General features: G+C 37.5%; 2 protein-coding genes across 2 annotated transcripts; both read right to left on the bottom strand.

The window, feature by feature from the left end:
• Window positions 1-12,138: 12,138 nt before the first annotated feature.
• On the bottom strand, window positions 12,139-32,843 carry wnt11 (wingless-type MMTV integration site family, member 11). The gene is made up of 6 exons (XM_059352343.1): window positions 32,525-32,843; window positions 29,799-30,001; window positions 25,137-25,381; window positions 21,783-22,060; window positions 20,333-20,625; window positions 12,139-13,166 (listed from the first exon to the last, which is right to left on the bottom strand). The coding sequence occupies exons 2-6, from the start codon at window positions 29,879-29,881 to the stop codon at window positions 12,992-12,994; spliced, it is 1,074 nt and encodes a 357-aa protein (XP_059208326.1). The 5' UTR covers window positions 29,882-30,001; window positions 32,525-32,843; the 3' UTR covers window positions 12,139-12,991.
• Window positions 32,844-55,461: 22,618 nt separating this feature from the next.
• On the bottom strand, window positions 55,462-71,874 carry si:dkey-250d21.1 (uncharacterized). The gene is made up of 11 exons (XM_059352355.1): window positions 71,537-71,874; window positions 68,462-68,582; window positions 67,043-67,141; window positions 66,915-66,951; window positions 64,944-66,748; window positions 64,787-64,817; window positions 61,507-63,272; window positions 61,336-61,384; window positions 58,967-60,765; window positions 58,815-58,851; window positions 55,462-57,567 (listed from the first exon to the last, which is right to left on the bottom strand). The coding sequence occupies exons 1-11, from the start codon at window positions 71,629-71,631 to the stop codon at window positions 56,048-56,050; spliced, it is 7,359 nt and encodes a 2,452-aa protein (XP_059208338.1). The 5' UTR covers window positions 71,632-71,874; the 3' UTR covers window positions 55,462-56,047.
• Window positions 71,875-72,089: the final 215 nt, after the last annotated feature.

Raw genomic sequence — 72,089 nt, 5'->3', positions numbered from 1 at the left:
GTCAAACACTAGGGCAGCTGGAGCCAAAAGCTGCTTCTCCTCCTCTTTAGTAAGTTTTAACTAAGAGCATGATGGGAAAAAAAGAATCTAGTTGTATTCTGGTAAATAGTTTCCCTGCAAGATTCATAGTCTGTCTAAAATCTCAGCGTGAGACTGAAAACTCTAAACACTTGTCTTTAGATGTGAGCAGGTGTGAGCTGATAGTTTTCCAGGAGACTTTTCCAAATCTTTTCAGTCTTTAAGTCTTCTGATATATACAGTACAGGCCAAAAGTTTGGACACACCTTCTCATTCAATGCGTTTCCTTTATTTTCATGACTATTGACATTGTAGATTCATCAAAACTATTAATGAACACATGTAGAATTATGTACATAACAAAAAAGTGTGAAATAACTGAAAACATGTCTTATATTCTAGTAAGCAAAGGGTGGTTACTTTGAGGAATCTAAAATACAAGACATGTTTTCAGTTATTTCACACTTTTTTGTTAAGTACATAATTCCATATGTGTTCATTCATAGTTTTATAGATAGATAGATAGATAGATAGATAGATAGATAGATAGATAGATAGATAGATAGATAGATAGACTTTATTTATCCCAAGCTGGGAAATTACAGTTTTTGATGCCTTCAGTGAGAATTTACAATGTAAATAGTCATGAAAATAAAGAAAATGCATTGAGAAGGTGTGTGTCCAAACTTTTGGCCTGTACTGTAGGTAGCATGACACATCACTACTTCACATGAAGGACACACACACACACACACACACACACACTAGTTTAAAAACCCTCCAAAACTGTGTCTGAAGTCATTTTTTGCATTATGACCCTGTTTTCTCTCCTTGAATTCCACCCCGAGGTTGACATTGTTTGACTCACCAGACGCTGGGTAAACATGGCGGCGTTTCACTGATCTTTATGTGAATAAAGCCGAGCCGCTGCCCTCTTTAACCCCTCTCAGTAATGGTAGTTAGTTAGCTGTTTTTTCTCTTTTTCTTTGTTGACTCCTCGACTGAGGCTGCAGCCTGTTCAGTCGGCCCCCCGGACAGATTTACTGCGATTACACGGACGGTGTTTACTTTTCCCAGCGTACTTAGCTGGCTGTTTCTTTTATTCATATTAATTCAGTCTCGCTCTTTCTCTCGTCACGGCTCTTTTCATCTTTCCCTCCCCTTGATAGTTTATACTGAGAGTCTGCCATCCAGATAGGAGCTGATTCACTGTATGTTGAGATTATGGAGGTATAAATATATCTCTTGCACCGGATTAAAGTCCAGTTTAGTCTGAGGATGAACAAATTAGTTTTTATCCAGAACAATGTGGCACTTCTATAAACTGAAGTGATTTTACTTATTATGGAGGATGTACGATTCAAAAACTGACAATAAGTTTGATTTAGTTTCAGAGAGTTTTCAAACACTGAGGAAAGAATATGCTAGAGATGTTTATTAACCCTTTGATGCACAACATATAAACACCTTCTAATGCACAACATGGGTCCAAAATGACCCACATTCATTTCCCAAGTTATTTCATGCTGGCTGTGTGTTTGGATATCTTTTTTTTAAATTATTACAACAGATCATCATATCCATTTTTCCTTTCATATTTTAAGAAGAAAAATAGTTTTTGTAATATTAAATGGGTCAGAAATGACCTTGTGCGTGAGAAGTGTAGCGATACAAAAAGGGTTTTTATTCAAAAAGTAAGAAATGAAAACAAAAAATTTGGGATGTATGATGATCAAAAACAAGTTATTTGAGGAAAACCTGCAATACTGAATGATGAAATTAATGTATTGCAAAGATATACACTGCAAAAAAAGAAAAGTTGGGTGAACTCAAAATTTCAAGGCAACAAACTTCCATAAAATTTTAAGTTGGACAATTAAACTAAATATTTTAAGTTTTGTTTTTGAGTTTGCTCAACTCTCAACTGTAAGTTGTACTAACTTATAATTTAACATTGTAATAACTTTTAATCCTACTTCTGCTAACTTCTGCAATGTGCTGAATTGGCACGATTGTAACGCTGCTATGAAATGTCAGCTAATGTTGCGACCACAATTTTGAGTTAGCATTGATACGCTAATGGCTACTCTTGTAGCTGTAACAAGCAGCGCCGCTAGCATCAGTTAGCCGCTAGCATCAGTTAGCCGCTAGCATCAGTTAGCCGCTAGCTTTCGCTAATGACCGAATTTCACCGCTTTCCAGCATTTCACAACAAAGAAATAAGAGTTAGCAGAACTATTGTCCCTTGTTGTGAACCCCAACTTAAAGATATAAGTAACAACAACTGACAAACTTGTTTTTGAGCAGACAACTGGCTTCCTTTGTTGTGCTAACTTACATTATTGCCCTAAATGTCAATAATTTATATTTCCAAGTTTTACCAACTTAAATCACAGTTTTAGGCCAAAAAATACAAGTTGGCTGTTTTGCAGTGTAGAACATAAAAACTGAGTCACTTTAGACCCGTGTTGTGCATCAAAGGGTTAAAGGAATCATCTAAAATAATTCCGTTTTTTCTTTTGGAGTTTAAAACTTGAGTCAGATTTGTTTGATATAAGGCCAAGTTTTTCAGCTGTTCACTGTGCCGACCTGAGTCACACACACACAATGTGTTTATATTGAATTCTCATTGCATTTAGATTGAACGACTCACTGTGACTCAACAAAAAACTGAAAATCTGCACCGTAGCTCCTGTTTGAAATGTGTAACCGTAGTGATTCCATTTTAAGGAAAAAACAAACAGCAACAAAAAAATCCAACTAAAACTGTAATATTTCAGTCACATGGCACAATTTTTTGTTGTTAGTACGACATCTGTTCCAGGATTTGTTTACAGTATAATGTAATCTGAAAAGATTAGTAGAATGATTTAAAAATGAAGGTTTGGTTTTATCTGACATTAACAACTAATGCATAACACGTGTCCACACATAACAAAACAACAAAATAAAGAACAGATGGAAAATAAAATATGTAGAATGTAAAATTTAGCAGGCTGTACACTGTAAAAAATGTTTGTGGAAATTACAGTAAAACACTGTCAAGTTGCATCCGAATTAGGGCGTAAAATTTATAGTAAAAATGTGTTCTAATAAGTGACTCTTTATATAATAATCACCTTTATTTTGTTGCAAAGTATATCAATGAAACTATGATCTTTTTTTTATACAAATTTGATCTTGCTTCCAAACTTTTGGCCTGTAGTGTACATAAAACTGAAGGATGACACAGAATACAGGAATAAAAAGTATAACAAGCATGCATTACCACTGGGAAATGTTAAATCTTTATTTCTTTATTTATTGTTTTCTTCTGGCTAAATACGTTTCCGGTGAAACACCATAAACTCTGTGGTGTCACTGTCTGCTTCTCAGCCATCAGCTGCTGCGTCTTTATCTAGAAAGGTGCATGCCTTGCATGATCTGCTATCTCCCAGCAACATGCCTGAGGACACACACACACACACACACACACACACACACACACACACACACACACACACACACACACATTCTTGTACTTCTGTCTTTGTGAGGGCCCTCATTGGAATAATGAATTTTTATTAGTTTTAGTTTTAATTTCGTTGTGAACTTTTGTTTTCAAATTCAGTTAGTTTTAATTCATTTTAAGAGTGAGTTTGCTAGTTTTAGTTTAGTTTTTATTAGTTTATTATTTTTTTGTAATGGGGTATTTGTTGGGTGGGAGATTAAAAGAGGTCACAGTAAATTTTGCCCTATTTCCTTTTGTCTGATCCATCTTCATTATGTATGAAAAAATTTGACAAAGATGAAAACGAAGGACATTTTCATTATAATTTTAGTTAGTTTTGTAACCACATTTTTGTAAAATATAGTTTCAGTTAGTTATCGTTTTTTTTAAAACTCTAATCTTTATTTCAGTTAACAGAAATGTTTTTTCAATTCTAGTTTTCGTTATTTTGTTTCCTTTTCATTAACTATAATAACCTTGTTCCCTAGCCCCTTACATTAACCCTAACATGAACCTAACTGTAACCTTTAACCCTAAAATAAAGTCTGAAATCTCAAAAAAAAGCCTTTAAAGAAGTGAGGACCAGCCAGGATGTCCTCACTTTGCAAAAATGTCCTCACTCTGTTGGTGAAAAAAGTGTTCCGGTCCTCACTATGTAGGAAGTACAAGAACACACACACACACACACACACACACACACACTGCTGGGTTCCTGTTTCGGGGCAGGAGGGTGGGGGTGAGGTCCACAAAAGTCAATTTACAGTTCGGGTCAGTACATCTGAAAGCCTTTACCACTTCAGCCAAATTCTTTGTCTCCCTCATTCACAGCTAGTTATCTCGACCGCAGGCTTCACAAAGGCAATTGGCATTATATTGTCCCGGCTGACATTAACCCCTGATATTTTCACTGCTCTCCATTAAACTCCTCTTTTCCTTCTCAATTACCAGGCAATTCCCACCGAGCGAGGAGGTCACACCAACCGTGGAGAGATACTTAGATACTTTCTGACAAAGACGCAGAGAAAGAAAAGAAACATAAACTGCAGCCGCGATTAGTTCCGTTTTTTTTGTCGCCTTTACTTTTGTTTTGTCTTCGTTTGGGACACAAAGGTCCTTAACGGTGCAAAAAGAGAGCCGTTCTTAAGCTGTTTTTTACCTGATCCCCCAACAAAATGCCAGCCCATTCATGCCCTATTTTCCACACGACGACCCTCCTGCACCACCACAGAAAATGGGAGAATGTGGACAAAATCAATGTTAACCCTCTGGAGTCTCCAAAAGCTCCAAATCCAGACTTCTTCATGACATCCAGACTAGAAAACAAAGCATCGTGGAGCCCTACTGTAAATTTACCTCTAAAGTTCTGGCTGTAAACTCCATGAGGCCAGTTTCAGTTTGATGATGATATACCAAGTAAAACTGGAGACAAGCTCAAATATATTTAGTATAAAATGATAGAACTGGATGGAACCCTCTTATATGTTAGATTTGACACCTTTGTTCACATTTGAAACATTTCAAATTCTTCATTGAGCATGATAGTGTTTTGAAAGTAAAAAAAAGATTCAAAATCACATTTTATGTTGGACTAAAGGACTAAAAAAGACACAAAATGACTAAAAAAAGACACAAAATGACTAAACAAAGACACAAAAAGACACAAAATTACTAAAAAAGACACAAAAAGATGCAAAATGACTAAAAAAGACACAAAATGACCAAAAAAGACGCAAAATGACCAAAAAGACACAAAATGACTAAAAAAAGAAATAAAATGACTAAAAAAGACACAAAATGACTAAAAAAGACACAAAATGACAAAAAAAAAGACACAAAATGACCAAAAAAGACACAAAATGACCAAAAAAAGACACAAAATGACTTAAAAAAGGACACAAAAATACTAAAAAAAAGACACAAAATGACAAAAGAAATGACAAAATGAGAAGACAGAATGACCAAAAAAACCCCACAGAAGACACAAAATGACCAAAAAAGACACAAATGACCAATAAAGACACAAAATGACTTACAAAGATACGAAAAGACATGAAAATGATACAAAAATGGACACAATAGCCCTATAAGACTCCATAGAGCTAACAACAGGTTCATATTGTTAGCACATGCAGACGTTACATTAGACATTTTATTATGTGGACTCTATCCAAGTGACATATTTCAGGAGGGTTAGCCTGAGGTCAGCTGAATAGTTGCACGGCTTAATGATAACAATAGTTGCTCTGAGGGTCAGTTGGCGAGCTTCAGACTTCAGACTCTATCTAATCTTTAGAGGCGTGATGAAACTTCTTTAATGTCTGGCTTGGTTTTCAGTTGAAGTACAATTTCACATAGTATTGGCGTGTGATAAAGTGTTTCTCCACCAGATTTCAACATTTACATAGTTCACAATTCACTTCATTTATAGACCTGACAAATTGACGATTAAAAAAAGGAATTTTGTGAGATATATCACTCACGTTACTTTAAAGGGTCAAGAGTTCAGTACATTCCCTTTATAGTTTATAGCACTGTTTCTAAACTACTTTCCAGTTCTGGGGTAATTTTTTTGTTTATTTTAATGTCTGGTACAACTAAAGGTATATTTAATTGGACACATATGATGATAACAACAAATAAAGCTGATAAGAGTTTAATTCCAGAGCTGATATCTAGACATTTTCCATGGTTTTCTTGATAATAACCAAAATCATCATCAAGAAAACCATGTTAAATGTCTAGATATCAGCTCTTAAATTAAACAGTTATGAGATATTTATGTTGTTATCATTACATTTGTCCAAACAAATGTACCTTTAGTTGTACCAGGCATTAAAATGAACAAGAAATTGAAGAAAACAAGGGTGGTTTAGTACTTTTTTCCATGACTGTATTTTTGGTCATTTTGTAACTTTTTTGATCATTTTTACATCTATTTTTTGGTCATTTTGTGCCTTTTTTGGTCCTTTCAACAAGGGTGGTCTAATATTTTTTTTTCCATAACTGTACCTTTTACCATATGTATTAAGAGAACCATCCATGCATCTTGCTTACAAACTCTCTTACATGCTATCATGGGGTTCTCATTAGCACTTTTTCATCCGCTGGTAGTCCTGAATGTGAGCCACCTGTAATGAATGACTGTGTGTAAGTCCTCAATCAGCAGGTGAGGCTTCACGTTTCTGCAGCAGTGAACCCAGTGACACACACACACACACACACACACACACACACACACACACACACACCCTATTTTCTCCAACTGCCAGGCTGAGGAATGCCAGTGACTGAGGAGTCCTTGAGGCTGTCGATGGACAGACGGAGCAGACCCCCGCTCACCTGCAGCCAGCAGACCCTCCCTGCCCCCAAACCACAAGACCCCACAACACTGTCACTATTTCTCCTGTTAGACCAGGGGTCTCAAACTCAAATTACCTGGGGGCCGCTGGAGGCAGTATCAAAATTACCGCAAAAAAAAGACACAAAATTACTGAAAAAAAGACACAAAAAAAGATACAAAATTACTGAAAAAAAGACACAAAGATACTTAATAAACACAAAAAAACACACAAAATGACCAAAAAAAGACACAAAATGACAGAAAACAACTAAATTACTTTGAAAGGACACAAAATGACCAAAAAAAGACACAAAAAGACTGAAAAACAGTAAATGACTAAAAAAACACAAAATTATTAGAAAAAGACACAAAATTACAAAAAAAAGACACAAAATTACTAAAAAAAAAGACACAAAATTTTAAAAAAAAGATACAAAATGACAGAAAAAAGACACAAAATGACAGAAATAAGACACAAAATGACCAAAAAAGATACAAAAATACTTTTAAAAAACACAAAATGACAGAAAAAAGACACAAAATGACTGAAAAAAACTCAAAATTACTTTTAAAAGACACAAAATTACCCAAAAAGACACAAAATTATTAAAAAAAGACACAAAATTACAAAAAAAGACACAAAATGACTGGAAAAACACTAAGTTACTTTAAAAAGACACAAAATGACCCAAAAAGACACAAAATTATCAAAAAAAAGGCACAAAATTAAATTGCATAACCTTTGTTAACGTCGTCATAGAAACAAGTGAAACAAAGCTCCAGCTTGCGCAGTAAAGGGACCTTCCACACACAACACGGTAAAGTGCCATTCATATAAAACTCACATTAAACTTTCATATCAAGGTGGGGGCCACAAAATATCGTCACGAGGGCCACAATTGGCCCGCGGGCCGCGCGTTTGAGACCCATGTTTTAGACTGGCTGACTGAGTTCATTGTTTCTCTTCTTTTTTTCCTTCTGCTTACAGCTTTTTAAGAGAAAAATCGAAGCAGCATATAAAATGTCCAGACTCTCAAAGCCTTTTATCATCACATCTAAATTCTTTCTATGAATGCAATTGTGTAAAAAATAAAAGCAGATGGTTGCCTTCTGGATGCAAAACAAAAAAGAAAAAAGTCAGCCAAGTCTGTCAATCTTATTCAGTTTCTGTGTGTTCCACGTTTGGCGTGAGACATCAGGAGACGACAAACAAATACAGTCATGGAAAAAGTTATTAGACCACCCTTTTTCTTCAATTTATTGTTCATTTTAATTCCTGGTACAACTAAAGGCACATTTGTTTGGACAAATATAATGATAACAACACAAATAACTCATAAAAGTTTAATTTAAGAGCTGATATCTAGACATTTTTCATGGTTTTCTTGATAATGATTTTGGTTATTATCAAGAAAACCATGAAAAATGTCTAGATTTCAGCTCTTAACCCTCTGGAGTCCATGAAAGTGCCCAAGCACGACTTCTTCATGGCGTCACGATGTAAAAACGAAGCAGCATCAAAACTTGCTCTCAGCTTTTCTCTAAAGTTTTGGCTTTTCCAGAAGTTTCCATGTCCAATTTAATGCATCAACCCTTTTTCAGCAAAGGTAAGAAAACACCTCGAGGCTATTCCATGGATATTTGTTCCTATTGGTTTGTTCCAAGTCACATGACTTTCAAGGTCCCGGCGGTCAGAACAAAAAACATGGCGGACAGTTCTCTCATTTTTAAAAAAAAAATCAATATTTTGACTTAGTTTCTGCATAAAAATGGATTTTGATCACATTTCTAGCGAGAAATATATGTTTTATTTTCTAAATATTCACTCAGTGAATGTACATAATCACTTTGTATGTTAGAATAGCCACGGGATATGACTGTCATTAACTCGCATTGTAGCGAAATCCGTGTCAGTTTCACGGAAATTTGAGTGATTCCGTGGCTATTCCACGGATTTTGAGTTAAGTGAATCCGTGGCTATTTCACGGATTCCTGTGAGACCATGTTGAGTTTTTGTATCCAGACTCTTGGCTTTGGATTCATATTTCTCCTCATTGCCATAAATAGATGTGGCTAATCAACTCTTTTTAACCTACGTTTGTATCCAAAAAATGAAATGAAATGCTACAGACAGAATTGAGGCTGTTCCAGCATCATAAAACGGCCACTAAAAATCTAAATGACTGGTGATAATATTCCCCTCAGCCCTGTTTTTCAAGTGTTTTGGCAGTTAGTGTGTGCGTCCACAGGCCGGGGTCGAGGAGCCTCACAGCTCCAGTGAGCGTGCAGCTTGTGCAGGCTGGTGCTGCTATGTATCATGTGAGCTCACAGCATGGGCCCTACATCTTCCACAGCTATTTCTGTCACTGTAAAATCATGAGAACCACTTTAACGAACACGGCTGGCCAGAGGGTAATATCACGGCTCCATTCAGCGCCAAGTCTGCTCCCCAACCCCCCGACAGGCCAGCCGTCTAGCTATACGTTCAAAATAAATTAGATTTCTGTCTTGTTTTTCCCGTCATCATACAGTCATGGAAAAAATGATTAGAATACCCTTGTTATCCTCAATTTCTTGGTCATTTTTAATGTCTGGTACAACTAAAGGTACATTTAATTGGATGAATATAATGATAACAACAACAAAAGCTGATAAGAGTTTAATTTAAGAGCTGATATCTAGACATTTAACTCTATGGAGTCTTATAGGGCTATTCTGTCAATTTTTTAATCCTTTTCATGTCTTTTCGTGTCTTTGTTGGTCATTTGTGTCTTTTTTGTATCTTTTTTTGGTAATTTTGTGTCTGTTGTGTCTTTTTTAGTTATTTTGTGTCTTTTTGTGCCTTTTTGTGTCTTTTTTAGGTTATTTTGTGTCTTCTGTGGGTTTTTTGGTTATTCTGTTTCATGTCTTTTTTGGTCTTTTTGTGTCTGTTGTCGTGTCTTTTTTAGTTTTTTAGTGTCTTTTTTTGGTTATTTTCTGTCATTTTGTGTCTTTTTTAGTTATTTTGTGTCTTTTTTAGTCATTTTGTATCTGTTGTCGTGTCTTTTTTAGTTTTTCAGTGTCTTTTTTTGGTAATTTCTGTCTTTTTTTGGTCATTTTGTGTCTTTTTTGGTCATTTTGTGTCTTTTTTAGTCATTTTGTGTCTTTTTTTGGTCTGCTTTGTTTTTATGTCTGAATGTGATGAAGAAGCCATGCTTTGCCACTTTTGGAGACACCAGAGGGTTAACATGGTGTTCTTGATAATAACCAAAATCATCATCAAGAAAACCATGGAAAATGTCTCTATCAGCTGTTAAATTAAACTCTTTTGAGCTATTTTTTGTTGTTGTCATTATATTTGTCCAAACAAATGTAGCTTTAGTTGTATCAGGCATTAAAATGAACAAGAAATTGAAGAAAACAATGGTGGTTTAGTATTTTTTTCTCCATGATTTTACCTTTTACCACATGTACTAAGAGAACCATCCATGCATCTTGCTTACAAACTCTCTTACATGTTTTTTAATTGGATGTTTGTCCATTGGAGGTCTGGCTCTCAGACTCATGAGTGTTTGAGTGTTAAAGCCGTGATAGGAGTGACAAAAATCCCTTTGCAATGGCTTTTGTGAGGAGGTGGAATGTCCAAACAAACACTTTCCCAGGGTTTGGGTAATTCAGAGAGCGATCCCAATAGGCTGTCAGGTTTGAACCCTGCAGCTCATTACTGACTGCTGAGCTGATTTACAATCACAGTGGGCTATACGTCGCAGTAAACTCTCATTTTATAACACTTAAAATTGCAGTGAATTACAGTAATTGTTGTTTTAAAGTAATTAGCCATGGAGATTATGCTTTTTCTGTAGAAGGAGCATCATTAAAGGTACACGTCACCAGAAAAGAGTCAAACATGCAGCGTTCATGTAATGCTACCTAAACATCAGAAGACTTTGAGATTTGGAAAAGACTCCTGGAAAACTATCAGCTCACATCTAAAGACAAGTGTTTAGAGTTTTTAGTCCCAGTCTGGTTTCACACTGAGATTTTAGACAGACTGTCAATCTTGCAGGGAAACTATTTACTACAACTAGATTCTTTTAGCATTTTTTCCCACCATGCAACTTTTTTTCCCATCATGCTCTTAGTAAAAACTTACAACATGGAGGAGAAGCAGCTTTTGGCTCCAGCTGCTCTAGTGTGTGCAGTGGTTTGTGTTTAAAAAAACAACAACAACAACAAAAAGAAGAAGAAGAGAAGACGCCACAAAATGCCCCTCACAAAGCTGAAAAAGTTGACTATTTTACAGTAAAAATAGATAAACGGAAGAATAAAGGAAAGGAACATTTAGAAATGAATTCATGATATACATTTATGTCCTATTTAATTATAATGCGCTTAATTGAAAAATATATATATATATTTATCAGCTCTATCAACTTTAATCATACATTCATCATTGATTACTTATTTATGTATACATTTGTTTATAAATTTTAACCTTTTATCAGGCAAAGAACTATATTTGGTAACTTTTGGTAATATTTCGAGAAAAAAATTTACTGCAAATTTACTAGATTAAAGTGGCAAATCTACAAGAAAAAAGTTGCAGATTTAAGAGATTTAAAGTGGCAAATCTGCATTAAAAAAGTTGCAGATTACGCGAAAAAAAGCAACTTTTTTTCTCCCAGATTCACCACTTTAAATCTCATAAATCTGCACATTTTTTTCTCGTAGATTTGCCACTTTAATCTCGTAAACTTTTTTCTCAAAATATTTTTTTTGTATGTTTTTTTTTACACATTCTGGCCATATGTAATATCCTCCAATATCCTCTAGGGTTGAAATTTGGAATTTGCAAGTATTTCAATGAGTGCCCTATTAAGGGTTAACTGGGTCTCCTTTCTGTTCTCTTTATTAAGAAACGCCCCCAAAAATCTAAATATATGACATCACTATATTTTTATTGAGGCATTATTGTGATGTTCCTTTTTCCTGTGTTAGTGGTTTTACTGGCCGGTCTGAACCGGGGACCTTTCCCCCGCTCATCTATTGGTTGGTGATTGTGTTACGTCACTGAGACTTGAGATAATATCAAACACGTTTGATATGATCCAAACCAAGACTAGGAAAAGACTGATATGAAACAGAGCAGATTACTACCTTAAACTTAACCATGGAGATGATGGAGCGCCGTGACTCCAGTAAAACTCCTAGATTTACTAAAGACTTTCAGTTTTTAGTCTGGGACTGGGGAAATCTGTTGGTGTAAGTAAGCCCTGCATAAGGATGATGGTAAAGACCAATTTAATTATTTTATAAATACTTCTTTCTTTATTTCAGTATACAAAATAACAGTATGTACATCCACACAAAAGTGGTTTACAAAATCCATGAGTTCAGCTCATATGCTCTGAAAAATAGAATATATTTCGAACCGCATGTCAGACATAAAAAGGAGATAATGCACCGTTTCACAAAGTCCTTAATGCTCTTCTCTCAATCCACAGGGATGCAGGCGTGTCGAGATCCACACAGGACACATGGTGAGAGTCCAAAAAAAACGTCAACCACAAAAATGTTCCATGATTGAAAAGTACTTGAAGTTCCCTTTGTGTTCCTTTTTCCCCCCTGTTGTCCGCTGCTGCAGAGGAAAAAAAGTCTGAATAGTACCTAAAGGAGTACCATGAATCCATCAGAAGCCCGAGCCAAACATCAGTCTCAGTCTAGTGAGGGGAAAAGAGACAATCCCTCTCCTCTCCAGCATAAAATCCAATATTATTTCTTTTTTATGAGAGATATAATAAAAATAGACTTTCAACATCCCTGTTAGAGGGATATATAATCATTAACAAAAAAAAAAAAAAAGGAAACACCCAGGAGGACGGCGGTCTTCACGTAAACTTGGCAGTGTCGCCACACACTCCACGTCCAGGTTTGTGAAGCGGAAAAAGCTCAGAAGCCCAATTGGCAGTTGGGTTGTAGATTGGATACAAGAATGATACTGACACAAGGATAGACCACTTCTCTTTGAGATACACATGCTAGAGCTTAAGACAAAAGTAAGCCTTCTTGGTATTGTAGTGCTTTGGTTAATCTGGAGCCTCAGGTGGCTGCTGGGTACAAGAAGAAGAAGAGGACTGCTGCTGCTGCTGCCGGTGGCTCAGATTTCATTTGCAGACGTATTTCTCCACGATCCGCTCGCACTTCTTGCAGGTGACGTAGCAGCACCAGTGGTACTTGCAGTGGCAGCGCTCCACCACCTTCTCCGTGTACGGGTTGTAGCCACGGCCGCAGCACATCAGGTCACAGCTGTCGCTGCCGCTCGAGGTTTTGTTGCACTGCCTGGAAATAGCATAGACAGACAAACAAAAGGGAGAATTAGATTTACATTTTATTTTGTGTTAGGATCACACATTTGTACCGAGGTTATTATAGTTATCGAAAACTAATGGAATAACGAAAACTACACTGTGTCTAAAAACAATTAAAAATACTAAATCTGAGGGAAATTTATGGGAAAAAACATTTTCGTAAACTGAAATAAAAATAAAAGTGAGAGTTTTTAATACACAATAACTAAATGGAGTGCATTATATAGCGCTTTTATCCAAAGCGCTTTATTCTACACACTGCGCTCATTCACCCGTTCACACACACATTCATACTGGTGGCAGAGGCTACCCTACAACGGTGCCACCTGCCACCATTGGGAATTCATGCACACACAGATGAACGCAACTTTCCGATCAGTTTGTAACCGCTTTACCAACTGAGCCACAGCCATAACTAACTGAAACTGTATTGTGTGGTTACAAAACTAGCAAAAACTAACTAAAACTATAGTGAAAATGTCCTTCGTTTTCCTCTTTGTCAACTTTTTTCATACATAATCCAGTGTTTCTATGTATCCACCGCTGAGTGTGTGTATTCCTGCTTTGTGGGCTTTCTGGAGAAGTGTGAGTAAAATTACCATAATGACACCATGTTGGCTGTAAAGAGCAACTTCTCAGCTTTCAGAAAACATTGGAATTTTCCAGATAGCGTAAACCGTTTAGTTATTATGGTAAAGGTGTCGCCGGCACAATACTGTAAACTTTGGATGTTGTGCTTTCACTGTGTGCAAGTGAAAGTCTTCAATTCAACCATGAGATTAGAAATCACTTTTTTTGTGGCGGAGCTGAAAATCCAGCAGAATACATGTAGGGGAAACACTGCATAATCCTTTTTGGTTGATATGAAATGTATTTATTTAGCTCCAAATAAATAGCTGCTGGTTAGTGAACATGCAGGAACACATGGTAAATGTTTACTGAGACTGGGATGTCTACACTCCAACCAAAATTCAACTGTAAGAGTTAATAACCTTATTGGAGCTAAGATAGATAAACCAAAGGAAATAAATGCAAAATTTATTATGACCTCTTTGAATCTCACACCCAACACATAGCCCATTAAATTAAAATACAATAAAACTAATAAAAACTAAACTAAAACTAGCAAACTCACTCTAAAAAATGAATTAAAACTAACTGAATTTGAAAACAAAAAAAAATTTAAACTAAAACTAATGAAAAATCCAAAACTATTACAACTTTGATTTATACTTCAAGAAGACAGAGAAAAGGGAGGTTAATTTTTGACTAACTGACATATTTTCATCTTGGTTTCCTGCCTGAGACAACTCGCTTCATTCTAAAATATTTTTGTCCAATGTCACAATGTGTGAACAGCACACAATAGTCCTTTTAAAAGTGCTTGTGTGCCGTAACCTTTTGAACAGTGGATGCTTGGGAGCCTCTCATTTCAGGAGCCCAGAGCAGCTTGAATGAGCAGAGAATAGCCCCGCCGTAAATCACACTGAATACACAGGGCTGCCCTCCCTTTCTTTAGCTTGTCTTCTCCACATAATTGCATTGTTTTATGATGGCAGAGTGTTAATGACCAGTATGGGGAGGGAGACACTGAGGCTGCTGCGGGAGCGGAGGAGAAGAAGAAGGAGTGTAAGACAGGTTTATTACATCGGTGGGAGCCAGGAGGCAGACAGAAAGCCCACACAGTTATGTTTTCAGGAGCGAAACCTTGTTATATCACTGCTCAGCTGTAAGTGGAGGAAGAAGACAGCGCTGTATATTCTGTAGCTCACATCTGCTGGTCAAAGCTGAGCCACAGTAATGTAATTTAAGACTAAAGCACAGGCAGTTCAATAGCATGTCTCTTCCCAGTGCCATGACACTTTGTTGCACCAGTGATCACATTTTATCCATCAGGAACTTCTAAAATTAACTTTGGCTGTCCCAGATTCTCTCCTTGTATCTATAGCTCTCAGGTCTTGTGAATGGTTGAGGGCTAACAATGCAAACAGGTCAGTTCAAGTGCAGAAACTGAGAGAACGTTTCCTCGAGAGGCCAGGGGTTTGATGAAACTGTGACCATGTAAATCTGGGAGGAGTTGAGATTGTACATCGCCCCGAAACGCCCTTCTTTTGTTTAGTTTTGTGTAACTCTCTTTTTAAAATAAAAATGTAATCTGTTTTTTACTACTTACTGTAGATGGAAACACCCCCAAGTTCTGTTTGTTTGTTTATAACTAGATACAAATCTGAAAATATAGATCACAGTGTCTATTATCAAAACAGTGATGACTGTTGTAATGTGATATTGAAATGTGATTCTAAATGAAGACAAAATGTAAAAAAAAAAAAGACAAAGAAAAAAGAAGAAAAAAAAAGAAACTGTAACAATGTGGTTGATCTCAGAGTTTTTTTTACGGCTTTTAAGAGTAAAGCCATTTTAAAGTAGCCTTGCACGCTCGATTTCGTTTCGAACTGCAAGGCGGCATGGTGTCCATGGCTGATTCTTAGCCCTGCTTTTGGTATTTTGGTTTTGTAGTTTTCTTACGGATCCAACATGGCTGCAGCAGACGCAAAGCTCTCTTTGGATCTAGCTGTAGACAGTGTTCTAGATAGTTTAGAGCCAAAGTTTGTTTTAAAAGAAGAACAACGTCTGGCTTTACATTCCTTTATCACCACCAAAAAGGATGTTTTAGCCTTGCTGAGAAACAGGATTTTTTGCAAAAGCCTAATCTACCAACTAGCCCCGTTAGTGGCTAAGCTAATGGGGTTTAGCTAATGGTCGTCTCGCCATTGATCGCCTTGATGGCAAAAAAAATATACGTCTAAAGACTTTGCATATGTGGAGTGTCCTTCTTCCTTCATATATATTTTGCACAAACGGCAATAATCGTTCGGTGCCGTCATGTAAACATCAGTCGTCTTCTTCGTCGATGCTTTCTCGTAGAATTACTTCTTTTTTTTTTTACTTTAACTTCACAATTTTTCCTACATTTCCGTTTTGAAACATCAATTTTCAAAAACTAATTCGAGGAAACATTGCTTGCATTTTTTAAAACACAGTACCAGCTTAGAACTTCGTCACAGGATTTCTGCTCCACATACGTCATCTGGTATAACTGATACGATTGGCTAAGAGCTACGTACAGACGCTTTTGATAGATATTCATAGCGCTCAATAAACGGCTCTGGACGATCGTAAACCACGCCTCCTCTACGGAAAAATGAATAGGTGGTCTCCAGACTAGATCTCATTTGTGATATAGTCTGGTGTTTGCCATTAAAATTTCAAATTACATAAAGCAAAAACTTCCAGCGTTTCAAAGCCTTTATCGTCAAATCTAAATGTTTACTATAAAAGTTTACAAAATGCTTTTATGCCCGGAGCAGTCAACTTAATCAATATACTGACACTGGCCATATTATCTTTGATTTTATGTTCTGATCATAATTATTTAAAGCAAATAATTTCAAGAGTTGGGGATCAACTGAGGACTAATTTGGCTATAAATGACAAGTAAACACAAATCAATTAAAAACGGTTCACATGTTTGCGTTGTGAGTATCTATATCTGTTCCGACAACATTAATGGTCAAAGGAATAAGGTGTATATTCAAATTCAAGTACACTGTAAAAAAAAACTGTTGATTTTACGGTTAAAAAAAGGGCAGCTGTGGTTGCCAGAAGTTTACCGTAACAAATACGGTGCAGCTTTTTCTAATATTACGGTAAAATTATATTAGCACTGTTGATTTCACGTTTAAGATTGCCATTTTATTCCATATTTTACCGTAAAAAATATAAAGTTTTTCCATCAAAAGGAACGCTGTTCTGCCATATAATTGACAAGAAAATACTTTATAAATGCTGTATAAATTAAAGATTTTACCATTAAATATTACACTATATTTCTGTTAGAGATGTGGTGTTTAGTACATTTAACAGTGAGAAAAAGTATTTTACGAAAAATAAATGCAAACATTAGTGATGGCTTGTATATATATTACAGTATATTTTTGCTACAAACACAGTGCCAGTGTATTTTACAGTGGAATAATGTATTTTTTAAAAAGAAAATGTAAGAAATACTGTTTTGGCTGATATCTACATTTACAGTGTTTCATTGTTACTGAAACTGAATTAACCAATTTATCATTTTACGTCTTTTACTGTCATGGTTTAGCAGTTTTTCACCGTAAAATCTACAGACATTTTTTACAGTGTACATCCCAAACATAAAAGGGTAAAAATGAAGCATTTTCCAAACTCACTGAGTGTTATGAAGTGGGCAGGAATGTGGATCCCTCCCAAACAAAGAGTCTAGACAGACACTCATACACAAACATCAGTGTCACGTTCATGTAATAACGCAGCAGAGCGGCTGCCTCATGATTTGGCAGCAGCACTAATGTTGCAGATGGTGTGTGGCTGCTGCGTTATCAGGCTGCAGACAAGAGACACACCGGGCACAGTGAGTGTCCTTGACACGAAGCATGTCTTCTCCTTATCTGTGGAGTGGCCTATGGCTGAGACGGGACACATGATATGACAGTCATATGATGTATGACATTTATCATATGCAGCATCACGTGCCATGTATAGTGGAGCTTTTAATCCTCGGTGGTTTCTAGGCCATGGTTGAAGCATGCTGAAGTACATGTGCATGCACAAAACATTATATTTATTCTAATAAAGTGTCGTGTATCTGGTTAAACTAACTGCAAGAGATGGCATATATATCGATATAGTTAATTTTTTCTTTCTGTCTTTATATATACATGCTGCCCTTACGAGGGTTTGTCATATTTAGTTATTTTGTAATGTTTGTTATTCTTTTCTCATATAAATATATTCATTTCAGAAAAAGATTGGCCTATTTTATTTCATAGGCTTTTATTTAATATATTTTTTTATTTAAATGTGCACTTTATGGAGCTTTGATTTTAAAAGCAAAGCTACTCCTGTTGTTATACAGTATTTATGTTCACTTAAATAAACAGTTTCATAAATAAATAAAAAACGACTTGTGACATGTCATATTTGGCTTTGACTGAACATTTGCTCTCACTTTGGGATAAAAATATAGATATTCAGCCTAAATATATCGGGATATGACTTTTGGTCCATATTGCCCATTGGCTATTGAAACAACAAAAAAATGAACACAACTTAAGCCACACTCCAGAGTTACATACATCTCATTTACTCCATTAGCCGTTATATATTTATAGCAGCCTGTGCATATTAGTTCTGCAAGGTTACTGCCTGTTTTTAACTTGTGTGTATGTTTATTAATTGTGACAGCTACTGTGCTGCATTCCTACAGTTTATGCAATAAAAATCACAGTCCATATGGGAACTGTTCCACAACTGCTCATTTCATATCACAATAATATATACCATGATACAGCATGTTTTCTGGTAATTTAACAAATGCATGCATAGTTCATGCAGCCGTGGGCGACTAAAATTCAAGCACTTTTCTAGTACTTTCAAGTAACCAAAACGCCTTTACCATCACTATATATATATATATAATATAAAAGGTAAAAGTTTACAGCCCACAGCAGGCAACTTTGTGTGTATATTTTGATCATAATATGACATGAATATTTACAAATGATTGTGTCGACATTTTCCAAACGTACATAATAAAGGATATTTTTGTATACTCTGGTCAGTGTTAGTAAAACACTGCCTCTGTGGTTCTAATTACAATGTAAAGCATCATCCAAATGATGGAAATATTGCCATGACAAGGTTCGGTCGCTGGTTTGCAATAGAAACAATATTGACAAATATATACATTAGAAATGTTTTGGAAATGTTTTTGATACAATCAAGCTTTTACAATAACTGAGAAATATTGGCAACCACACTAGTCATCCTCAAAATCTGTGCCGTGCAATCCAAAACTTAATAGTATGTCCTATCCTTCTCTGCAAGACAGTTACGGAAAACTGAGCCATATTTCTCAGATATTGGTTATCCAGGCCTCAGCCTGAGTCAGACCCTCAGACAAACGGGCTCCTCGCTGCCCACTAACTTCTCACACAGCACAAAGCAGCAGCGTCCCAACTAAAACACTGCAGCCGAATGGTGTAAATAAACCTTTATCTTTAGGAGGATAAAGACTATTTCCCCATTTGTGTGGCCCTCTCCAATCGATATCAGCTGGAGTGCACTCAGTCCTAAGAATAACTGCATTAGTCATTAGATAGCAGGACAACGACTCCAGTCACGGAGGCCTTTTCAGTGACACATGCTCAGACGAGCCACAGACAGACAGACACTCTCAGGCCCGCTGGTTATCAGCGCTGGTGCCACCAGGCAGGACGGCACTTCACTAAAGTCAACATCCTGGATGACCACACATCCAGGATTGGTCATTTCCTAATTGTCAGCAGTGTGGGTCTGTCGCTGATATGAGCAGTGGCGGTTCTACACCCTGGTGTGGCCCCTGTGTCAAATTAATATTTAAATGATCCATTTATAACGATGAACGACGGAACAATTCTGACCTATTTTTTGTTCAAACAATATCTCATTGTGCCAAAAAGGAAGCCAGAATGTGTACATTGTGTAATAGTTTAATTGTGCAATAAAAGCTTGTGTATATATATAAAAAAATTCTCACTATACTGCACTTTCAAAATAAAAAAAAGGGTAACACTTTACAATAACCAGCTAAGTAATGTAAAAACGTGTAAAAAATGTTCTAAATTGCCTATATACGGTTTATAAATGATGATTAAACATTAATAAACTATCTGTTTACCATTTATAAATGATGGTTATTGTAAAGTGTTACCAAAAAAGTAATTGTGCACAAAAATGAGAAATGTCATTGTCGTTTTTATTGTAAATAATTATTGTTGGTAAGTCTCATTGTTTCAATCAGTGTATTTGTATCTTCCATATATATTTAAATGAGATTTTTAAATGAGCTAAAAAAAAGGATTTGGATGCTTAAATATAGTCTTTGTCGTTTTTTAATGGGCCCCTCTGATTAAACACTGGCCCCTGCTTGGCCCCCACAGTAAAACTGGTCTAGAACCGCCACCGGATATGAGTCATGCAAATAAATCCAAACAACAGATAACTATCACTACGGCCTCTTTTCTCAGAATCAAACACAATGAAGTGACGCCGTCTCACCTGTCCTGAGTGCCAACGGAGCCCGACTTGTCAATCTTCGTGCAGAAGTCCGGGGAGCTCTGCAGGTAGACCAGCTCGTTCTCCCTCACCGGCCGGATGTCAATGTCTTTGGGAACCAGCTGCTTACGAGTCCCGCTGGGCCGGGGCACCACTTTAGTGGCAGACAAGTACTTGGTCTTCAGGTCCATGGCGATCTCCCTCAGGTCCTGCAGGCCCCTCCAGCAGGTCCTTATGGAGCAGGAGCCAGACACACCGTGACATTTACACTTCATCACCAGCGCCTCTCTCAATACCTGGACACGAGGACAGAGGACAGAGGTTAGACAGCGCTCAATGACATTCAAGACAAAGTAACTTAAGCATATGAAACTATATACATAAAAAACAAATGCATTTACAATTAAAATTGTTGTATAAAAAACATTTAAAATGCATTTAGAAACTAGAAAATGTCTAAAGAAATTTTGAGTGTGCTTTATTCTGGCCCGTGACTCCCAGCCATACATTATTAGATTACAATTTGAACTGTTTTCAAAATGGCAAAGAGGGGGAAGTCCTGTAAAATAATAAACCAGGTGTTGGTGTGTGTGTGTGTCCACATGTGTCTGTCTGCCTGTCTGTCTGTCTGTCTGTCTGTCTGTCTGTCTGTGTGAAAGTAGTGTGAAACTCTGTAGTTTGTGTCTAAAACTCTTCAGTTAGTGTGTAAAACTGATCAGTTAGTGTAAACTGAACTGAAAGTTTTCAGTTAGCGTGTATGTTTGGGGGGGGGGGGGGGGGGGGGGGGGGGGGGGGGCGGCTTTGGTAGCCTAGCAACCAGGGCCAGGTGGCGGGCACCAATCAGAGCAGAGCAATCAACTGAAATCAACTGCTCCTGTGAAGCCACTGACTGAGAGCAAAAAACAGCAAAAAGTTCCCCTCGAACAGGAAGCATTTTTGGGAAAACCGTAGCTCCAATCAGTGAACCGACTTCACTTTGAGCATCCTGAGTTCTTCCTGAACGTCTACATATGTCTTTGAGGCTGTGTGTGCGTGTTGGTGGATCATTTGTGCGTCGCTCAAAACTATAACTCTGACAGCTTTAGCAGATGAATGTGAGTGAGAAGACAAATTTTCCTACTTTTATTATGTATAAATTATTTCTGTAGAGGGGCATCTGCAGCCTCGAGCGTAGTTTACAAATTTATTTTTTGACAAATTTTTCTCTCCCTCTGCACTCTAGCGATGATGTCATCCACTCTAGCCTCTCCATAGGGTAACATTAGGGGGATTTTTCGGAGTGTTTTTGCTGAATAATTTGAAAACCGTTTGCCGAAACCTTTAGAAAAGACATAGCACACTATGGGAGGAGAAGTCGACCAAAAAAACACTTAATAAATGGAAGAATAAAATCTAGGAATAAGCCCGGTGGAGAGTATATAATCAACAATAACAACAAGACCATATTGCTTACTTGTCTTCCAACTTCACTGTTGTGTAGGTGCATCAGTTTGTTTGAATGGGAGCCCGCACGCTTCATCTTCATGGGTGCATCAGAGAACTTGGAGCCCATGATCAATCCGTAGTGCAGGTTGTCAGCGCAGCCGCCCCAGCGATAGCCGGGCTCTGGGATCTCTGCAGGAATAGGACCACACGAGCACAGCCGCAGATCTCCAGAAGTGCACGCCCGTGCTATGGTGTGGCTGATGGTCGCTGCGGACAGGGCGTAGACAAATGCAGCCTCTCTTGTTCCTGTAGAAACAGAAAAGAAACTTTGGTAAAAAGAAATCCCCTTGCCTGCAAACTGACAATACAAGCATCAAAGCTATTTGGTGGACTTTTTCCCGCAAATGAGTGGGGAGCTCCGGCTGCTGGCAACATGACGGTTCATCTTCAGATACTGGCCACACCGCGGTGACACAAAGCCGGTTGGAATTCTGCAAAGCTTCCCTTGAAGCACTAATTATAGTCAGCAGTACTGCTGTTTTTCCCAAACGTAATATAAATTATATAGATGTCCCGATCCGATCACGTGATCGGAAATCGGGGCCGATCTTGTGGTTTCAGACTCGATCGGAATCGGACATTATGTCCCGATCAGGGGTCGGATATATGTATATTCAGCATGATATCATTTTACTGCAGGCTGCATGTCAATAAGCGAAACAGAAGTTTACACACTCCAACCTAGGTGGCACTAATGCACCTTGAAGTTGGTGCCGCCGCCATTACAAGAAGAAGAAGAAGAAGAGAAGAAGAAGAAGAAGAAGAAGAAGAAGAAGAAGAAAAAAAAAAACCAACAACACGGCAGCAGTTTAAACCGACGCACGAGTATTTCTGCAGTCTGGAAGTATTTTAAAGTGAACGAAAATAACACTGTGATTGCAAACTGTGAGGTATGTAAACTGGGAATTTCAAGAGGTGGCGAGGAAAAGGCTGCATTCAATACAACAAACATGATACGTCATCTCAAAAACAAACACCCAACACAATACGCTGAGTTTACCCAGGCAACCCAGCTGAAGACGAGTCAGCCCACGCTGCAAGACACTTTAAAGAGGAAAGAAATATTCTGTTGCACTAAAGTACAAGGTGAAAATTTGTATTTGTAATTATTACTTGATTGTTCAAGCTACCTCAAAGAAGTGCTCAAAGAATGTGTGTTAAATGATAAAATAAAAAAGGCACATCCTGGATCTGTTTCTTCGCTCTTCTTCATTTTTTTAATGTATTATAGAAGTATCGGATCGGGACTCAGTATGACTCAAATGACTCGGACTCGGACTCGGGCAAAAAAACCTGATCGGGACATCCCTAATAAATTATATAGATAAATATATACGATAGACATTTTGAGTATATATATGGTCACATCACCCAGCCGTATTTCCAATAATGATGAAAACTTATCTGAGCAAATAAAACAAGACAAATGAAAACATCCATGAAATGTTCTCAGACCACTTCTGTTGTATGAGCCACTGCTCTGTTATCCATCTGTCCTTTTCCCCTCTCACTGCTTGACTGTCTCAGTTTTTTACAAAAACAACCTAAATTGAGTGCAGAAAATGAAACCATCAAACATCAGTCCGTCACTCCCGCTGTAACGCAGCGCTGATGTAATTGGTGGTGATGTGTGTACACTGAGAGCACACATGTTAAAGGCTGAGGAGCAATTGGAAATAAGAGGAGAAATCATGTATGACCGTGGGCTGGTTAGATCAAAGCCATCCCTGGACAGAGATGAGCCATTTCCTGTTCGCTGCACACTGTTCATTTGGCAAATGGCAGCCGTGTCCTTCCTGGGGAACGCTCAGCTCCCCCACCCACAACCCAGCAACCGTCTCAGTCTGACTCAAGGTCCTTTTTGGCAGAAGAAACAGCTACGCAAACAGCCGTACAGTCAGATAATGCTGTGGATTTTTGGACATAAGCTGATTTGTTGGTAACGTTTTATAATAAGGTCCTTAATAACCATTAATTAACAAGTAATAAGGCATTGTTCTCGCTTTAGATCCGGTAGTGGCAAAAAGCATAGTTAACTTATAGTTAACTTATAATAGATGAGCAATAAAGTATATTTTAATATCAATAAGCAAACAAAATAAGATTAATAAAGGCATGGCAAAGACATAATGGGTGGGTCATGGGTGTTTGTAATGCCATTATTAACACTTATATAAGCTTATAAACACACAATAATGTTAATAAGCAACCGTCTCAGTCTGACTCAAGGTCCTTTTTGGCAAAAGAAACGGCTACGCAAACAGCCGTGCAGTCAGATAATGCTGTGGATTTTTGGACATAAGCTGATTTTTTGGTAACGCTTTATAATAAGGTCCTTAATAACCATTGACGCCTAAAACTCCTGTTAAACCTCTGGGCGATTTTAAAATAAGCCCCTAAAACCTGAAGTTTTTCTGGAAATTCAACAGAAGTGTCAACACTTCTACTAAATAATAGATTTTTCAGCCTCTGTAGCAGGTAGAAATGAAATTCCAAAAGTATTTGAGCGCTTATACAAATACTTCAAAACGATGTATCCACTTTCCAGGCTTCAATGGGTTAATAACCATTAATTAACAAGTAATAAGGCATTGTTCTCGCTTTAGATCTGGTAGTTGCAAAAAGCATAGTTAACTTATAGTTAACTTATTAGATGAGCAATAAAGTATATTTTAATATCAATAAGCAAACAAAATAAGATTAATAAAGGCATGGCAAAGACATAATGGGTGGGTCATGGGTGTTTGTAATGCCATTATTAACACTTATACAAGCTTATAAACACACAATAATGTTAATAAGCATCTTGTAATGACTTAGAGGGCCTTATTACTTGTTAATTAATGGTTATTACAAGGACCTTAATATGAAGCGTTACCGATTTTTTTTATCATTTCAGAATGAATGCATGTCATATGTGAGCTTCTTCTAAAGCAGCAGCTTCGATTCAAGTTCCTGCTGAAGCCCTCAGGAATGAATTATGGAATTTTCTCACTGGCAGCAAACACATGGAAAGATGAGGCAACATATCATCTTGAAACCAGAAATCATTTTTGAAAAAGACATGATTTTGTATCAAGTTCTTTAGATATCCGTCATGCAAACACACACAGATATATGTATTTTACCACATAAGAGCTCCGGGTCACTTCACCAGTTGCTGTAAACTGAACTGCAGCACTTGAAGACCTTGGTCTTGGATATTCATTGAATGTCAGGCGTGACCATAAACATTAGACTCTTGTGGGTAAATAAAAACTTGGAGCGGCTCTTTGGAAACTAAAGCATCCGCGCCGTCGTTCCAAACTATTTATTAGCATACCTCGGTCGAGGTCTGGCCGGTACTTGGGAGCATCGATGGGGATGTCGATGGAGGAGCAGTTCCAGCGCATGTCAGCGAACGTCTTCTGACATGTTTTCTTGACTTCGCGGGCAGCTGTGATGATGGTTTGCATGAGCTCCAGGTTGCTGCGGCAAAGCTGAGCCTGGGAGGACACCAAGCCGGGCAGCAGCTTACAGTGTTGAGTCTGGTTGATGTGTAAGGATGCAGGCGTGTGTGATAGAGACCTGCAGGAGGGGAAGATAAACACAAACAAGCAGGTATCGGTCAGTATGAATTAGAGTTGTTCCGATTCAGATACCAGTATCGGAAATTGCTCCGATACTGCAGAAAATGCTGCATCGGTATCGGCGAGTACTGGAGTCCAGGCACTGATCTGATACCACGTTTAGAAGTTACTGCGTCTGCTTTTTTTGAGTTTTATTTTGTACTTACTGCAATTTTTTAGATCATTATTTCTCTGAAATAAGCCAAAATTAAAATCTTAAACAATGTAACAAGATAAAACATAAATTATGGAGTTTATTTTCAGTTATAAGTCAGTTTGGACCAAACATGTAGTTACTGCATAGGCTTTGTAGAGCAGTATAATCGATATAATCAGGACTAAAAACACTCTTGTTTACTGCAGCGTACTCTTAACATTAATACGTATCTGCTGTACTTACTTTTTAACTATGCAATGTTTGACTTGTGCTTTTTTAAATTATTTGATCTCTTTTCTTATCCTGCTGTATCTTATTTTATCTTATTTGTATTTTTATTTCCATTTCCTTGTTTTAATTCACTGTTTTTACTGTTTTCAATTGTGTCTTGCTGTTTTTAATGTGTATGTAAAGCACTTTGAATTACCTTACCTTGAATTGTGCTATACAAATAAACTTGCCTTGCCTTACCACGTAATTTATTAAATTAGTAATCTATTTACTGGTTCGCTCCGTTAAGCTCTGGCACAGTTCTTCTTCTTGTGCAACCTGCAGCCTGCTGTTTCAAAATAAAAGCAAACACATGTAACTTTCAAAATAAGAGCACATGGATGTGTTAGCAGAGTCCACTACAGAATTTACAAGAAGACTGTCAAAATGAGATGCCTTAAATAAAACATAGAAGAAACATTATTCTCCTTTACAATAATTCTGTAAAATATGCAATGATTAAGATACAACAGTGCCATTAGAATGTGTGAGAGGCACCAAATTTAGGCTTTTAGGGCAAAAATGTTCTCCGGGGGAGCATGTCCTCAGACTCCCATATTTATTTATTTAAGTTGCTGTTGCACTACTGTTTGGCATACTGTTTTATTTAAAAATAAATGACTTGAATCTGCTGTATGAATCATGTTTTACAAAGGGTTTAACCTGAGCCAGGCCTTACCACAATGATAATCATATCACAGTCATGCAGGTGTAGGATGATATTTTTTTATAACATACTGGTATCAGATCGGTACTCGGTATCGGCCGAAACCCACAGCACAAGTATCGGAATCGGTATCGGGAGGGAAAAAATCAAATCGAAACATCTCTAGTATGAATTACACTGTACATACTCTCTTATCTCTGCATTGTGACTCCTTTTTGAGAGTAAAATTCAAGAACTTTTAAAGCGCTTTCATGGCACCTGAACCAAAAATTCCCGGACTCTAAAAGGCCTATATCATCAAGTTTTAATTGTTAAATGCAATTAGGATGTACAGTCATGGAAAAAAATATTAGACCATTTTCTTCCTTTCATTTCTTGTTCACTTTGATGCCTGGTGCAACTAAAGGTACATTTGTTTGGACAAATATAATGATAACAACAAAAATAGCTGATAAGAGTTTAATTTAAGAGCTGATATCTAGAAATTCAACATGATTTTCTTGATAATGATTTTGGTTATTATCCAGAAAACCATGTTAAATGTTTAGATATCAGCTCTTAAATTAAACTCTTATCAGCTATTTTTGTTCTTATCATCACATTTATCCAAACAAATGTACCTTTAGTTGTACCAGCCATTAAAATAAACAAAAAATTTAAGAAAACAAGGGTGGTCTAATAATTTCTTCCATGACTGTTTTATTGTCATATTTGTTGCTCCTGATACTTATTTTGCTGGAAATTAAAGTTGAAATGAACAGCTGGTAAAATAAACAAAGGGATCCCTCCATTTCAAATTTTTAAATATTTTTGGTTTCCTTGAGTGACTGTTATGGGGATGAGAAAACTGTTTTAGTAACAGTGGTGTGTTAGTGATTTGAGTTTGATTTGAGTCCTTTGTGTCCACACATTTCGAGCCTGTGAGACACATCACAACAATCAATTTAAAGCTGAAACAGATAATGCTTCAGGCAGGGAAATAATTTGCCGTGCACTGCAGAAAAGAACCATCTTATCACAATGAAAATTCCAAAGGAAAGTCATCCGAGGATTCAGAAAGTATAAGTGATGTTTTCATGGCACCGGGCTTTTCTTTTGTTAACGCAGAGAAGATATTCCAAAAAAAAAAAAAAAAAAAACCCATTCGGTTGAGACGAGAACCAAAATAAATCCCTGTGATTGTGTGTCGTTCTCTGTGGCCTCAGTCTGACATGAATCATCTGTTTACAGAGTACTAAGGGGCACACACTTGATTTAAACATTTTAAACTTATTGAGTATTAACTTAATAGAGAAACCGCAGGCGGAGCAGGTTGGCTCTGATCTCGGCCCTCTGTGTCTCACACTCTGCTTAAAGTTCGTGAGAACCAGGCAGCGCCGCCTGCACCTCGGCCTGTTTTGCATTAGGGGCCGAGGGGCCGCCACTCTGTGCCCAATGATAAGCTGCGACGAGCTGAGCTGGTGGTAACCCGGCACTCACAGGTGTTTACAGCTGCATCTGTTTTGCATTGCACCGCTGTGCACTATCAGGACCGTAAGAGAGCTTCGATTTAGCGCATGCCATCCTGCAGCTCTCATGGGCACATCTGCTGAAAGCCTCACTGTGAGGACTACAACCACTCATTGTGATAAGAAGCCAGTTTGGTTAAAGCCAAAATGTTTTGACAGCGCTTCAGACATAAGCCAGAGAGATAAAACTACGATCAAAAAATACACAGCGGAACATGCAAATGGTGCAGAAAAACCTCAAAGAGTTTATAAGATTTCCAAACAATGTCGTGCAAAACATTCAATTGAAACATAAACCGATTTAAAAATAACAACTCGGGAATTTTATGGACTTTCCGAAATTATTGCGAAAATTATTGCTTTCCATAAAAAACACCGTGGCAATCAACATTCGTGTCAACATCTATGGCATTGCAGCTTTCCTCTGCAGCACACTATTTTTACACTGATTGAGGTCTAACTAGACTACACACACCAGCACTGTCTGCGCCACCATGACGCCTCGTCATCCCGTCTTACTTTCTATTCTCATCGTGTCATTTTGCAGCAATGTCAGGGGCGCAGATGGGGTTTTTGAACTGGGTGGGATGAAGATGTCAGCAAATGATTTCAACTCAATGAGCTGTTTTATTTAAATATTTTTAACGAACTAGAGTGTAAACATATTTACATAAATAAAAAGAAGTTTGTACATGAAATTCCCAGTGCAGCCGAATACATTTACTGACTTGAAGCTGATTCAATGAAGGACCCAAAAACATCTCTCCTCCTTTCATCACCCTGAACAAACTGCTGGGTGATTTCTTGTCTGTCCAGTCTGTCAAGCCTTTAGAAACAGTGTTTCCCTCAGGATTTTCTGAGACTATGATGGGGAGACCCAAACAAAGTAGGGGGTCTGGGTGAATGCTCTCCCGGAGAAATTTTTGCCCTAAAAGCCTAAATTTGGTGCCTCTTGCACATTTTAATGCCACTATTCCATCTTAATCATTGCATATGTTTAATGAATTATTGTAAAGGAGAATAAGGGTTCTTATGTTTTATTTAAGGCGTCTTATTTTGACAGTCTTCTTGTAAATTATGTGGTGGATTCTGCTAACACATCCATGTGCTCTTATTTTGAAAGCTACATGTGTTTGCTTTTAATTTTGAAGGCTGGTCTTCTTCTCTTAACGCCTTATGGTGTGTTCAATTTACACTGAAAGTTGGAACTTGGAGCTCAGGACAATGTCGAAAACTCTGACATTTGTGTAGACCTTGAACGCACCATTAGCCATATCACACAAACACCGGACTCTCTATGTGCGCTTCAATGTAAATTAGTCCAACTAACGAAACATTAATCCTCTGTTTTACTGTTTTTTTGTAGGGAAAGTGGGGGACGGATCAGGATCACTAAGAATCCCCGTCCCTAGTGATCATCTGAGAACTTGGAACTGAAATACCCCCCTTTTACTGAAGCCGCCATAAAGTTCCTAAAACTGAATTTAACCATCCATAACTTGAAGAACTACCAGCTAATCTATTGTCCCCTTCATCAGACACACATGTACAGAACACAGAGCCTCTCCCCTGATCAGGAGCAACTCAAGGAATGTTGTGGGGCCCATTTCAAACCTGCCAAAGGCCCCTCCACTTTATAAAACACGGAAACATGCAGAAAAGAGCCGCACAAGATCGCGTATCTTCATGACATCATCTGTGTGGACAGTGTTTGAATGTAAGAGATGGTGAAAGGCCCGGAGAATGAGATGGCGCCACTCCTGAGAATACTTACAGCCATTTGATGCCAGAGCAGACCTGAGACAGCAGCAGAGCCGTGAGCACACCGAGAGGCAGGACAGGAGAGCTGCTCCTCATGGTTGGACAGTGGCTCCGCTTCACACGACACACAAATATATAAATATATAAAGGGCTCGTTGGGCTTCTTGGCTCAGACTCAAAAGTCAACTGTCATGGCACGGTCTACTCTTCTAATCCCTGTGAGAAATAACATAAATAATATCAATAACTTGGCAGAGCAGATATAAAGTTTTTTCTTGACGCGTTGACACTTCTGAAGAACCAGCGTGGAAGTCTTTTCCAAAGTTTCTGAAAAAAAAAGATCATTTAGAGCAGGGGTGTCAAACTCTGGCCCGCGGGCCAAATTTGGCCCGCAGTGTAATTTTATTTGGCCCGCGAGGCAATACCAAATTATTATATTATTATTGTACTACAAAAGCTGACCCACCGATAAAAGGTTTATTTGATCAATGTTGGCCCGCGATTTTATTCAAGCTTTAAATTTTGGCCCCCCTGTGTATTTGAGTTTGACACCCCTGATTTAGAGGGACAGTTTACCTCCAAATCAAAAAAACATATTTTCCCCCCATAGCACTATTTTTCAATCTAGACAGTTTTGGTGCGAGTTGCCAAGTGTTGGAGATATCAGCCCAAAGACTTCTGCTTTCTCTCCAATATAATGCAACTATATGGCTCTTTGCTTGTGGTGCTCGAGGCGCCTAAAATAAAATGCATGTGTAAAACTCAACTTTCAGAAATTGTGACCCAGTTAGACAAGATAATCCACAGAGCTTGTTGTCGTGAGCAGTTTAATGTAGAAACTATACTAGAAATAAATAGTTCCTGTACATGCTCAAAGCAAGGTCTGTGGATTATCTTGCGTAACTGGGTCATAATGTCTGGGAAAGAAACGTTGCTGTTGAGTTTTTCAAATGTATTTTTTGTTGGTTTTTTTGCCCTTTGAGAACCCCCAAGCCAGTGTGTCATATAGTTTCAACATATTGGAGTGAAAGCAGATATCTCACAGCGGATATCTCCAACACTGTGCAACTCACACCAAAACAATCAAAAGTGATAAATAGCATTACAGGTAAGGGAAAAAAACATGTATTTTTAATTTTAAGGGGTGAACTCTCCCTTTTAACACACATCAAATCTGACCATAGATGAAAAAATCTGATTTAAGTTCTATATCCGGGATCCCAAAATAGGAAATGAGCAAGAATTGTTGTGTTTTGCAAGAAATACTTTGTCGACAGTTCACTAACACTATTGTAGCAGCACTTTAACCTCCCTCTATGCTTATTTGTAGCCTATTTACATAAGAAAGAAGACAAGTATCTGCAATTAAAAAGCTGAAAGAGAAAGAAATCTGTTACTTTGACTTCTCGCACCTCTCATTTTAAAATCCACTAACTTTCTGCATGTTGTTTTATACCCACACATTGTAGGCTATTTCTATAATTTACAGTAATAGAAAGAATTTAGTATCTCAACTTTTGGCGCTGAGCTTGAAATGCTTTTGTTTTGTACAATCACATGAGCTTCTGCAGCCTCCAGGCAAAGAGGGCCTTATATCTCCTGAGATTTAACTCATTGGTTGATTTGTAATTGACTTAGCAGTCACATCTGTTGGAAAATGTAAAGAATTTTAGATGGAGTGACAGCAGCGGGATGCAGGCAGTAATCTCCAGTCAGTCATCACAGGCATTATCTGATAGCGCTGTGAGCTGTCGATAAGCAATCTCTTTGAAGAAAGCTTAAACTGGCCGCATTCAAACTAATGAGCCGCATTCAAAGCGCAAGTTCCGCTGATTGGCGTCCGAAACTGTGATATGAATTATTTAAATTAGCGCACTGAAACTCAACCAAATACTTCCAAAAAGCACCAAAACTCTCACATTTGGGTTAAAGCAATAAACTCTATGTATTAAAACATATTTTCTGAGCATTTGCAGCGTTTTTGTCGCTCGACGTGAATAAATCAGCCGGATTAACTGTTTAAATTTACATTTGGCCGACTGAATGGCAGCTCCTGTTTCCCCCCTGTGGAAGATAAAGGCTGATAGCTTCACACTCACACACCATCAGATGTGTGTCTCTCTACGAGCCAAGATAAGCTGGGCAGGGCGCACCAAGTGGACCATTCATCATGTTTCCTAACGATCAGTGCGCATGAACTAACTTATAATGTATTAAAATATAATTGTTGGAAGGATCTCCTTGTAAAGACGGACATATTAGTCATCATTCATCATGTTTCCTAACGACCAGTGCGCATGATCCAACTATATAATGTATTAAACATATAATTCTTGGAGGATCTTCTTCTAAAAACGGAAATATTATCCAACATTCATCATGTTCCCTAACGATCAGTGCGCATGAACTGACTAATAATGTATTAAAACATATAATTTCCGGGAGGATCTGCTTGTAAAGACGGAAATATTACACTTAAAGTCACTTTAACGTCACGGAAGTTGTGATTGATCTCTTACATGAAATAATAATGACATTTTTGGGAAAGTTAAAGTAGGAGGATTTATCCTATCTGTGCGTAAAATCTTCCCACACTTCCAGCAGATAACTCCTGTACAGATAGCCACACTGGCGACAAACTATCCGCTTTATATCCACACAATATTTAATATGCACAAAGAAACCATCCACTATCTAACTAAGTGTTCCTCCAGACACTGAAAGAAAGTTTCTCCTCACCTTTGGCGCGGCGCTCAGCTTTCACCGTTCAACAAAACCAGACGACAAGAAGAAGAACAAGAAGAAGAAAAGGGAAAAAATGTGAGCAGGTCGGAATATCCTTTCAGAGAGCTGCTGTCTGTGTGCGTATCAGCCAGACGCAGGCGTAAAATCCAACATGGGGTGGTAGAATAGCTCCGGACAGGTACGCATGGTGTGCGCAGAGTGTTGGAGTGAGTGTGTGAGTGTGTGAGGGACAGAGAGTGAGAGAGAGAGTGAGGCTGAGTGGGGGCAGACTCACATTTAAAGTGGACTACCCCTGCCCTGCTTTGATCTCACTGCTGATGTCAGACCTGCATTAGCATAAGAAAGCACGCTGCACCGGGGCCACAGCAAAAAAAAAAAAGACTGTTGCAGTTACACTGCCCTACAAAGTCTAACTGCAGTAACTACGCAAAGGGTAAAAGTGAGAAAAACTGATTTAAAGTTTTTAAAGTTTTTTTTTTTACTGGCCAGCCAAATGTTTTATAGGTAGATTAGTGGTAGAACACTTATTTCTGCATGTGTTGATGATGTAATTTTTATGCCCAAAAATCATGATGATTTATTTGACCTTTGACCCCAAAAATGTAGTTACTGCACTTGATGGTTTTGCTGTACAAAAGGTTCTAATAGTAATGCAAAAACAGAGTGCAGTAACTATAATGTTGTCTTCTTTCAGCTTTTATATTTTGTTTTCAGTGAATAAACATTTTCAAATTGATTTTGTTATCAGTGTTTTTAGTAAGTAAGTGTTTAACAACTCTATTCAAAGATGTGCATATTCTAGACTTAAAATGAAAAAATACATTTTATATTACTGCACTTTTGTAAAAGTAAGTAAGTAAACTTTATTTATATAGCACAGTTCGCAGACAGAAGTCACAAAGTGCTTCACATAAAAATCATGAACATAACATAAACATTTACATACAAGTTTTAAAAGACCAAAACAACAGCAATTAAACAACCATAGCAGTCCCAAAGCAACTAATCAAAAGCCCGAACAAATAAAAAAAAGCTTCTAACAGAAACGCACAAACAGAGTGCAGTTACTACAATGTTTCTGTCTTTTTTAAGCTTTTATATATTTTTTGTGATTAACATTTTTTATTTTCCATTTTCATTGTACAACAATAAAAGAAAAAAGAAAAATACGACCCCCATCACCATCAGTGTTAATCTCTTTCTGGTTACAAACATCTCTCCGTGCTCTCGTACACTCGTACAGAACATCAAATAAACGAAGCCTCAGACTCAAAAACTGAATCAAATAAAGGTCAATACAACAAATAAATAAAATAAGCGTTGCATGGAAGACATAATTTGTTCACAAATAAAAAGGTTAAGAATAATAATAGCAAACATAAATACATACATGAAAAAGAAGAAGCACCGGTACAGATTTATCCACAATTAACTAAATAAAATTAAAAAAAATAAGCTTTTCTATTTTGTTTTCAGTGAATAAACATTTTCAAATTGGTTTTGTTACAAGTGTATTTAACAACTCTATTCAAAGATTTGTGTATTTCAGGTTTTAAAATGATAAAGTTATGTTATATTTTAGTCTTAATATAATTTTATCTCACTTTTTTACTTCGTCACTATCTAGATAATCATTTCCCTATCAAACTTATGAATAAAAACGTATGAATGAAAATAACACGAGGGTCTTTCTTTAGTGGAACCGTCTCTGGAAGAATTCTCAACAATGTTTACTGGATCCAACCGCATTTACTGCAATAACAAAAAAAACAAATGTGATTTTTGACCATTAAAGTTTTGTATGTTATGACTCCAGTTTAGATTTATTTTAAACATTATGGCATGTTGTAACTCTGAGGCTTCATCAACTTACTTTCTTATACATAAATGAATTAAATTTATGTTATCAGCAATATTTCATAGACCCTCTACGCCTGACTCTCACATTCAATCTCCTCAAACTCATAATTTCAGTAACACTTTACAATAACCATCATTTATAAATGTAAACAGATTTATAAACCGTATATAGGCCATTTAGAATGGTAAATGCATCATTTATTAATGTGTAACTAACTAAATCATTTATTAATGGCAAATAGATGGTATATTAATGTAAGTTTATAGTTACTTTACCATTAACTAACAATTAAATTATAATTAATTGTTTATCAATAGTGTTAGATGCACTGATTATAACATTTTTAACACCATATTAAGTATGTTAATGCTTTTGAAATGATTCATATACCTTTAAGAAATTGGTTGAAAACATTTAAAGATTAAATATGTATAGCACTTTGTAAATGGTTAATAATTGGTCTATAAACCATCTATAAACATCACTTAGATGGTGATTGTAAAATGTCACCATAATTTCTATTATTCTTGTATTCATAATTCAACACAATGAAGAAAAACAAGGCTACACTGTATCACAGTCAAAGTGAAGTTGTTGCGTCTGCTTTGGTTTTGAGTTTTATTTTGTAGGTTCTGCAATTTTTACATAATTATTTCTCTGAAATAAACCAAAATTAAAATCTTAAACTTTGTCACAAGATAAAACATACATTTTGGAGTTCATTTTTAGTTATATACTAACATTTTTAACATCATAGTAAGTATGTTAATGATTTTTAAATGATTCATATACCTTTAAGAAATTGGTTTAAAACATTTAAAGATTAAATATGTATATAGCACTTTGTAAATGGTTAATAATTGGTCTATAAACCATCTATAAACATCACTTCATAGGTTATTGTAAAGTGTTACCATAATTTCTATTATTCTTGTCTTCACTATTCAACACAATGAAGAAAAACAAGGCTACACTGTATCACAGTCAAAGTGAAGTTGTTGCGTCTGCTTTTTTTGAGTTTTATTTTGTAGGTCCTGCAATTTTTACATAATTATTTCTCTGAAATAAACCAAAATTAAAATCTTAAACTTTGTCACAAGATAAAACATAAATTGTGGAGTTCATTTTTAGTTATATACTAACATTTTCAACATCATATTAAGTATGTTAATGCTTTTTCATATACCTTTAAGAAATTGGTTGAAAACATTTAAAGATTAAATATGTATAAAGCACTTTGTAAATGGTTAATAATTGGTCTATAAACCATCTATAAACATCATTTAGATGGTTATTGTAAAGTGTTACCATAATTTCTATTATTCTTGTCTTTATTATGCAACACAATGAAGAAAAACAAGGCTACATTGTATCACAGTTAAAGTGAAGTTACAGCGTCTGCTTTTTTTGACTTTTATTTTGTAGTTACTGCAATTTTACACCTTTATTTCTCGGAAATAAGCCAAAATTAAAACCTTAAACTTTGTCACAAGATAAAACATAAATTATGGACTTTATTTTTAGTTATAAGTCAGTTTGGACCAAACATGTGGTTACTGCAGTTAGGCTTTATAGAGCAGTATAATCTATATAATCAGGACTAAAAACACTATTGTTTACTGCAGCGTACTCTTAACTTTAACACTTATCTGCTCTACTCTACTGCCCTTACTTTTTAACTACGCAATGTTTGACTTGTGCTTTTTATTATTTTATCTCTTTTCTTATCCTGCTGTATCTTATTTTATCTTATTTGTATTTTTATTTCCATTTTCCTGTTTTAATTGACTGTTTTTTTTGACTGTTTTCAGTTGTGTCTTGCTGTTTTAAATGTTTATGTAAAGCACTTTTAATTACCTTACCTTGAATTGTGCTATACAAATAAACTTGCCTTGCCTTTTCCTCGTCAGTGATATCCTGGAGAAACTCCTGTGGAACCGAGCCATGATGTTCCCACAGGGACGTGCAGTGAGTTATAGCCTGCGATGATGAATAGTCCACACAGTGACCTGATTTTAATGGCATTTTTATAGCCGCTCTGCTATCATACTCCCATTAAATGAAGTTCTCAAAGGACACTCTGTAGTGACCTTATCACTGGGCTTGTTAGTAACCAGGCCAATGTGGCCAATTATTCTATTATTTTATTAGTACAGTCATGGAAAATCATTGTTTGTCAGGATACCACAATATAATGTCACCTAATATCATAATAAATTGTAAATCAATAAAAAAAAAAATATATATAATGATTTCAGATGGTTTGCAGTTATTTTAGAGTTATTTCGAATTACAGTTATTTTATATTTTAGTGACAGTTACAGTCATTTTATCCATCAAATGTGGTTTTAAGCTTCATCAGAGTCACTTTAATGGACAAATACACTCTATATGAACTAATAATAACCAAATTATTGTTTTCTGGAATGTTGTGTTTATTAAATGATCTACAGTCATGGAAAAAAAATATTAGACCACCTTGTTTTCTTCATTTTCTTGTTCATTTTAATGGCTGGTACAACTAAAGGTACAGTTGTTTGGACAAATATAATGATAACAATAAAAATAGCTGATAAGAGTTTAATTTAAGAGCTGATATCTAGACATTGTCCATGGTTTTCTTGATAATAACCAAAATCTTTATCAAGAAAACCATGGAAAATGTCCAGATATCAGCTCTTAAATTAAACTCGTATAAGATAGTTTTGCTCTTATCATTATATTTGTCCAAACAAATGAACCTTTAGCACTTTCATGGCACCTCAACCAAAGAAATCCAGACTCTAAAAGGCTTATATCATGAAATTTTAATTGTTTAATGCAATTGGGAAAATGTACAGTCATGGGAAAAATTATTAGACCATTGCTTTCTTTAATTTCTTGTTCATTTTAATGTCTGGTACAACTAAAGGTACATTGTTTGGACAAACATCTAGACATTTTCCATGGTTTTCTTGACAATAGCCAAAATCTTTATCAAGAAAACCATGGAAAATGTCTAGATATCAGCTCTTAAATTAAACTCATATCAGCTTATTTTGTTCTTATCATTATATTTGCCCAAACAAATGGACCTTTAGTTGTATCAGACATTAAAATGAAGATGAAATTGAAGAAAACATAAGTGTCCTTTGGTTAGAATAATACACTGTGGCTCATAAAGTTGGAATATTTTTTTAATACGTTTTCAGACACAATCCTCTGTTAATTATGGTCATTTTCATTTTTAAGGGATTGATTAATAAAGTTCAGAGAAGATATATAAACACTTTATCTGTCAAGAATAAATCACATTGTCCCAATCATTTCATGGAAAGAGGTAAAAAATGTTTTATTCCAACTTTATGGGCAACCTTGTATGTGTTATTTCAAAATCAAAATGTCACATTAATCTAGTTTTTCAAACTTCTTTAAAAGAGTTATAATTATTATAATTATTTTTTTTAAGGTGAAGCAGTAACAGTAATAATAATAATTTAAAAAAATGTTGAAAAATTAGTCTCATAAAGTCTCATATCTGTTTTGGCACTACAAAAATTGCTATAATTAAAGTTACAATGAGACATGAATGTATTATAATTATATAGTATTTAATTGTTAAGATATAATAAAATATGAACATACAGAGCCAGCATATTGATCAAAATAAAGGGCAAAAGTGAAACACTGAAATTAAACGTAATGTTGGTAATGTCTGTTGATTTAAAATGTGGAAAAGTATTTAATAATTGAATCAGTTTGATACAATTACTGAAGATGTCCAAGTCTCATGCTTTTCATCCAAATCCACTTAGAAACAATGTTTTACATTCAGATGTTTTTCTGTTTCTCCCGAGCGTTCAGACTGATAAAAATTCAACCAGCTGAGGTGAAACTGCTCTGTTTCTGAAAGTTATGTCAAGAGATTTATTCTTTTATCTGCAGTCACATATAATGTGTTTTATATGCAGAAGTTGACATTGGCAATATTTTGAATTTGAAATGTAAGAGCCAATAAAAAGTGACTAAACCAATTGGATTTGTACATAATTTAGTCAGAAAATGTGCCCTGATATTCTTCTTCATATTCACAATAAAGGGGAAGCTACATCTGCCTGAAATAGTAACAACAACTGCATGTTTTTGGTGCATTTATTAAATTATTTGCTTCAACAAATCAAAGTCAGGTTGGATAAATTAACTGAGTCCATGGTTGTTGTTTTTTTAAAAGATGATGTTATGGCTGTTAGTTTGTTTTTGCTTTATTACTCTAAACAAAGTGTGTTTCTGCGACAAAATATGGCATTTTGTTTCATTTTTTCTCACAAAATATTAAATTTGAGAAGTATAATTTTTTCAGTCATCATTCATTTTTAAATGAGAAACATTCTTTCCTTCACGCTGCCGTTCCACGAGCACCATTGAGATATAAATATTGAGATATTATGTTATTTTCATATGTTTTGTACAGAACAGGACAAAACTATTACTACAATTTCAACTTTTTGTTTGGAAAATCTCATTTGTGGTGGCTAATTAATAGAGGTAATTAATGAAGGGTCCGACATAGTGTTTTTTACATACATTTTTAATATATACATTGTGTACATATTAACTTTTCTTTAATTTCTTGTTCATTTTAATGCCTGGTACAACTAAACGTACATTTGTTTGGACAAATATAATGATAACAATAAAAATAGCTGATAAGAGTTTAATTTAAGAGCTGAGATCAAGACATTTTCAATGGTTTTCTTGATAATAACCAAAATCATTGCCATGAAAACCATGGAAAAAGGCTAATTATTAAACTCTTATGATCTATTTATGTTGTTATCATTGTATTTGTCTAAACAAATGTACCTTTAGTTGTACCAGGCATTAAAATGAACAAGAAACTGAAGAAAACAAAGGTGTTCTCATAATCTTTTCCATGACTGTAGATCATTTACCTTCCAGAAAACAATAATTTGGTTATTATTAGTTCACATAGAGTGTATTTGTCTATTAAAGTGACTCTGATGAAGCTTAAACCACATTTGATGGATAAAATGTGAATAGCTGTAATTCCAAATAACTCTTGTAACTGAAATGTGAAATCATTATTATTATATATATATTTTTTATAAATTTACAATATATTATGACACTATGTGACATTATATTGTGGTATCCTGACACACAAACGCTCTCCAGCATGTGTTCTTCATGTTGTTATTTTAAATAAAACCTTGTTACAGTTACATTGAGTTTTCCCTCTCTGGCTGGTTTCCTTCAGTATGAAGCAGCCTGTAAGTGATACGCTGCAGAGCCAGCTGTGGGAAAGTCATGTATAGTTTCCCTGAGAATCACCTCCATGGCTCAGACAAAGCCAATAGTGAGCTGTTGTCCAGACCTTGACCTTGCGGCTGGTATAGCTAACACGGCGGCCTGCTGCACGGCTTGCTGCTCCTCTGGGAACAGCAGATCAGGTGTTGTCCTGCAGCAGACACGTTAAACACCACAACAACCTCTTCCTCTGGAAACACCCCGATCTGGTGTCTGAACAGGGTCCACTGTTAACCCTTTGGAGTTTGGGGCTATTTTGGTGGGGTTTTTTTCATTCTGCCTGTAAATGCAACTTATATAATGATTTAATGTCATGCTGGTTTCATCTTTTTCAGCACAATCTCACCTGATTATTATTTTGTCATTTTTTTGACCCATTGGATCAACATAAAAACACACAAAAACACACTCACAAAAAGTTAAAAAAAAAACCACACGAACAAAATTACAAAAAACACAAATAAAAAACAAACACAATTTGGTTTTTCCCAAAAAACACAAGATTTAAATTTTTTTTTAATTTTTTTCAAAAAACACAGATAAGAATACATAAAAAAACACACAAAAACACACAAAAAATTGACAAAAAACACATAAAAAGACAGAACACACACATAAAAAACACACAAAAAATTAGATAAAAACACACAAAAAATTACAAAAAACACACTCACAAATGAATACAAAAAAACACACATTAAAAAACGCACACAAATTTAAAAAAAAAAACACAAATAAAACACACAAACACAATTTTGTTTTTCCAAAAAAACACAAGGGTTTTATTTGTTGCCGGGTTTTTTTGTGTTTTTTAATTTTTTTTTTTTTACAAAAAACACAGATAAGAGCACACATAAAAAACACACAAGAAACACACAAAAATGTACCAAAAAACACACAAAAAAACACACAGAACAAACATTAAAAAAACTAAAATCAGTTAACACAAAATGTTGCATTAAATGATCTACAGTCATGGAAAAAATGATTAGACCACCTTTGTTTTCTTCATTTTCTTGCTTATTTTAATGCCTGGTACAACTATAGGTACATTTGTTTGGTTAAATATAATGATAACAACAAAAATAGCTCAAAAGTGTTTAATTTCAGAGCTGATATGTAGCCATTTTCCATGGTTTTCTTGACAATGATTTTGGTTATTATCAAGAAACCGTGAAAAATGTCTAGATCCCAGCTCTTAAATTAAACTCTTATGAGCTATTTTTGTTGTTATCATTAGATTTGTCCAAACAAATGTACATTTAGTTGCACCAGGCGTTAAAATGAACAAGAAATTGAAGAAAACAATGACTTCCATGACTGTATAAAACCCAGTAAGTGTTCCCGGGTTAGAATAATTCACAGTATTACGGATCTTGTGTCTAAATCTGTTGTCCAAACAGGCTCCACTGTTAGGTTTTACACTCAGTATGATATCTCTGTGTTTACAGTGGGACTGGTCCTGGTCCCAGACAGTCAATGTGTTTTACATGGCAGTCAACTGCGAACGGGCACAGGTCGGAGCGTGTGTGGGAGTGGTGGAGCTCCAGCAGGACCGGGCCCGTCTACAGAGACACTTTTTACACTCAGGCTCTCCATTCCTGAGCTAGGATCAACACGCAGCCCCTTGATCTTCACATCTCACATCAACACAGAGGGGGAGGACCCCATCTGAGGGAGGCAGGGCGGTAAGCGAGCCACCGGAGTCCATCATAATGAAATAACTCATGTCACAGAGCAGCAGAGTCAGAGCCATGAGTTATGATACATAATCCACATCAAGGATCAAAACCAGCTTTACTGAGATATTATTACAGTTACATTGTCCTTTTACTGTCACAATAATCAGCTTCTGACACGGTGGGGTTATGGTTTACTATGTGTCCATGAGAAAATGTTGGATTACATTTACATGAAAAACATTTCTAAGTTTCCAATGGTATCACTATAACACAGTTGTTTAACCCTCTGGAGTCCATCTATTTATTGAAAATACACGTTTTATTTACAGTAATAACTTTATTTATATATGATATGTAGACAAGCTGAGAAAGCCAGTTAAAGTTCTGAAGTCCAGGAGATTTTGGTTCAAATTTGTCAACTTCCTATGTATTCATTTCTGTCTCTGTTTAGCATCTTTCAGTCTGTCCTTACATCACATGCATGGCTCCTTTTTTATACAAAGTATAAAGCTGCCAGGAACCCAAAAATACAAACAAAAGACACAGGTTTCTATGGAAATGTATCATTTTTTTTAATTTTTTTTCACAGTGTGCCATTTATGTTTCAAGACCATTTTTAAAATGGGAATTTTCTTTCTACAATGAAAACTATTACTATTTTTTTAATTTACATGCAAATAGACTGTTTTGTAGTTTTATTATTTATTTATTTTTCTGCTTTTTTTGGGTATATAAATGGTAAAAAATGGTACATTTCCATAGATACCTGTGTCTTTTGTTTGTATTTTGGGTTCCAGGCAGCTTTATACTTTGTTAATTAAAATAAAATGAAAAATCTGACTGATAGCCAAGTTTGTGTGGAGAAAAAGGAGCCATGCATGTGATGTAAGGACAGACTGAAAGATGCTAAACAGAGACAGAAATTAATGCATAGGAAGTTGACACATTTGAACCAAAATCTCCTGGACTTCAGTGGTTTTATCTAAATGTGGTTTAAACCTGAAATAAGTTTATTTTCAAATGAGCCTCAGTCAGTAAATTAAATAAATCCCTTTAAATTATGGGATATCATAACCCCAATGAAATATTTCAATAACCTAAAATGTAAATGTAAATAAACAAAACAATGCATGAAAAAAACTGTATATCTCAATTCTTGTACTGCAAAAAAAAAAAAAAAAGTAATTTCTAAACTGTGTGAATAAAGCATGTTAGGCCAGCTCTGTCTGAATACAGCGGAGATGTTTGGGAGGAAGGAGTCCTGCAGCTCACCGCTCTGAGTCATTGTCCTTCAAATCTCAAGAGGCTCCAACAAATATCACAAATCTGGAGGCTCAGCGAGGGGCGGAGGGGGGGGAGGACACTCAACTTTCACCCAGGAGGATCAGAGTCTGAATGGGTGCAGAGTTACTATTATGCCCCTGAAAATACTCCCATGCTCCCATCAGGATACATACAAACCCAATGAACAGTGTTAATGTGTAATTTTAAAAAAAAATGTCTTTCTTTGCTGTTATGGGATGTCCAAAAATTGGACAAAGAATCAAAAGTAATACTATTGTACGTATATATAGTATACTATTCAAATTTTAAAATACCAAAAAATGCTAAAAAATCACTTTATTATAGTCTGTTGATACATATTAGAACATAGTTTGTCCACAAATGATTAAAAAAAACACCATACTATGGGATGTAATAATCCTCAAATAATTGGAGAAAAAGTCATACTATAGTATGTCGATTTTTGTCAAAAATGGTCAAATTTTAAAATGCCTAAAATATATTTAAAATACTTTATTACAGTCCGTTGATACATATTAGTTGTATAGTTTGTCCAGAAATTACAGAAAAACACCATATTGTGACAAAAAAAGTCATACTATAGTATGTAAAAAAAAAATCTAAAATGGTCAAATTTAAAAATGCCTAAAAATGACAGAAATGACTTTATTATACTCTGTTGATATATATTAGTTTGTAGTTTGTCCAGAAATGACAGAAAAACACCATCATCAAGCTTTTCTCAAAAAGAGGAAATAATAAAAATAAAAAAATGAAGTAGATCTAAAGTTTTCTTTAACTCAGTTCAGTTTTAATGCTAAGCCAGTATTACACATTAGAGAAAAAGATTGTCATAATATCACTACCATGTTTGTTGTTGTTGTTCTTTTTTAAACGTATTTCCATTTATTGTCAATATTTTGATAAAGTATGGAAACCACAATGATAATCTTATAAAGGTTGAACTTCTTTAAAGCTCTGTCTGTTCTCTGTTCCCAGCTAAACCCATCTGACCACAGATAAGTTTCTAATCAAAATTGAAACCAGGAGTTTGATTAACAAGCACCATAAAAGCAATAAAAGCAAGAACTTGAAAGGGAACTTTTTAAATGGAAACAACCAGTGAACCATATCTGTAACGGTTAGTTTTCATTTAGCAGACAGTGAACGTGGCAGGGCTCTGCTGCCAGCTGATTATTGATAAATAACAGGAACAATATGGATTATCAGCACACTGCAAAAAAAGAAAAGTTGGGTGAACTCAAAATTTCAAGGCAACAAACTTCAAAAACATTTTTAAGTTGGACAATTAAACTAAATATTTTAAGTTATGTTTTTGAGTTTGCTCAACTCTGAATTCAGATTTTTTTGTCAACTCAACTGTAAGTTGTACTAACTTATAATTTAACATTGTAATAACTTTTAATCCTTACTTCTGCTAACTTCTGCAATGTGCTGAATTGGCACGATTGTAACACCGCTATGAAATGTCAGCTAATGTTGTGACCACAATTTTGAGTTAGCATTGATACGCTAATGGCTACTCTTGTAGCTGTAACAAGCAGCGCTGCTAGCATCAGTTAGCCGCTAGCTTTCGCTAATGACCGAATTTCACAGATTTCCCGCGTTTCACAACCAAGAAATAAGAGTTATCAGAACTATTGTCCCTTGTTTTGAACCCCAACTTAAAGATATAAGTAACAACAACTCACAAACTTGTTTTTGAGCATACAACTGGCTTCCTTTGTTGTGCTAACTTACATTATTGCCCTAAATGTCAGTAATTTATATTTCCAAGTTTTACCAACTTAAATCACTGTTTTAGGCCAAAAAATACAAGTTGGTTTTTTTGCAGTGCAGTGTTTCTAAAGGCTACAGACAGTGGCAGCTCTGGATCAGCCATGTGAGAATCTAATCATCTCTGGTGTCCCTCCTGTGAGAGCTGCCGGAGCTCACAGTGGGGATCGTCCAATCTGTCTGACTGGACCCACATCTTTTGTATACCATTTGTTTATGACCTCTGTATTGTGCTTTGAGGACGGAGGCCTTTCAAGTGACAGATGGGTGGCACTTTTGAACACGTCATGTGGTCCTCCAGGAGGCGACACCATGAGCTGAGTGTTGTTGAAGCCCAGGAGTTTACCAGCACGGGAGGATCGCTCCAGAAAAACAAAATCACCGTGGTCGTTCTGGTTTCAGCTGAGGGTTCAAAAGTTGCGAAAGAAGCGGATTCCAGTAATACAACTTATGAATCACACACTGACTGAGTCCTGTCATATCACCAAATCATCATAAATCTCAGTTAAATGGGTCCATTCACTGCATGGAAATGAGCTCCAACACACTTTAATTGGAAAATCCAACCCAAAACAGGTTATAATTACATTTATTTATTGCGTAATTCAGTGATTAAGTCATTTTAACACACACTTCTGTCGCCTAAGAGCTTCAACACACTTTAATGGGAAAATCCACCCTAAAACAGGTTGTTATTATTACATTTATTTATTGTGTAGTTCAGTGATTAAGTCATTTTAACACACACTTCTGTCGCCTAAGGCGGAAATTAAAAGATTGAGACAATAAAGCTGCTGTATTTGACTTTTTGGAACAAAATTCACCAGAGTTCCAATACGCTTTAATGGGAAAATCTACCCTAAAACAGGTTATTATTACATTTATTTATTGTGTAGTTCAGTGATTAAGTCATTTCAGGCAGAAATTAAAAGATTGAGACAATAAAGCTGCTGTATTTGACTTTCGGAACAAAATTCTTGGGTCAGAGTTGCCGACACACAGCTCTCACCAGAGTTTGATACATTCATACATATTAGTTGTATATTTTGTTCATGAATGACAGAAAAACACTATATTATGCGATGTCCAATAATTGAAAAAAAAAAAGTCATACTATAATATGTTGATTTTTGTCAAAAATTTTTAAATTTTAAAATTCCTAAAAATTCAAAAATTACTTTATCATAGTCTGCTGATACATATTAGTTATAACGTCTGTCCAGAAATGACAGAAGAACACCATATTATAGGATGTCCAATAATTGAAAAAAAAAAAAAAGTCATACTATAATATGTCGGTTTTTATTAAAAATGGTCAAATTTTAAAATGCCTTAAAAGGCTGAAAATGTCTTTATTAAAGTCTGTTGGTACATATTAGTTGTATATTTTGTTCATGAATGACAGAAAAACATCATAATCAGGCTGTTCTCAAAAAGGGGAAATTAAAAAAAAAAAGTAGATTGAAAGTTTTTAACTCAGTTCAGTTTTAATGCTAAACCAGTATTACACATTAGAGAAAAAGATTGTCATAATAACACCATTTGATGTTGTTTTTTAAACTTATTTCCATTCATTGAAAACCACAACGATAAACTAATAAAGGTTAGTGGGCCACTGGGTCAACCTGGCTTCTGTAACCCACGGTAACCACCATATGAGCACACCCAGCCTGAGTGGTGCAGATCGGCATCAATTAGGGAGGGGGTGAGGGCCGACAGTTTCAAAGGGAGGGACTCACACGGATCAACTATAAAAACAAAGAACAGAGAAGCTCCGATTACAACACACACACTGGGAGTGTGACTTCATCCTCAGCTCAGGACGCCATCACGCCACTTTATCTTTACGTAGCATTTACAGTATTGGTTTGCTGCTATAACAATGTCCTAACTGTGGTTGATAGCACCTTTAATTGATGACTAGTGCAGTGCCAGTAGGAAGTATGTATTCATATAGTGGGAGATTAAGTAGATTTTTCAATTTTGGCCAAATGAGGTTGTGTGTGAAAGTGGGATGTACAATGAGGTGTAATACTCTTGTGTAGTGTAACCTTAAATAACATAGAAATGATATCTTTCCGTCCGTATTACACTTAGCTGTTAGTTAATAAAGTTTTGTTTTTACTGTTTTCAATGGATCAAACTGATGCAGAAGAAAGAGCTTAAATCTCCGCTTAGCATGCTAATGGTGAGATAGCACATTACGCAGTATGCTGCACTAAAAGTACATTAACATGAACCCAGTTAGCTGATATACTATATTGCATGTAAGTATCTCATATCAAATGATTATGGGCATTACGCTAAGCAACATGAATGTCATCCCTGAATTACATAGTAATGCAACATAAGAAGTGAATGAAGCTAAATCTCCACTTAGCATGCTAATCGCGCTACAACAACGTCTGCAACTCCATAAAACACTTACTTTTCATAAGGTACCACACCATCCAGCACATACACACTGAACATTGATATTCGCTGGAAACTATTTGAATATTATTGGAAAATCGAACCTTGTAGCGCTCTTTAAAACTCCTAAAGATAGGTAGGCTAAATAGACTTACAGATGAGATGAGTCAGGGTGTAAATCCAGAGTGAATTGTGTTACTGACCAGGTGTAGGCCTATCACACAATGGGGCGGAGCTCCCCTAAAAGGCGTCCGATCAGAAACAGTGCAACACGTCCTACGTAAATAATGATATTTTGAAAGATGAATTCAAAAATCTTCAAAATCAAGGATGCACACCTTCGTGCCATGCGCAAGAAACATACGAAATCTTAGGTCAGACCCTAGACACACACACACACACACACACACACACATATTCTTGCTTTAAAGATAGATTAGATAACTCAAGTTAGGTAGCTTATTCTAAATACTTGATACTTAGTAAATACTTCAAAATCATCTGGCTGAGCTTATCTTGTTAAATCTTCAAAATCGAGGATTTTGGTCAAAAATGGTCAAATTTTAAAATGGCTAAAAATGCTTAAAATGTCTTTATTATAGTCTGTTGATACATGTTAGTTGTATATTTTGCCCAGAAATTACAGAAAAACACCTTATGGGATGTCGAATAATTGGACAAAAAGTCATACTATAGCATGTAGATTTTTGTCAAAAGTGGTCAAATTTTAAAATGCCTAAAAATGCTAAAAATGTCCAGAAGTGACAGAAAAAGACAGCAGAACCCAAACTGACAACATGGAAATACCACACAAGAGAGTCAAAGGCAGGAGTCGAACCAGCAACCAGCACACACACACACACACACACACACACACACACTTCTTGCTTTAATAGATAGATGTATCTATGGAAAAAAGTGTAACTTTTGGCCACACGTTGTCATCCAGTGAGTTCTATTTTAATGCACTTACAGCTGTGAATTAGAAGATGTGTCTATAATCCACTAAAATATCTGGGGATTTGCTTTATTATTTACTGTCTGGAGCAGCTGCATGAGTCATGACATCATCACTGCAGTGTTTGACGTGCATGTGGTCCAAGTCGTGAATTAAAAGTGAGCAATACATCACTGAAAAATTAACACCTTTGACTTATAGTTTGGGTTGTATTTCCCTCATAAAAAGAGACGTTGCTTCCAGCGTCCAGGGCGGCGCTGGTGTCTCACTGTCTCACACAGCTCCTTTATCACGCTGAATGAAGGCATATCACTGCGTCTGAGGAGGTGTTGCTGAAGAGGAGCAAAGGGTGCTGAGGGCAGAGGGGGTTGAGGTGAACCATGTGGGTGGGGTGATGACTTCAGCAGAGTCTCTCTCCACTCTAACCTCCTGGTAAACATGAAGCCAAGCAGCGATAGAGGAATCACAAAGACAGGCACCAGCCCGGCTGCAGGCCTCTGAAACACTACAATAGATAAATTGTGCACATACATCTGGTTCTTATGAATTTAGTCATTTAGATTGTGGTTGGCGGAGGCGTGAGAGCACCAGAGCATCCCTATAAATGATTAAAGCGTACTTCTTTTAGGATTACAAAGCATTTGAAATTCCAAGCGGTATGCCCGCTGCTCCGCTAAAATGTTCCAGGACTTAATAAATGGATGTTTTTGCACAAGTTCAAAAAGTAAGATGAGCACTGTTTTTCCAGACAGTAAGGTAAAAGCTTGTCAGAAACCATAAAATAAATTGTATTTGCTCCTTTATGATCGCGTAATCTCACAGTATTGGTTTAAAAACACTCACCAAAGACAATCCTTCACATTTCACTCACAGTTTTAAATCTGTAGCTTTACGACGGCAAATAAAAATGAAGTGTTCTTTAAAAATATGATCAACAAAGCTGACATGTGAATAATTCAAACCAAAAGTTTTACTCGTAATACTAGGAGGATCTGAATATGTGCTGCCAATTTTCCCTGAAAGGGAACCTTGAAATAAAATCCACTTAAGCCCTGTGTCTTCCCCTCCAGAGTGTAGTTAAACCCTGGCTGTGTATGGACATGATTACGGAGTGCCACGGGTCTTACATCAGTGCAGAACCTTGACTTCCAGCAGGAAACCTGGTGCACGGGTCAATTATGGCAATACCTTGTTTTGCTTAAAGATGGAGGATGTGTTCTTCATGCTCAAACACACAGGCTGCACCTGAGATTTAAACTGTAACAAAGTCTACATCCAACATGTACGTAAATAAATAAAACACAGATTGTAGGAGGTATACGGCTCTTGGCAGAGAGCAGAGAGGAGGGCTTATTATGAGACGAGGCTCCTGTGCTGCACACGGCTGCAGAGAGGAAGAGAGAAATTTTTTCCAGAAGTGACAGAAAAAGACCGGAGAACCCACAGTACTTTATTGTAGTCTGTTGATACATATTAGTTATATATTTTGTTCATGAATGACAGAAAAACACCATATTATGTGATGTCAAATAATTGGACAAAAAGTCATACTATAGCATGTAGATTTTTGTCAAAAGTGGTCAAATTTTAAAATGGCTAAAAATGCTAAAAATTACTTCATTATAGTCTTTTGGTACATATTAGTTGTATATTTTGCCCAGAAATTACAGAAAAACACCTTATGGGATGTTGAATAATTGGAGAGAAAAGTCATAGTATAGTATGTCGTTTTTTGTCAAAAATGGTCAAATTTTAAAAGGGCTAAAAATGCTTAAAATGTCTTTATGATAGTCTGTTGATGCATAGTAGTTGTATATTTTGTTCAGAAATGACAGAAAAACACCATATTATGGGATGTCCAATAATTGGAGAAAAAAGTCATACTATAGTATGTAGATTTTTGTCAAAAATTGTCAACTTTTAAAATGGCTAAAATGCTACAAATTACTTTATTATAGTCTGTTGATACACATTAGTTGTAGATTTTGCCCAGAAATGACAGAAAAACACCCAAATATGGGATATCCAATAATTGGAGAAAAAAGTCATACTATAGTATGTCAATTTTTGTCAAAAATTGTCAAATTTTAAAATGCCTAAAAATGCTAAAAAATGGCTACAATTTTACCAGAAGTGACAAAAACAGAACGGAGAACCCAAAGTGACAACATGGAAATATCACATTAGAGAGTCAAAGGCGGGAGTCGAACCAGCAACCCTCTTACTGTAGCACAAGAACACTAACCACTAAACCGACATATATGTCGACTTTGGTCAAAAATAGTTACATTTTAAAATGCCTAAAGGTGCTAAAATGACTTTATTGTAGTCTGTTGATACATATTAGTTGTATATTTTGTTCATGAATGAAAATTGAAAAAAAAAAAAGCTGCTGCTGCTGCCGGCCCCACAGCACAGACACATCCGTTTGCTCAGCAGCTGAGCGGGGACACGGAGATGCTCCTTTCACACTGAGCTGAGCACCGACAATCAGGGCTTTGTCAGGGAGGCATCTGCTGTTACAGCTCACAGGAAGAATACATGTTTCTTTAAAAAGTGCACTCAGTGGGGTTATCAGTGTTAAAGATAAGGTGGCTTCATGTCAACACACACAAAGTGGATGTATACTGTATATAGGAGCTGTGTTTCTTTTAATGAAACCTGGAGGATATTTCAAGGGGCAAACAGGATTTGGATTACATGTTTAACTTCCATTAAACAAGCCCAGTAAAAACAGAAGTTTATAATCAGCTGGAAACATGGAATAGACCAGGACAGAAGTACACAATGCAAAGATATATCCAGTTCATTACACTAAATTTGAGGTACTTGTACTCTGTTTTATGTACTGTGGTGGAAGAAGTATTCAGATCATTTACTGAAGTAAAAGTACTAATACCACACTTTGAAGCTACTACACTACAAGTAAAAGTCCTGCATTCAAAACTTACTGAAGTAAAACTACAAAAGTATCAGCACCAAAATGTACTTTAAGTATCAAAAATAAAAGTACTCATCGCAGAATGGACCCACTCTGATTGTTTTTATATATAATAAATATATATTATTGGATTATTTGTATTGATGCATTTATGTAAGCAGCATTGTAATTGAGTAAAGATAGGGCTCACTTTGACTACTGTATATGAGTTTAATTAAAAAAAATGTCTAATCACTTTAAATGATCATGTTTTTCATGTTAAATCTCAACCTGTAAAGTAACTAAAGCTGTCAGCTAAATGTGGTGGAGTAAAAAGTACAATATTTGCCTCTAAATGTAGTGAAATAGAAGTATAAAGTTACATAAAATGGAAATACTCCAGTAAAGTAAAAGTAGCTCAAAATTGTACTTAAGTACAGTACTTGAGAGTAAATGTTTAACTGATTATGTATTTAATATACAACAAGAAAAATAGGTCATGTTTTCATGTAGATTTGTTTCCTGGTTTACAGAGAAACCTGGTTGTCATGAAACTTGGTAGAAGGGAGGACCAAAGAAGATCACATTCAATTAAAAAGCAGATATGAATCACAGGGCGGATACACAAATCATCTTTTACTTTTGTTAATACTGAAACGGCATGACCTTAGTGAGGGGGTGCTGTATTTGCTGTATGAATCATATGAGGCACCCATGAACAGATTTTTTATTAAAAGTGCAACAATTTGTGTGTGAAGTGCAACTACCACATCACAGTGACAGAGGAGGCACAATGAGATGAATGTTTTCTTATATAAGACAAATCTAGGGCAAATCTCTCTGACCGTTAGTCAGACTGACCTCAGATTTCATATGTGGCTTGTTCATGGCACAAAGGTGTGCATCCTCGATTTTGAAGATTTTTTAATTCATCTTCCAAAATATCATTATTTACGTAGGACGTGTTGCAGCATTGCACTGTTTCCGATCGGACGCCTTTTAGTGGAGCTCCGCCCCATTGTGTGATAGGCCTACACCTGGTCAGTAACACAATTCACTCTGGATTTACACCATGACTCATCTCATCTCTAAGTCTATTTAGCCTACCTATCTTTAGGAGTTTTAAAGAGCGCTACAAGGTTTTCCAATAATATTCAAATAGTTTCCAGCGAATATCAATGTTCAATGTGTATGTGCTGGATGGTGTGGTACCTTATGAAAAGTAAGTGTTTTATGGAGTTGCAGACGTTGTTGTAGCGTGATTAGCATGCTAAGCGGAGATTTAGCTTTATTCACTTCTTATGTTGCATTACTATGTAATTCAGGGATGACATTCATGTTGCTTAGCGTAATGCCCATAATCATTTGATATGAGATACTAACATGCAATATAGTATATCAGCTAATTGGGTTCATGTTAATGTACTTTTAGTGCAGCATACTGAGTAATGTGCTATCTCACGATTAGCATGCTAAGCGGAGATTTAAGCCCTTTCTTCCGCATCAGTTTGATCCATTGAAAACAGTAAAAATAAAACTTTACTAACTGACAGCTAAGCATAATACGGACGGAAAGATAGTGTTTCTGTGTTATTTAAGGTTACACTAGCAAGAGGCATTAGCATTAGCTACAAAATACAATCTCGCACTATACGAATACATACTTCCTATGGGCACTGCACTAGTGGAACAAATTACAAATTACATTTTAGGGCATGTATTCAGTTATCTGACGTGGAATATGTGTTAAAGTAACAGTGGGAACATTTTACTGCACCATGAGTCCTTTTAGTGCATCTTGCTGTTAATGCTTTTATATTTTTATTTAAATAATGTTTCAAATGCATGTGTTTTTACTTGTAACGGGTATTTTCAATGTGTTATATTAGTACTTTTACTCCAGTAAAGCATCTGAAAACTTGTTCCACCCCAGCAGCGTCAGTACAGTAGCTGTGTTATTGAAATTCCTCTTTTAAAGGGTTATACAGACAATTGGAATTCATAGCAAATAATTGACAAGAAAACCAGACACTGCCCTACAGCAAAGCCACAGAATACATTTGTTCTTAGAAATTACTGATTAACTAAACCACAATGGTAACAAAGGAGCCCAAAAGCCTGGATTTGCATTACTGGCCCATACTAGTCCGGCCTGTCTGCCTCACATGCTCCGCATTGCAGAGAGCTTACACTTTATTTGAGGACAAAAGGAAATTGTAGAATAAATATTTACCAGGTATCTGGAGATAACTTTAACAACCCTCCCTTTAAAACCACATCCTTGTTGATCAGTCAGTGAATCATGCAAGAATTTCTTTTTAAATACATTATGACCTAAACTAGAGGGTGAACTGCCTATTTTCAGCCAGCAATGATTAACACCAACAGCCTGCACTGAAGATGATTAAAATGCCCCAGAAGCATATCACGGCTATGTATGAAACTTTTTCTTCCCTTGCTTTAAAGCAGGGGTCTAAAACTCTAATTACCTGGGGGCCACTGGAGGCAGGATCAAAATGACCAAAAAAAAGACACAAAATTACAAAAAAAAAAGGCACAAAATGACAAAAAAAAGACACAAAATTACCAAAAAAAGACACAAAAGTATTAAAAAAAGACATAAAATTACCAAAAAAAGACACAGAATTACCAAAAAGAAGACACAAAATTACCAAAAAAAGTTATTAAAGGGACCTTCTACACACAACACAGTAAAGTGCCATTCATATAAAACTCACATTAAACTTTCATATCAAGGTGGGGGCCACAAAATATCATCACGAGGGCCGCAATTGGCCCTTGGGCCACGAGTTTGAGACCCATGCTTTAAAAAGATACAACTATACAGGTTCTGTGCTGTTGCATATTTCCATTTACCAAAATAATAACATTATAACTCCATTTGGATAATAATTATACTAGCTAGTCATCTCCTGGATGTTTTTCTGTCCGACTAGACATATTAATGTTCAACCTTTTCAAATTATGTCTTCATGTGCAATACCATTTTCAACACCACAGACTATATTATGGTCATTGTCATGCGCAATATATCTGTATTTATTACATGCAATGTCATCTGCACTCTACCTACTTTACTCCTCTGACACTTTATTTTTTATTGTTATATTTACACGACAGGCCAAAAGTTTGGAAGCAAGATCAAATTTGTACAAAAAAAGATCATAGTTTTGTTGCTATAGTTTGCAGCAAAATAAAGGTGATTATTATATAAAGAGTCACTTATTAGAACACATTTTTTTACTATAATTATCAGGTCTTTGGGTTTTTATTGCTAAGACTTTGTGTATCCTTCTTTCCTTAATGTATAAATCTGAACTCTTGTTTCTTTACTCAGCTGCTTCAATTTTAGGCATTTCTGTCATAGTTTGTCAGAGCTATGAACACAGTTGAGATTTATTGGGATTTTTGTATCCAAACTCTCAAAAGCCAAAGAGATAAAGTGAATAATGCAAACTGTGATTTGTTTTTTTTACTTTTGCACTGAAGTTGTGACTCTTCCGAATCTTCTCAACCCTAAAACTAAGCCCTTCTTTTCTTTTGTTAACATTTATTCAGCAATGGTCTGCTAACATCAATGTATACCTAAAGGTAGATTGAGGAAAATGGTTCAGTTCAATAAAGGTAAAAGAAGATCATGCAGTAAACACATAAAAAAATCCAAAGAATCCACTCTGATTTTTTTAAGAAAGCCATTGTGAACAGAAGATTTAAGTTGCTTCCAAACTTTTGCCCTGTAGTGTATAGTCATATTTATATTGTATATTGTTGTTATCAATTTTGTCCATTGTTTTTCTTATATTATCCTATATTGTGGTTGCTTTTGTAACTTGGAGCATTCTGGAATACGAATTTCCTTCGGGATTCATAAAGATTTATCTTATCTTAAATAACATTTAGAGACTGAGGCTGCATTCAAAATTGCATCACTTTTAGTATGCACTGCTGCTGTTCTTACAAAGTATTGTTGCCTGCAACAAGCATACAGTTAGGACATGCTACTACATCATAACACACCATCTTGAAAACTGACCCTCCGGCTCATACATTTTTCAAGATTATTGATCACAACTGCCAGAAAAGCATGCAGTAGGACATCCTGGTATTTTTGCCTTTGACATACTTTGTGTTGAGACACACCAAATCTTCTTTTAGAATACTCAATATTATGGACATTGGGTTGCACAGAAAACTGACAGCTATAATCAGTTATTTTAGGAGGCAACTCTGACTACATTGTTATTTCCTCTTAAGATGAATTATAGCCTCACTACGCCATCTTGTGTTGCCTTACGGAAGTGACTTCCATAAAATGTACAGTCATGGAAAAAATATTAGACTACCCTTTTTCTCCAATTTCTTGTTCATTTTAATACCTGGTACAACTAAAGGTACATTTGTTTGTACAAATATAATGATAACAAAAATGGCAGACATTTTCCATGGTTTTCTTGACAATGATTTTGGTCATTATCAAGAAAACCATGGAAAATAGCTCTTAAATTAAACTCTCATCAGCTATTATCATTATATTTGCCCCAAACAAATGTACCTTTAGTTGTACCAGGAATGAAAATGAACAAGACATTGAAGGAAAAGGGTGGTCTAATATTTTTTTTCCATGACTGTATAGTAACTTCAGGCTGCAGCCAACTCTACAAAAATAAGAGAAACACAAAAGTCAAAAGATCTTTTTGGAGCATTTTATTACTTTTTTGACAAATATATATGAAGGTTTTCCTATTACGGAAACATTCTTTCAAAAGATACGTTTACAGCAAATTCCTTCCTGCAAAGAGACAGGAAACATGAGAAATCATCAGGAGACATGATGGAACTAACCATTTCTATTTGTGCCCAGGAAAAAGGTAAGGGTGCAATTTAATCATTATAATGAATTCATGATAGCGATACAGAAGTCAGTCAACGCCAATGGGACATTTTTCAACATCTGAATTCTCGTGATACATGGGGGTGAATTATTTCGTTTCGCATCAAGGCACACAAGCATTGCTTTTTTTTTTTTTTTTTTTTTTGCCAAGACATTGGTCCCATTGGGCAGTACAACTGTACAAACTACAGGATAAAAAACAAAACATAACATAAGGGGCTTGGTTTGCCGGATAACAACGAAAGGAAATCTCAAAGAATTTAGATCAATAATGTACACAGTTTAGAACTTTAGGTTGTGACACGTTAGTTCTTAAGTATGGTGGCGGTGACATCTCAAACGCATTGCTCAAATCTGCTAGCTGTGACGGAAGACCTGCAGCTCTTACAGAGGGTGGAGCTCAGTGAGGGACCTCTTCTCCTGCTGGATGAACTCCTGTAAGCTTCTTTTTCCCTGCCTGAAGTTGCTCTCCCTCCTTGAAAACGGCAAGATGACCTGGAGCCTGAGGAGAGTTTCAATGTTACTAAAACTTCTTATCTGCGACGTCTTGAGCGTGTCGAGCACGGTCGTCGGGAGATATCCTGCCAGGGGATCCAACCATTTCTCCTTCCACGACTTCATCTCCGAGTGGAGAGACAACTGATCCGGCAGGTCCTCCTTGTACAGGCGGAACACAAGACCGCTAAGAATGCTGGTTTCTACTTTGGACATTGCGTAAGGCACAATCTCCAGACACCTCAAGGTATCCAACACCTTTTCTGTGAAAAGGTCGTCAATTTCCGCTATCGAGTGCTCTACCACCTTCGTGCTTACTGATTCTTTATAAAACTCGCTCAGTGGCTCTAGAAGCACCGAATGCAACATCGGCACGTGGAGTTTGGACGCCAGCGCGGCGGCTTCCTCGAACCACGTCCTGTGATGGGTGTCGATATCGCTCTTGAGTTGACCGAGGGACGCTTTGAGATCTGGCAAATTATTCACAGCGAGTAACATATCTAGTGGTTTGCCCTGAAGAGACCGACTTAGCTTTTTAGTTACGCTCAAGACGTTCGTCTGCACCACAGTTGAAAGGATAAACTCAAAGTTTCTGATTGCATCGAAGAACTGAGATGCCTGCTGCTGGTCCGAGGGGCTCCCCTCCCCTTTCAGCTCGTTCAAACACAGCATGACGGCTTCCAAAATCTCCACCATCACCTCGTGCATGTCGTGACTCTTCTCCCAGTTCTTGATGAGTCTGTCCCTCAGCTCGTTGCCCTTCGCTTCGTCCTGCTGGAACACGTGAAGGATCACTTCCTCCAGTTTGTTCTGGCGCTCTGCGTCCTCTGTGAGCCAATGCAATATTTTCCCTATGAGGACCGCTCCGTCCGCCGCTTCTTCGGCGGGAGAGGATTTAGCCAGCCATACATTAAGAGACAGAGCGGAGCTGACAGTTCTCACGGCCTGGGGGTATTTCTGCGCTACGGCTAAACTCACGGCCCTCATCTGAGCTCCGACTTCCCCGACACTCAGCAAGGCCTGCCCTCTGCAGTACTCCATGTTGAGCCCCCACTTCTCAGACAGGGCGGTCTCAACGGCATCTGCGAGGACAACTGGGTCTTCGCCGAAAGGGATGAAAGCCAGCGTTTCCTCACACTGGATGTCCTCTTTGTTTAAGTACCTGATGCACAACGGGATGTAGAGCTCGCCGTCTATCTCCACGGCGTGCTCCGTCGTATATGTGAAGAACTGAGAGTCCCAGAGTTCCTTGAGGATCTGTTCACGCAGTTGTGGCTCGTAGAAAGACACCGCTGTCCTCGGTCCTTGTGAGACCTCCAGTGTCCCTTTCACCTCTCCATCGGCAGGCTTCTCTGCTGCGGTGGAGGCGGGCGACTCTGTTGCTGCTGCCAGGTTCACTTTCAAACCTCCTGATTTAAAAATAATAATAAATGTCAATGCCGGACATACAAATGTATTTGTTATTTAACATTCTATATTATAACACTGATGCAGAGGATGCATGAATCATTCATACACACAGATTTTATATTAAATTGTGCATACATGCTATGGATGGGTGTTTGGAAGAAACCTGCCAACTGGATTATTTATAACGTTAATGATCAATTAAACAATTAATCGCTGCATGCATGCATGGGCAAAATAAAAGATATATATACAGTACTGTGCAAAAGCCTGTTTTGATAATGGACGCTTTTATTTTGAAAGGATGAAAATAGACTTGATTCTGTCAATCGTAAAACTAACTCAAGTGAGATTAAACTGTAAAGATAAGGTCAAGGAGTTCAATGTTTTATGTTTAAGGCCCCGAAGAGGCATGACGTTAGTTTTCACAGTAATCTTCATATTTAAGTGTGTTTTGTGTTTTAGTAAGTTTTGGATTAAATTAAACTCAGTATTTCATGCTAGCAAGGTTCGATACAGTAAGCTAGTTCTGCTCAAATTAATGAGTGAGTACTGATACGCAGTCATAGATAAAATGAAAAAAATAGATATATTGAAAATTCTATGTGTAATTTTTAACAACCATTAATTGATCACTGGTTAATTATACCCATCCCTAATACATGCAATTCAATAACTTTTGTGGCATTCATCAGTACTTTAATTCCCATTTTTTCTTAGGAAAGATCACAATTTTAGAGTGACTCATTTCCCTTTAACATGTCAGCAGATCACCTTTGTTACTGTGAAATGAGCTGAGCCTACACTCAAGGCACACAAACCTGTAATAGCATTTTTTTCCAAGTTTCATTGTCATTCATTTGGGGAAAAGTGGATGAAGAGTCTATTATTTTTTGTTTTGTTTGTTTCTCTTTTGTTGCTGCTAGGTGGTATTTCCTTCCCTATATCCTCTTTTGTCTGAGTTCCCTGTCAAATTTCAGTGAACTGTTTGTTTATGGTTAATACACGGTCTGCAAGTCTGCCGCCCTAATATAGAATTATTGCCAGTTGTTTCCTTTAGCTAATTTTAAATTGCAGGGCACATGCACATCCAATTTAAGATCAAAAGTGATTCACCAACATTCACTCGTAGGCAGGAACAGACTTGGCTACTGCACGTTTCCTCACATTGCTTTGTGTTAGAATAAGATAAGAATAATAAAACATTCATGCACAAGGCCTATTGTAATGCTTAATAATAAAGACTTACCACTGTCCAACTTTAGTCTTCGTAAAGTTCCCATGACCTAAAAAATATGAAGCGCCGATTAGAATAGCAGTCAAAATGCCACAACTGTTTCCCTATAAAACAGGGTAAATAAACAAAGAACAATCTTAATATTACGATTATATTATATGTACCTGGGAGAGACATGGGCTGCTCTCTGGATCTACCTCCATACACTTCTCAATGACCTCCGGCAGTCTCTGCAGTGTTGTGCAGTGAGAGAGGAGCACCACGTAGTCCTTCCTGCTGCCTTTGCATACAGTGTTTTTCAACAGATCCCTCATGGAGTTCAGAGTGGTCTTCATCAGGTCCCACTCCATACTGACACTGGGCAGGACAGCTACCAGCCTCAGCAGTGAGGTAACAGTTGGGTGGCTCTTGGACTCGGGGTGGACTAGCGTTTCAGCGATGGACGACGGAGGAGCGGCGTCCTGGTACTTCTCTGTCCAGACGGCGGCCCAGGCGTTGATCTCCTGCTCGGCCGCTTCGGGCTCAGAATGATCTGCAAGGTAGAGGCTGAAGGGCTTGTCTGTGGACTCCGGCAGAATGGGCTGTGGGTTGCAGGAGGGCAGCAGAGACAGGACGGTCAGTGCCTTTAAATGGCTGTCCGAGAAACTGTACTTCATTTCATCGATGAGGCTTCTGAGGAGAGGAACGCTCAGGTTTTCTCTGTAGTAAATCTCGGGAGATTCATAGCTGCTGGCCTCCTCTGAGAAGCACACTTGTTCGGGAGCTACCTTGGTTGCCAGCTGGAACGCCTGCTCAAACCAAGTGGCGTGCAGAGTGCTCACGTTTTCTAACATTTTGTTAAGAGTCTCTATGATGGAGGGGATTTTTTCCACTTCACAGAGAATATCAGCAGGGTTTCCGCAGCGGAAGACGGTGCTACAGTTACGAAGAGGGGCACAAGCGTTCTTCAAAATCACAAGGGTGACGATGAAATCCATATTTCTCAGAGCGGTCGAGAGCACCTGCGCGTGCATCGATTTGGCACCTGTGGCGCTGGAGCTGACAGCATCCAGGCAGCTGAGGACGCCCTCTAATGTGTCAGCGAGTATGTCGAAGAAGTCCTCTCTCTTTTTCCACCTCGAGCAACATGTTTCTGGGATTTCCTCCAGGGCCTCTCTTGGCATATTCAGAAGCCCGTCGACAGCCTGCGCCAGCTGTCCCTCCAGACATGGAGATTCGTCAAAGAACAGCAGCAGGTCTTCTGTGATATCCAACATCTTTGCTACTGAAGGGCAAGGCACGCTTCCTGCCAGCCAATGGGCAAGGCCGCAAGACTCGCTGGGTGTCACGACAGAGAGGGGATAGCTCTGGAGGAAATCCAAAGACATTTTCTTCAGGCTTTGATAACCTGAGCCCAAGTGCATGAATGCTTGTCCACGACACTGAGACATTGGTAGGCCCCAGTCCTCGGTGAGAATCTTTGCCAGGTTGTTGGCTTGTGTATCAACGTGACAGTTTTCATTGAAGGGCAGGAAACCCATGAGCTCGACTTTTGGGGCGCATTCTCCGACGTACCTGACAAAAACAGGCAGGTGGGTCTTGTCGGCGATTTTGACAGGCTTGTCCGTGATCAGTGAGAAGAACGGCGATTCCTGGATTTCTTTTAGAATGACATCTCTGATGCCATTTATGAGGAGGTTCACCATCTCGTCTTCACCTATAGGAGAGGTGCCTTTGCTCTCGTTTCCAAACCAGTGGCACATGCTGAGCTCCTGGATGAACAGCTCTCTGTCCTCCTCCGACAGCTCAGAGAGACTGTTGTTCTTTTTGCCCAGTAGCGTGGCCAGTTTGAATACCGTAGCCAAACTCTGACGATTATCTCCTGTGTGCCCGTTCTCATCTGCTGGTCTCATGTCTTGGTCCTCAATCTTGTCAGGGGATTGCTGAACTTTAAGCTCTTCAGCTTCCTGCATGGCATGATCAACTAAAGAAGAAAACAGACGAGAGAGACAGCACATGAGTGGTTATGACAAACATTCATGTCATGGCAAAAAAAACAATCATTTATGCTACTGAGATGTTAGCCATTAGCATGAGAGCCAAACTTATTTGTCCAAGCTGCCACACAGACAGAAACAAAGCCTCCGATTAGTTGACAGACGGTATTTTTTTTTTTGCCCAATCTTCAAATAATCATCAATAGTTACCAGTGAATATTTAACAGTATCTTTGCTTGCAATGTCAATCACTACTTTGGAGTGGTTCATACATGTCAAGTCAAGTCAAAGTTTATTTATAGAGCACATTTAAAAACAACCTCAGTTGACCAAAGTGCTGTACAGTTATTAAAATAGAATAAATCATACACAAATAGGTATAAATAAAAACAATGAAACAATAATATACTAAAAACATTAAAACAATAAAATAGTAATAAAAACTCAATCCAAAACAGAGTTAGAAATAAGAAAGACAAATAAAAGGGTAAAAAGTAAACAGAAAGCCAAGGAAATAAATGCAATTTAAAAACAAACAAACATCTAAACAACCATACCTTCCATATTATTTTCAGAGTTCCTGATGAAACTTTTGGCTTCCTTGTCCTGTGAATAAACCCAGCAAACGTATAAGAATTAGTTCAGCATTTGTGTTATTAAAAAAAAAAAATGGAATACACTTTAAATGTACCACACTGACATTTTCATGAAAGAACAACAGCACGTACCAGACATATTCCCTCCAGGGCTTGTGGAGTAACCTTCAGACACTGGGTCACCATTCGGTCCAGGTCCCTGCTGAAGTCCGTGCCCACCTGCAACATAGCCAAACACGGGGACCTGTCTTTGGGATTCGTATTTCTCAGGTACTCTTGGAACCTCTTGTGGCGCATTATGACGCCGCAATCCTCCAACGCTGTGCTGGGCAGCACGGACATAATCCTCAGCAGGGCGTTGATGTTACCAAAGTACTGCATGAGTGGCAGGCGCAGCGTGTGGAATATCGAGCCCGGGATGGTCACGGATGCTACTTTGGTCTTCCATGTGACTCTCCAACAGCACAGCTCTGTGAAGAAGTTGTCAGCGTCGGGAAGGTCCCGGCTGTAGAGAGGAGGCTTCGACTTCAGGCTCTCAAACATGTAGCTGACTGTGACTGAGCAGGGGACCAGGGAGAGGAAGTTCAGAGCTTCTTTGTGATCCTCTGAAAAATGATCCTTTACGGCGTTGATGAGGTTATCTACCAGGGGCACACTGAGGCCGTCTTTGTAAAAACCGACTGGCTTCATCATGCCGTCTCTTGGCAAAGAATTTTCAGGCACTTCGATCTGCACTCTTAGGCTCTGTGCGATGGCACAGGCCTCGTCAAACCAGTTCTGGTGAAACACCTTCATGTTTGTTTTGACTCTGTTCAGAGTGGCCACGATACCAGCGATTTGGCAAAGTTGGGACGCGGCACTGAAGTGGTCCTTCTGGAGACCTGCACTCAGCTCTTTGGTGAAAGAAGACGCATTCTTCAAGACCACCATGGCGATGATGAAATCAAACTCCATCACCTTGCGGAGGAGCGCGCCAGCCTGGTCTGACACAAAGGCTTTCCATCTCTGCGGGTTGTTTTTGATTTTCTCCAGACATTCGACCAGCTGCTCCAGCATCTGCACGAACACCTCGTAAGAATCGTGCTTCTCCTGCCAAAGGACGCAGAACTTCCCCTGTAACTCCTGGACCTTCTCATAACTCTCTCTAAGACCGTAGGCTATCACGTGGTCCAGCTGTTTTTGTAGAGTAGCGCTGCTGCCGAAAAACATCAGAACCTCTTCGAACGTATCCAAGGCTCTCTTCACAGCAGGTACCGGGATGGATTTTGACCACCATGTGTTGAAAGAGTAGGTGGAGCAGTGAGTGCTTATAGCCAGAGGATGAGTCTCCTGGACTTTGCAAGCGAAGGCTTTCAGCTTGTAGGAAACGTCGCCAGAGCCGAGGTATGCTTGACCTCTGCAGTTATTCAAGTCAAGACTCCACTCGACTGTTACTATTTCCTGCAGACGCTGTACCATGGCATCGCAATCTAGATCTGCCTCAAGGAACCCCATCAGCTCCAACCGCATGACATCAAAACTGTCCACAAACCTCAGGAAGAGTGGAAGACAGTCTTTCTCACCGAACTTCACCACTCGGTCGATGAACAAGGAGAAGAACGATGTCCCCACTTCCATGAGGATTCCCTCCCTGACGGCGTTCTCGCACACGGTGAGAACTTCTTTCATTTCAGACTTGGTGACATACTCCACCTCTCCTTCCTGACCAGAAGCGTCGCTGTGTTTCCTGCTTTGGCTGCTGTATGCAGCCGTCACTGCAGTCTGCAGAGCAGATTTAAGAGCTTCTCTATCAGTCTCTGCACACTTCAGCTCCACCAGTCTTTCAGCATCCATCTCCAGGTTTATGAACTCTAATTCTTCTTCAGTGTCCTTTTCGGCATGGTTCCCTTGGGATGCCACTGAAATGAGAGGGGGGAATGACATTGCAGTTTAACACATCAGTGAAAAGAAAGTGTACATATATATGTACATAAGACTGTAATTAAACAAAAATATTTTTCAACTTGTTCAAGTTATTAATCATTCAAGTCAAATAGTCATAATTCCAAAATATTAGGGATGCACAATACATATTTCTACAGACAAATTATCGACCCATAATGGGAAATTTATAACATTTCGTATCAGTCTGATGATTAAATTTTAGCGTATAAATTATTGAGTGATAATACAAAGCCAAATTGCTTTCATTGATTGAACCAATGCAGCATCTACACACTGATACAGAAGGTGGCAATGGCTAGTCAGAAGAATTGAGAATTTAAAGGTGTTATTTTACATTACTTCCCACATGCTCCAAAAACATTGAGGGCTATATTTCACCTGGTGCATGCAATGGATGGTTCACTAAATGCAGTGATTACACTGATAAAGATTGTTTACAGTAGGACACACAATATATTCTGCAGTGTTATCAAAAATGTACCATTGCAACAGTCTTAAACGCAGAATCTTAGTTTGCGTGTTGATCTTAATTATAGATTTTGTTCTAGGTGTAAAGCAGCCATCTTTAGTACTGCTAACAATGTAGCTGTGTCCACTTCATCATTCTTTCTGAGTAAAGACTGGAGGCTGCATGGACTCACCACAGTGATATCACAACAACATTCCCTAGAATTGGTTTATTATGTGATAAAATAGAAGATAATGTGGGTTATTCTCATGTGTCTGTGAAGATTATAAGAACATACCTGATTAAACTAAATATATTTCACTTTTATATGAATGAACAATATAACCAAAATGAGGCACAATTCATTGTTTTGTGTTAAAATAATATTTTCTACATTTTTAAACCTATTTTTGATTCACAATTCCATTACTGTAATGTGTCCAGATAGAAACGTCATGGTTTCCTCACACTTATATACAATAAATATTTAATAAACTTTACAATAAAAAAAATACATTTGTTTGAAATGTATAATTTAACAGAATATAATCAAACAATGGTTTTTGACAATGTATAAAGAACAAAATCTGAATGAAAATTTATGAAAAATGGTTAAGTGTTACGGTAATGATAGAATTGTTTGCATTAAGAATGTGTATATTTTAATAAAATACATTTTGGTGATACCAGCTACCCTTGAACACATTTAAGTGCTTGTCAAGGAAAAAAACAAAAACTTTCATTATTTTTTTTAATTTAAGAATGTGTTACGGTAATGAATTGAGCTCACAGTGTCTCTAAAAATGTCAGAAAACACCTTAAAATTCTTTAAAAAGTTTTATAAATTCATATTAAACAGTGACTTTAGATTGTTTAGGTTATAAAGGGTCAAAGAAAATATGTATTCAATGCTCTTGGTTTATTGCTATGAGCTGCACCATGTTCATGAGAATCACCCATGTGGAATACATAAGTGCTGCATGGTAAAATAGTAAATAAATAATATCTAAGTCATCTCACCTTGGGCAGGCTTCTCCTTTGTGTCATCATCCTGTAGCAAAACACACACACACACATAATGTCACTTTAGGTAACACAGTTGCTTCATCACCAAAGAGGGGAATGGAATCTCATTATATTCTATCGCTATGTGTTCTGCTTGTGAAAATCTACTTACATTCTGCAGCAGTTGCAGGATTTCCGGATGCTTCTGTGCGTACGACTCCACCATTTGCTCCACGTTGAAGTGCACATCCTGGTTGACGTAGACGTACGCCATGCTGCAGCGTCTCTGCTCCTCCGGTGTTCCTCTCAGGTAGGAGTGGCAGCGCTCCAGCACCATGTGGTATTGACCGTACACGTCTGCCTCTGCGTTCACACACGGAACAGTGCCCAACACCCGCAGCAGGCTCTGGACGTTTGGGTAAAACCCGATGTCTGGAATCTTGAGCGTAGCGAACACGGTGGTCGGGAGGATCCTGCGCTTACTCGCGTGTCTCCACTTCACCTCCCAACAGCCGAGCTCCTCGTAGAACGTGTCCGGCCTCGCCAGGTTGTTCAAGTTGGCGTCCGCTACTTTATCCCTGCGGATGCTGAAGTTATGGTCGGCCATATAAGACGGCACTAAGGAAAGCCACCGGAGAATCCTCACCATCTCCGTGCTGAACACTCTCTTCACCTCCGCGACAAGATACTGCAGGATGGGCCGACTGAGAGTTTCTCTGTAAAAGTCCTCCAGTGGGGTTTCGCCGGTGTCTTCCGGGTCCGGCTCTGGTTTGGTGACCTCCACCGCCAGCTTCTTCGCTCTGCCGACCGCGTCCGAAAACCATTTTCTGTGGAATATTGCGAGCTCCTGTTGGTATTTGCTTACCAGCTTTAAGGCATTGGAAATAGTGTACTGCAACGTACTGCTGATGCTAATGATTCCCCTGAGACTCGAGTTGAGTATGCTCACACAGCAGAGGGTGTTCTTCAGAACGACGAGTGTGATGATGAAGTTGAAATTCTTCAAAACCGGCTTGAGCTTGGCCAGCTGCTCAGCAGTATCTTCGTCCACCTTTGAGATCATCTCGTTGATGCAATTGAGGAACGGCTCCAGAATGTCCAACATGGTCTGGAAGGCGTCGGTCCCATATTCCCAATTCTCGCCGACAGCCGCCTTGATCCTGTCCACTTCCCCCTTCATGTGCCCGTATGTCATCTGGATCTTCCCCTCCAGTCTCTTCCACAGCTCTGGTTCTCTCCTGAGTAACGAGGCCACCTCCTCAACAGTGTTAGCAACTTTCTGTATGGAGGGCACAGGCATGCAGCGAATAATCCATATGTTGAAGGCATACGGGTCACTTGGCGACAGGACGACTTGTGGGAACTCCTGCAGGATCCTGGAGGTAAGATCTCGCATTTTCTGACACATACCTCCTGTAACCAGGTACGTCAGTCCTCTGCAGTGCTCCATCCTCAGCCCCCACTTGTTTCGCAACTCAGAGAGAAGCATGTAAAACAGATTCTCTGCATCCATGTCGCACGGCAGGAACCCGATGAGGTGCTTTTGTGGGAACCCGTCTACCGTGACGGACCTGATGAACACTGGGATCTGCTCCTTTCCTTCTATATTCGTCACATCCTGGAGCAGGATGGAGAAGAAGCGGGCCAGTCTGAGGCTGTTTTGGATCTCCTCCCGCATGAGGTCTTCGCTGAACTGGAGGATTTCTTTCTTGTCGATTTTTTCCACACAGATCCGATTGAGCGCCTGCTGTCCTCTCGCGCCCCCGATCGGCTCCTCGCTGTTGATGTTCGCACCATTTATGCTGAATCCAGTCAGTGCCAGGATTTCCTTGAAATAGACTTTCAGAGTCTCTTTTGCTTTAGAGCTGGCTACATCCTCTTGGGTTTGGTTCTCTATTTGCAGTTCAGGCACTGCGCTGTTCTCTCCAGGTTCTTCTTCGATCCTCTCCTCTACCACTTCTGTTGCTGCTGTGTTTTCTGATGGGAAAGAGAAAAATCTGAATGAAAGCCTGAGAGATTTTTTAAAAACTGCTCATTCAATCAGTGAATATTGACAAAAGGGGCGAAAACATGATAACAGAGTCAATCTCAAAGGGCTTCAATAAGGGGATTTTCAAAAAAGAAAATGACCCAGTTACTGTACCTTTTGTTTTTTTCACAGAAGTAGGTTCCTCTTCAGACTAGGTAGATGGAAAGAATAATTATTAGTGTCTTAATGATGATAAAAAACTATTCAGAAGATACATTTTAAAGATTGAATGAAACACTTACAGGATCTCTAGCTCGTTTCCTGTTGCAGGTTGATTGATTATTCACAAAGTCAAATATTGTTGGAACAGCATCTTCCCTTAATACACAACCAGTGGCACTCTGGAAAACAAAAAGCAGGAGATCACACTTTTATGCTAATCCTCCCGTCAACAAGGTCACGCCATATAATACTGAGCTTAAGAAATCCAACTATCTTTACAGTTGCACTGTGCAGCAGTGGGTATACAAATATTTGAGAAACAAAACCGTGAATGGATTTAATCATCTGTGCAGCTATAAAATAGCAATAGGACATTTACTGCACTAACAAACTGTCTAATAAACCAAAGCGATGTAGTTGCTGTTTTGTAGGAAGATGGTGTCTGTTAAACACAAACACATTTGCAATAAGTAGCAATAAAAAACATCAACTTGTGTTAACATACTGAGTTAAACGTGATAGGAATGCAGTACACGGACTAATATTCATCCCCTTTGTTTATGTATATCAGGAACATTAGAAACACAGATATGTATTTTAGGATTCACAAGACAGCAAGAATGACTTGACTGTTGTATTAAACAGGGTTTGTACACTTTAGCAGTGGTCAAATTCAAGCATTTTTCAAGGACTTTCAAGGTAAATTTTCAAGCTTTTCCAGTATCTTACACCTGTTGTAAATTGCATGTTTCAGATGAGTACTTACATACTAAAAGGGGGAGATTTAACGTAACCATGCCAACAGCGATGGTATTACACTTTTAGGAGGAACGCTCTTCATTTCAGATAGGCTACTCATTATTTTTTACATTGAACATGTGATTATCTATAGTCTATAGACGGATATAGTCAGATTGCAAGAGAAATACAGTAAGAATTTCAAGCATTTACAAGCGCTTTATCCAAAATCCAAGCACTTTTTAAACCTTGAAAATACAACATTTAAATTCAAGCATTTTCAAGGATTTCAAGCCCCCATACGAACCCTGATTAAAGTAGAGTTTTTCTATATTTTTCTATTGGAACGTAAAAAAAAAACAGCAGTTAAACTGTTTTACAGCGATATTTACATAAATGTGTCTACCCTTAATTTTCTGGCCTTTGCACATGCAAGAATGTCCATCTGCGCACACACAGTAGTTTATAGTGTCGTAAAAGGGAGTGTGTATTGTAGTGAAGTGGGAGTGTCATGTAGGGAAGTAGGTAATCTGCTAAATGGCAGTTAGACGGTTGTCTGCATGTGGGAGCGAAGCTGGGACGACCCATAAAGAGGCTGTCTTCACCAAAAATAGGCTTTACCATGTGGTTATTTCATAAAGACCATTCATGGACAGCACTAATGGAACGACAGTATAATAACAACAAAACAGAGCAAAGTGACCATCAGTACTGTGATTGTTATGTCCACAGAGTGTAATGGGCAATAGATAACTTCTTACCTCTTCAGAGATCACAGAGGGCTCAAAGTGCTTTGCACAAAGTCTGTACAGCTTATGCAACTGCTCAGGAGGTTCTGATGCCAGATCCTGGCGGTGACAGTTGATCAACCATTGTTTGCACCTGAAAAATACAAGAGGGGAGATATAACATGTGAGGCTCACAATCACAGACTTAATCATTAAACTACACGTTTGTACGACTATTTTGTACTCCAATAAACAAATACTTGACATGAATTCTTGAATGTTTGTGATCCCTGTGACTGCATTTCTAATGCATTCGACCTAATTATATCTATATTATTCTATATTATCTAGGTCTAATAAATTCGACCTAGATAATTGAAAGGGACCACTTGAGTGAGGCTATTTTCTTAATCTAGTCACAATTAGGGTTGTCAAAAGTATCGATACTCAAAAAAGTATCGATACTAAAACGTTGTATTCGGATACGATACTCATTTTCAAAAGTATCGATAATAAGTTTCGAAAAATGTTGGTGACTGAAAAGTGTTATTTTCTCTCTTGAAGTCCCAGAATGAAGCAGAGAAAAGTCGACCTGCAACCAAACGGCAACACACAGCCGAAAATATTGTTCTAATTGTTACTGTTTATTGTATTTATTTATTTTTTTGCACTACCTCAGACCTGAAGCTTGTTATCATAGTTGCAGTTTCTTTTTGCACAAGTGTTTTTTATTATAAATATTTAACCTGTGGTTCTGTTCATTTTTACATGTTGCATTTTTATTGTTAATAAAAATATTTGTTAAATTTTGTGGTCTTTGTTTTTATCCTTGTGGTATCGAAAATGGTATCAAGTATCAAATATTTTTCTGAGTATCGGTATCAAGTTGAAAATTTTAGTATCGTGACAACCCTAACTCCAATAAACAAATACTTGACATGAATTCTTGAATGTTTGTGACCCCTGTGAATCTTTGCATTTCTAACATGTCACTATAGTAACAGATAAAAATCGTGACCTAGATAACTGACAGGGACCACTTGAACGAGGCTATTTTTTTAGTCTAGTTACAATAACAAAGAAACTGCAACAGTATGCACTGAATAATAGCATTCTTTTCTTAGAGAGATCAACGTGCTAAGTAAGTAAAAAACAAATAGAGTTATTATTACATATGTATGCAGACAATATATAACAACAGTGATCCAAACCACTGTATAGGCTTGTTTAAACTAAGACTGCCTGTTTTTGTTTGTTAACAGACTTAACCACCAGACAAATGCAAGCTTGAATACATTTATAGACAAGCATAACATCGATTAACAACTCCATTTGTGACGGATACTTTTGATGCTTATTGCACATGCATGGTGCAGTTATGCAGCTATGCTTCAAGAGGTCATGTCTGCAACAATTAAATTAATTTGGTACACCCACTGAACCCACCTGATTGATGCAATTCGGCTTTGGATGGATGCATTTGTAACACAACCCTGCCTCAGTGGGCAGGGTTGGCCATGATAAAAAGTAAATACAACTATGACTTATTGATGAAAATGCTCCACCGTTTACACAAGCTTTCCTAATGCTATTCCTTCTTTCACTCTTTGCCCCGATTTTATTGATGCATGCACAGAATAAGGGCGGATGGATCTGCCAACACGAAAATGAGATTTACTCCCCTCAATTTCACACAATACAAGGTGGCTGCCAGATTCAAAACCAGCACGCAGGGCAAACTCATCTCAGAAAATACAAACTCATGGCAGGGCTGGAGGTGAAATATTTTTGAGACCCCGTGATCCATTAGACTTTCCTTTTGGCTTGAAGGTTACATTTCCTGTTCACAGATACAGCACTGTGGTACAGCCAGCCCCAACTGCAGCTGCCATTCAATCACAGTCCTTATATTAATTCTACTGCACAGATTTGAATCCATCTTAACACTAATTGCTGTAATAGCACCAGAATCTCACAGAGAAAAAAAAAACAGCCAGTTAATCCTCTGGGGTCTATGATCACGCTGGCGTGATCAGAAAACGTGGCTTTTTTTTAAAGTGCCGTAACAAGATATGGTCGTTTTAATTTGATAGTGCAAAAATATTTATTCAAGTGTAAAAGTAGGAGGGGACGAGGCAGGCGTGGCATTCTGTAAAAATGGAAAAAAGGGGCTCCAATCATCTAACACTTTCCTATAAATAAACATGTTTTTATGGTAATTTTTGTGTAGTTTTAATATATTTTAATTTTACCTTTATATGTTCATATTTGCAACCTATGTTTACATTTGTTCAGGTCTGAAACAGTTCATTGAGCATGTTTGTGGTTTTTATTGTCATAAATACTATAATTTTATTTCAGATTTCATGATTTTTGAGGATTTTTTGGGCTCAATTTGTTAATAAAGTGGGTTAAAGTGAAAAATAATTGTCAGATCATGTTGAAGTTGTGCTGAGAAAATACCAAATACCAAACATGGGTATAGTAAATATTATGTGGTATATAAAGGGCAAATAAAGAGAGAAAAAAACAGCCAGTTAAGAGGTAACAGCAGGATAAAAGGGGGCGCTAGACTGCTATTTATTCATGAGGACATCACCTGTTAAAACCACCTAAATACAAGTTTTTATTGGTATTGTTTACAGTGAGCTGCAAGGGGTAAATAACAACAAATAGCACTATAAATGAAAGGTGTTTGGTTGCATATATGCTAAGCTAACACCAGTTTTTCCACTAATGTTACCACACTATGGAGACGGTAGGTGTCGTGTACCGATGGTGATTTAAATTACAGTGCAAAAAGTTTCAAACTCTGTTTTTTCTTTGTTTGTGACATAACTGCACACAGAGATAAAGAGCTACCAGCCTGTATCACAGGTCAGTGCGGCTCTCAGGCTGCATGAGTGGACGGGGATCTGTTTAACACGGACTTTTCTTTAAGAGTAACCTTAGTTAGTCTGCGCCATTTTCCACAGAGTTGTGTCACTACTAGCCAGCATGATGTGCAGCTAGCGCCAGTGCTAACAGTGGGGAGCTAACACATTCATTTTGCATGCTCAGTGGCTCGTTTTTAAACACACGTCTCAATGAAATAAGCACGGCTCTTACCGCTCCGGGTCCAAAGGGAAGCTGAAAAGTGGAGGGGAGTTTTCGGATTTCCCCTGCTGATAATCACAGTTGGCTGCGGCGCAGCAGTCAGTCATTTTGGGGCTGCAATGTTGCTAGCTAGCACTTAGCTAGCTTAGCTGAGCGGTTGCAAGCTGGCAAGCAAACCTGCAGGAGTCTACAGAGCCATGCCTCGGGCACAACCTGCAACCAACACAGTTGACTTTCAACCTTATTCTTCGCTTAGTGCCTCTTTGGTGAACTAAGAACCTACTAATTCCATGCTTTCAAAACTTGATGCTGCGCGGTGAGCCAAGAGTCGCCGAAAGCGTGTTATCCCATCAACCAGGAACTGGACCATGCAGTACACGGTGTTCTCCAGCAGAGGGCAGGATGGCTCCAACGGGCCTGGACAAAGAGTTTCACTATAGTCAAGATAATTCAGTACAAAATGTTCTAAAGCAGAGGACAGAATGGCTCCAACGGGCCTGGACAAAGAGTTATTATAGTCAAGATAATTCGGTACAAAATGTTCTCCAGCTAGGGTTGTCACGAT

The sequence above is a fragment of the Centropristis striata genome, chromosome 15 (assembly GCF_030273125.1).
Source record: "Centropristis striata isolate RG_2023a ecotype Rhode Island chromosome 15, C.striata_1.0, whole genome shotgun sequence".
Classification (NCBI taxonomy): Eukaryota; Metazoa; Chordata; class Actinopteri; order Perciformes; family Serranidae; genus Centropristis; species Centropristis striata.
The sequence above is the reverse complement of the archived record's forward strand: the minus strand, read 5'-3'. Positions and strand labels throughout refer to the sequence as shown.

Excerpts from the sequence above, each read along its gene's own strand:
- wnt11 (XM_059352343.1), bottom strand. The coding sequence starts at position 29,881 with ATGAGGAGCAGCTCTCCTGTCCTGCCTCTCGGTGTGCTCACGGCTCTG. Across the intron at positions 20,626-21,782 it reads ACAGTGAAGTTGGAAGACAA|GTATTGAGAGAGGCGCTGGT; the intron begins GTAAGCAATATG and ends CCTCGTGTCCAG. Across the intron at positions 13,167-20,332 it reads TCCGTTGGCACTCAGGACAG|GCAGTGCAACAAAACCTCGA; the intron begins GTGAGACGGCGT and ends TGCTATTTCCAG.
- si:dkey-250d21.1 (XM_059352355.1), bottom strand. The coding sequence starts at position 71,631 with ATGACTGACTGCTGCGCCGCAGCCAACTGTGATTATCAGCAGGGGAAA. Across the intron at positions 64,818-64,943 it reads TCCTGCAACTGCTGCAGAAT|GATGATGACACAAAGGAGAA; the intron begins GTAAGTAGATTT and ends GTTTTGCTACAG. Across the intron at positions 57,568-58,814 it reads AAGACTAAAGTTGGACAGTG|GAGGTTTGAAAGTGAACCTG; the intron begins GTAAGTCTTTAT and ends TTTTTAAATCAG.